Genomic DNA, 72,089 nt, shown 5'->3' on the forward strand with positions numbered 1-72,089 from the left:
GACCATAAGATAAAAAACAGACTACCGGTTACAACAAACGGTCAAGGTACTGACCATAAGATAAAAAACAGACTACCGGTTACAACAAACGGTCAAGGTACTGACCATAAGATAAAAATCAGACTACCGGTTACAACAAACAGTCAAGGTACTGACCATAAGATAAAAATCAGACTACCGGTTACAACAAACAGTCAAGGTACTGACCATAAGATAAAAATCAGACTACCGGTTACAACAAACAGTCAAGGTACTGACCATAAGATAAAAATCAGACTACCGGTTACAACAAACAGTCAAGGTACTGACCATAAGATAAAAATCAGACTACCGGTTACAACAAACAGTCAAGGTACTGACCATAAGATAAAAATCAGACTACCGGTTACAACAAACAGTCAAGGTACTGACCATAAGATAAAAATCAGACTACCGGTTACAACAAACAGTCAAGGTACTGACCATAAGATAAAAATCAGACTACCGGTTACAACAAACAGTCAAGGTACTGACCATTAGATAAAAATCAGACTACCGGTTACAACAAACAGTCAAGGTACTGACCATAAGATAAAAAACAGACTACCGGTTACAACAAACAGTCAAGGTACTGACCATAAGATAAAAAACAGACTACCGGTTACAACAAACGGTCAAGGTACTGACCATAAGATAAAAAACAGACTACCGGTTACAACAAACGGTCAAGATACTGTAAATTCAGAAATTATTGTGATGTTTTTATTATTGCGAAAAATGTGACAGGGTTATAAACGCAATAATTTAAATGAATTATGACACTATTTTTCTCAATATCGCAATAAATTAAAATTGAATTTTAGACTAAAATGACATAAATTCATGCAATAATTTCTGACTTGGGGTTGGTTACATACCAGTTTTATTTATACCTAAACTTAGGAAGGTGTGGTATTATTGCCAACTACAGGATGACCCACTTAACTTGAATAACAAAATTTGGAAAACTAGACCAGGTTCTATTGTACCTAAATTATGTGTTTTACAATAAGTTTAAATATATCCTAAGGCATTGACTACCTTTTGATTGGCGACAACCAACTTGATTATTTATTGGATCATGCTTGGAAATTTGAAACCTCTTCAATGTCAGATTAATGTATTAAATGATTGCAATTGACCGGTACATATGTAAGACTCAGATCGACGTCCAGTCTCTAATAGATGTCCGTTCCTCAAATCGACAGCTAATTATTTGCTCCCCTAATCGACGTCCAATTTTTAGCTTCTAATCGACGTCCGTTTTAATGGACCTATGGAAAGATCAAAACGCCGAGACATTTTGGGCCAACATGCCGTATTATACGGAAATATATCTAAAACAAATGAACAAAACTGCCGAAATGGGGACAAAAACAGTTTACAACAGTTTTGACAGGAAAACCAAAAGGTGTTCACATATTACAACTAATCACTCTTGGGTTCCTGACCAAATATGAAGTACGGTAGTTGCTAGGAACATGTGATGAAAACGTTTGAACATATTGGTATTGATGCCGACTTGAAGTTCATTTCATCAAAAACCAGGAATTTGTTCAAGTGAAACTAATTTTCAATACAGCTGGAGAAAAAATAATTTAAGTTGGTTACTTATCAACATCTACCATTTATTACATAACGTTCATGTAAGAAAACTAATGGCTCAAATTGTCCCAAGGAAAAACTGCTTTTAAAGAGCTTGCAGTTTAGTTGAAGGAGATGGAGGTGAGCCAGATTTAGTGATGTAAGAATAAAGCCAGACTAAACGGAGGCCAGGGCTGAACTAAGAACCTTGTGAAATAGAAAATGAAGGTTTCAAAATAACTTAAAACAACTTTTTCCAATTATTTTATTATAATATAAAATAACTAAGCACCTTGTATAAGTATATAACAATAAATGTGATATATATCAAAAATGATTTAAAAAGTGGATATTCAACATATGATTATTACTTGCGTTGACTTAAGTATAAAATGATTTTACTAAAAACATTGAAATTTTTTATACTTGCATGCAATATGGAAGTTTCAATGGTGACATTTGGACTTTATTTCAGTATTGGGTAAAGCAATAGGCAACCAAATTGACTTTTAATTTCCAGATTAAAATGACTTTTAATGTAATCTTTTAATGTAATACAAATATCAATCACAAAAATATTGATAACTGAAATTAATTGCATCCATATTGTGTTGCAGAATATTGTAAAATCATATTTTCAATATTACATGTACCTATATTACTCTGTGAATATAAATACCAGAGTTTTCCTCTTGATGTTCATAAATAATTTATCAATCAACTTATAATTTATTGACTGATTAATGAAACAAAACATAAATTTTTCAAAATCTTTCCTCATTTTACTATGTAAAGTTCAAAATTATATACAAAACACTTCAAATATGTTATGTTACCTTGTTAAACTTGAATAGATAAGATGTAAATTAAACAAATCAAGCACCTATGTGTAAATATGAAAAAATAATCGAGTATGGAAGACAAGTTTAAAAATAAGTAAAAAAAGTTTTTTTATTGGGAAGAGAGACAATAATATTTCAAGAGTGTGATCAGCAAGCACCCCTAAATTTAGCACTGCCCAGGGCCTCTTGAGGAACAACCTTGTAGAGAAATCACTTTTTAACATGGTTGGAAGTTTCAAAATATTTTGCCAAAATAACTTGGCAAAGGCACTTAAACCATGACCATTAAGAATCCTAAAATATCTGTTTCCTAATATAAATATTAACCTTAATCCTCCCTATGTACAAGACAATAATAAAATAAACAATATGACAATATAACAATATATAATAGAATTTTACATTGAACAGTAGTAATGCTCTATTAATGTATTGCTAAAAATCTTGGATGTTAAATCTTAACAAATTTATAAAACTATTGGATGCTTCATTAATAAATAAATGACTATTAAACTATTACCGGTAATACTATTTTGGAGATTGAGGTTCAACAAAAAGTAAACAAAACATTTTGCTATTATAAATAGAAATAAACTTGTACAGTGTAAACTTTTAGCTCCTTGAAAACTTTTTACAAAAAATGTAAATTTAAAAAACAACCATGACTAGAAGAAAACTCCATTGTAAAAATGTAACAACTGGCTTGTTTTTATATTGTAAAATAAAGTATACTGAAAATATACATTGCACTGAACATAACAACTTAAATTTTAAAGTAAAATACAATGTGGCTATACAGACAAAAACAATTATACATAATACTGGATATCCTCAATCCCTTTCATTCATTAAGTCATTAAACCAAATAATGACCATGGAGTGGATTGAAGCAGACCAATTCACTTCAGTGGACACCATGGTGTAGATCGATGCAAACCAATTCACTTCAGAGGTGACCATGGAGTTGGAATCAGCAAGCGTGAATGACCTGTAGCAGTAGATCCTGAAAGAAACCAAAGATAAATTGAATCTTTCAATTATTATCACCCGTGTCAACTTCTTTTCCTGCCTAACCTGATCTTAGACATCTTTTGGGGCAGGCCCCACTAAATGTACAAGTCAGACGGGAAATTTAGTTGGATTTGCATTACTTACACTTCAGTTTTCTGTTTTGGTTTGTCTGTTAATGCAGTCTTGATTGACTAGAATTTACTATTTTGCTGCCAAAGTTCTTTGTTCACTTGTGGTACTCTTAATTCATCCACCAATAAAAACTTGGTAAAAGGTCAGTGAAAGTGGTGTTAAGCAGCAATCAGCAAACATTTTTATGCTGACACATGTGTATTGTTAAAAACTATATTAAACATAAAACATGTTTATTTTCAAATTCAGAGGTCTTGTGGGCATTCAGATTATTCATAAAAGCTAGACTGATCCCAAAAGATAGCAATATGATAAAATATGTTCTGCATAAATTAAAGTATATAACGTCTTGTTGAATAATCCGACTGTTTATAGATATAAGAAGATGTTGTATGAGTGCCGATGAGACAACTCCCCATTGAAGTCACAATTTGTAAAAGTAAACTGTTATAAGTCAAAGTATGGTCTTCAACACTGAGCATAGAATAGAATACACATGGTGACCTTCTGCTGTTGTCTGTTCTATGGCCGGGTTGTTGTCTCTTTGACACATTCCCCATTTCCATTCTTAATTTTAATGAATAAAAATGAAAGAAATTTAACCTTTAGTATTCACTTTCTTTAAACTGTTGACCATATCATCAACTGACTTGTGGAACCACAGGTTGCAGGCTAAAAAAAAAAAGAAGAGTGTGTAATGTCATTTAAGATGTCTTAATGAATCAAAGTGTTGGTTTTTTTTTTATTCTTTTGATTTCCATCTACATTTATAATGAAGCAATGGAAGGGACAATTTCCTGTTTCAAAATGTCTATTATATACACATTATAGAAATTGGACAAGAACAAAATTGTTTTAAAGTTCCTTTTAAATCTAAAAGTATTTTTCTAAGGGAGATAATCATGTCTTTGATATAAAATTTCTACAACAATTCTTTTAAATTAAATTGAGATATTTAAGAAAATCAGAATACTTTCCAAATCAAATGTTAATGGAAAATCAGTATAATATTCAAGTCAAATCAGAAAACAGAGGCAACTTATGATTGACACATCTATATTTGATTTTGACAGTTTTCAGGGGGAGATAAATTCATTTTGCCCCATTTCTTCAAAGAATTAATTTCTGGGATTTTGAAAACCTTTCCAATCATTTCACAGGTTACATTTAGATAAAATAGTGTACCAGTGTTGAGTGGTCCAATCAGTCCTGTAAAAGATCCCAGTAATTTGTCATCAGGTCGGTCAACTGTTTTACCATTGAAAACTTCCAGTTCATAAACACCTGAAAGAAATTTTTTTATTAAACTGTAATAGTGCCAGATGATTCATCTTTTGAAAACAAATAGTAAAAATAACTAGTTTGATAACTGCAATAGATTGGTTTTTGAAACAAATGAAAACATTCAATTTTATACAATTACTGTCTTCTGATCATGTACAATGTTATGAAATATGTGTACAATCGGACTGATTTAGTTAGTTTGAATGGTTACTCATCACTTTTGGGGCACTTTATAGCTTGCTGTTCAGTGTGAGCCAAGGCTCTATAATGGAGAACGAACTTTGACCTAAATAGTTTACTTTTATAAAATTGTGACTTGGATGGAGAGTTGTCTCAATGGCACTCATAGCACAACTTCTCATATCTGATTAAGACAGGGTTCTCAATTAGGTACAAGTACATGACAAACCTTTGAGATCTTGCTGATTAAGATTGACTTCTCCATTAGGTACCAATAAGGAATTCTCCTGTCGTGTCATCATTGGTAATATTTTGCCGAAGTAATTAGCTATCCAGGAGGCATCGCTAGCTAAAGCTTGTCTTACTTTGGCTCTGTGATCCAAGCTATCTGAAATTGTACAGGAAGTAATTAGCTATCCAGGAGGCATCACTAGCTAAAGCTTGTCTTACTTTGGCTCTGTGATCCAAACTATCTGTAATTGTAAAGGAAGTAATTAGCTATCCAGGAGGTATCGCTAGCTAAAGCTTGTCTTACTTTGGCTCTGTGATCCAAGCTATCTGAAATTGTATAGGAAGGAAAAGTACAGCAGACATGACTTTTGACCATCAATCATAAAATTCAACTTATTTCACTTTAATTTCACAAAATTTATTCACTACATGTTTACATCTTATCACTATTTGGAAATCTGTGCCAGTTGAACTTTTGGCATCATACAACCATCACTTTTCTATTTTGGGGTCGGATATTTTCTATTATGACGTCAAAATTTTTACGGGAACTTTTGTGATGTCCAGTAATGGCTGACAAATAGCATTACGGTGAATTTTTTTCAATCCTGCTTGTAAATTAACTAAAGTCAACTGACAAACCTTGCGCCAAATAGGATTTGTATCTTTTTAATATTTATTATTATTAAAGAGTGACTTTCTATTTAATATGAGGCAGGCATTACCTGTAAATGGGGACGAAGTCTGTATGAATTATTTTTTTGTAACTTAATTATTTGTCAAAAAAAAAAGAAACGGAAATACCGTAACGTTTCCGAGTTTGGTTCTGTTGTTAGGGATTTTAGTTGTGACGTTATTTAAATTATGACGTCATATGCAATGTAAACAAAGAAACGCTATCATTAGGTAACGTTTTTTCATATCAAGGAATTATTAAAAATGAAATTGGTATTGCGCGTTTCTTCCTATTTTATACTAGACTGATAAATATATATTTTACTCAAAGTTTCGTACAAACGAGACCGGAAAAAGGAAGTATATTGTACATTTCTGCGCAGGTCCGGGATTTCAAAACATGACATAAAAAAAATTGAACGATTTTGAGTTCATTAGTACAATGAAAAATTCGGGAAATTTTCCCGAATTTTTTTTTTCTTGAATTTTCTACTGTTATTGGGGACTTCGTCCCCATATTAGATGGTACATAAGCAGAAACATCAGTCACAAGTTTAAAGCTATACAGTAATTTCTGACATATCTAAGTGTAAATTTCTTACTGTGGAACAGTATTTATTTGTGGTTTAACAGAGGAGGGATGAAAGTGATGGTTATATGTTTGAAATATATCATTTCCATTATCAGATTATTTGTTTTAACTATATGCTAAAATTTCTGAGGTCTTTAAAATACATGTATTTAGGAACAAACTGGCTCCATACATCCTTGAACTTCTTGCATTTCTTGAGTACAATATAAACACTTTCCAAAGAAATCTTTTAATTCAACTATTTGTCACATTTATTGTACAATTTACATATGCAATGTAGGCATAATAAGGAATTATCCCAGTACTGTACATAACTTTGTTTCTATTCCACATGGAGTAAAAACTAACATCTCAGTCAATGCATGTTCAAGAGGGCCCTTAGCATGGATTTTAGTGGAATTTTTAGTTAGATGCTGATTATACATTGTACCTACCATATTCCCAGATGTGTACCATATCATTAATACCACCTATTTCACTAGTCCAATAGCCAATCAATACAGAGTGCTGTGTTCGTAGATGGAGCCACTCTTTCGACAACACCATAAAGAGCTTTACACTTTCTGGTTTAACCTGGTATACTCTCAGCTCATATACCTTAGAACTGTGTCTTACACTGCTTTGATGAATATTTTTCTTTATGAAACCATTTAACTGAAATTTAAAAAAAAAAATCAGTCTTAAATAAATAAAGTTACAAATGCATTTTAAAATTTTAATGGTACACTTTGATGATTAGAGTCAGTAGTCACGAGAGTGAATAAATATGGAAGAGATGGGTAAGTTGATTTTTAAGTTACCAGGTACTATAAATTTAATCTTTTTCAGTTGATTAAAAAAGAAAAGAGAAAAGGGCACAACAAAAAATATTTTTGCTGAATTTAATCAGCATTACAAATAAAACTAGACTAATGCCTTGTTCACACATACATTTAATTCGAATTGAATTTGAATCTAAAGGGAATCAAATTCGCCAATCGCGTTCACACACTCTTCTTTTCTAATTTGAATTAAGGCGAATTTGCTAATTCGAATTATCCAATTCGCATTAAAATACGCTTTTAAGTTAATACAAATTAAAACTTAACGTCGTTTGGACAGTTTAGCAAATTTAAATCGCATTGCAAATTACAATTAGAGTTGACATTAGGACGTAAAACGTTTCAAATGTGAATTAAACTAATTCGAATTAGTTAATGCGAATCAAATTCGAATAACGTGTGAACTCAGCATAAGTGATGATGCCCCCTGCACTCAACAATGAAGTAATTGTATTATAACAAAGTAAATTTAGGACTTTCTTTTAGATATTATTGTTTCTGGGCATGGGTAGATCCAGACATTTTTAAGGATAAAGGGAGGGGGGTTTCAACCATATGTTCCCATTCAAATGCATTGTTCGTCCAAAAAAGGGGTCCCCCCTTGATCTGCCACTGCTGGGAGACACAAATGTCCCAGCAGATTTTATGCTTCATTTTAAAATACACAAATATAAACATGGGAGCACATAGGTGTATAATTCACTGTAGGTGGTGTTATATACAGAAATGCTTTCCACCTCTTTAATATGCAAGTATATTCCTGGTACTAGAAGAATGACAAAGTTCAACTATCTCCCCAAAAAAGGTAATATCAATAAAAATCAAATCCTGACCACATGCACACCTTCAATATATATGTGCAAACAGCCAGCAAAGTGAAAACTGCATAACTGTAACATTTTTATAAGTTAGGTCTAGCATGTTATCTGATTGTATCAGGTTTACATACATCTGTATTTTCACACATAGCCATTTAATACAGTTAGAGATCATCAGAGATTATATTAATTAGGAGTTATATTTAAATTTCTGGTTGACTAATGAGCCCTAATGTTTTGCATATGTTGCCCTAGTAAATTTATGGAAGGTGCACGGAACACTTGGAGCCTGGATCACCGGAGCACGGACAGCACGAAGCCCGGCTGCCCTAGTAGTCTATACTTGTATACAGGTTTGTAGGAGTCATATAAAAGAGAGAAAAAGTGTGAGATAGGAAGGGAGAGAGAATTGATAGTGAGGAGAGGACAGTTGAGTTTATTTAGTAGAGAGGACAGCCATATTGTTGAGCCTGAAGTTAGATGTACATTGTGTTATACTTGTAACTTTGTTAAAGTACCGGTAGTGTGATTTTAATAAAACAGTATTGAACTTTATTCGACTTTGTGTTTATGTTCACTTACAAGACTTCGTTCAGACTACACCAGGATCCATTTATTTTATTTATTTGACCAGGATTCCCTTAATCACGCTACCAGTAGATTTCAAGAAAAACCTGTTAAAGAGTATACTTGGCATTTGTCGTTCGTGTACAAATGAAACTTAGACACCCAACAACACAACACAACCACAAGAATGCACACTTTAGTTCAAGTACCATACTAAACTCTTTCCTCACATTCAAACTGTAGGAGGAGTTGTGTGAAATAGCTTTATAACCATATTAATGGGGTGGAAGGACGGAAGGAGGACAGAGGGACAGATGCTTCCCTTTTTTCAGTTGCCCTTCAGTTGCTGGGGGCACAAAAATATTATAACTGATAATGAAAATAACATCTTTTTATTTTGTAATATCATCCACTTTACCTCCAAATAAATTTTATAAAGCAACTTTGTAAACAATACAAATGTTCATGAGCCAAAGTAAATTTGTATTCAAAATGCAGAAAATGAAAATTAACCATTGACAGTAAAACTCTGTCTGATCCACCAAATCCTCAATCTTATGGCCTTATGGCACAACAGTTCTCATTGGTGTATATTACGCCCTATGTGTATCTTCCTCCATGTACTTTAATTTTGTTTTTGCTGTTACAATTGAGATTGCAGATGTTCTGGTAAGTCGAAACGTCCTGTTTTTGCAATAAAGGCCGAAATGATTTCTAACTTCCGTTTATATTCTTCTGTGTTTTCTTGTTCTAGTCTTCCTAGCAGGGTGCCTGTGTTGATTTTACAGATTCCAATTTCCTTTGTAATTTGATGGTACATTTCTTCTCTATAACACTCGTAGTTGGGGCACTCTGTGAGGTAGTGTTGCTGTGTTTCCCTAGTTCCACAGTTCTGTGTCGCTTAATTCCCATTGTCTTTGCCACTTCAGCATGACACGCTTGTGTGCACCTTGTTTTACGTCTTGAAGGGTAATTATGTTGTTTTTTTGGCAAGAGTTGTGTTGCTTTTTCTGCTGCTTGCTTTGTCAGTAAGCCTGCTTCATCGTTCCCTTGAATATTTGCGTGTCCTGGTGTCCATAGGATGCAAATTTCCATCCCTTTAGTTCTTAGGCGGTAGGTCTTTTCACCACCGAACACCACCGCACACCGCCAAACACCACCGAACACTCCAAAAGTTTATTATTTTGTCTTTTATCGTTATCAATGTGAATTAAATATAATATTCAAGTTATTAATTCAACAAATCAGAACATTGAAAGTCCAAATATCTACAAAAAACTGAAAGGAAGAGTCTTATAACATCCCACTTTTTGAACTCCGCTGACCCTCATGGACACCTCAAATATACTTTTTTCCATTTTTTCTTCTTCTAACTCTTCTATAAAATAGTTGTACCAATAATAATAAAAGAGAAAAATATCAAAATCTAACCAATGAACAGAGTTCCAGGATACTTGAACTGATTACTAATTATATATATTTGAATTTTATAACACACACAATGTAATCCGGAAAGTGATGAATCCGGAGACGTTTTTTCTTATATTAATTTTCGATTTTAACATAAAAATGATGCCCATAAAAATCGAAAAATTGATTAAATTATATGTAATTTAATTTATTTTATCGTTTTATTGTATAATATCAAAGTTTGTCTTAGTGGTTGGTGGTTTTTCAGGTGTTCGGCGGTGTTCGGTGGTGTGCGGTGGTGTTCGGTGGTGAAAAGACCCACCCATCCTCGATGTGTTTTCTGATGTCTCGAAATCACATCAATGTAGGATTTGGATGCCAGATTTAGTGTTAGGAGTCCTACTGCACTTTGACTGTCAGAGAAGATCTTAAGTGTGGTGATGGTGTTGTGTAGTCTTTCCAGTATACATAATTCCAGTACAATCACAATTACTACCAGCTCTGCTAGCAAGATGGATCCTCTTTAAGCGACAGGTCTATGTAGTTGTATTGCTGGTCTCGAGTCTTCTGTGAAGATGATTGCACCAGCTCCACATGGTCCTGGGTTTCTCATGCATGATACATTAGTGTATGCAGTTGCCTGGTCGTTTGTTGTATTATCTATTAATTCTGTCTTGACTGTTAATGCCCCTGTCATAATTTGCCTGTGCACTGGGCCAGTAAACTGGCATCATTTTACATTTTTTACAGAGACTGATTATCAAATTACATAGGCGTTTTATAACTTCTACATTCTATGTCTCTGTCCATGTCTACATGTACTAATGTGATGTAGTGGCAGGTCAATCAGGAACGTACGTCAATCAGCTGGGTCAGCTATTTTTTGTAATTCATTTTCTCTAAATACAATATATGACATGCTTCAGTGTTTTACGGTATGACCAATTGAATACTTGTAAAGAATTACCTTGGATGAAGGTGCAGATCGTATTATTCTTCTAGAAAACATTCTTTTTCGTCAGTAAAAAAATTGTTCAGCAAAACAAGAAATAGGTCAAATTTGTAAACCGTAAACCAATCCCGTACTACATCCGAAAATCCGGTTTAACAAATAATGAGGTCGTCCTCGATTTGTAAACCTCTTCGTCAATTAACATTACTTTATTTGTGAAGTTGTTTAATTTAACTGATTGTTTGTTGTTTTGTGTATAAAATATAATTGAAGTTTAAAACAAAATTTCTCATGTGGGGCATTATTCAACCTCCCCAAGACTTTGCAATGAATATCTTCTTTGACCTTGACCTATAATCTTTGAACAAAACAACTATATAGGTCTTCTACATCTTATTGGGAAATTATCAAGCAGACTGAAAATTTGGCAACATTTTCGTTTCCAGCAGTTATTTTTTGGACTATGTACCAAAATTTCACCAAATTATGCTTTGACCTTGTGACTTAAAAACTTATCTTCTTATATATTTAAAGTAGCATTCTCCAGTTATTACAGACAAATGATTCTTAAGATAAAATTGGATCATAGGAAGTATGAAAGATTAAAGATCAAAAGTTACATTGGGAAACATTTTTTTTCTCCAAAGATTCAGACTTTCAATATTTGCTGTGACTTTGATCTTTGACTCCATATACAAATCAATATGATCTACTATCCAATAGGCATTCCAAGGATAAAGTTTGGACACATAGTTCAAAAGATAACTTTCATAAACATACTTTTGACCATATTTCTTTTATTCTTATGTGTTGATTTTTACATCCCAGTTAGGTCAAAATAAGCAGGATTTCAGTCAAATTTAAGATCAGGAAACATAGAGCGCAGGTGCCGACAACCTTTATATTCAAGTTAGACAAGTAAAATGTCATTACAAACATTATTGTCAAAGATCTTTGTTGTCAACGTATGCCCTGTATATTTCCTGTCCAAATATTTAATGGAAATTTACCTGTTTTCATTGATTTTTTGTAAAAAATCTAAATTAGTACTATTTGTGACGTCCTGAATAAAACGCAGGAACGTAAATTTGCAACAAGAAGACTTATTTCCCATCTAGTAACTGTATTTGCTTATATTCATTGTGATATTGGTCAATAAATCTTATTTTTAAATTTAGGCTAAAAAAGGGGGCTATTTTAGGGCCTTATCGAACCTACTCCTTTCATGGCCAAGTCTTTCCATTGACAGACTGTGTTAATATAGTCTTTACATTAAATCCATTGGATACAGGATGTGAACAGATTGGTATTTACTTCTTAGAAACATGATATTTTTACCACGATAGATGTTATTGCCTTAGAACTAAATGTCAGTAGCTGTGAGTACTCTCAGAGTTGTACTTTTTGATGTGTGGATGTATAAGTACCCTGCCACATCCACTCTGTGCTTTTGTTAGATGTGTTTATGTTTTGTATCCATCAGAGTTGAGCCTTTTTCAACTGTTTTTTTTATGGTTTGTTCTGGTGTTAAACTGTTACACAACTGTCCCAGGTTAGGAGAGGGTTGGGGCCTTCAAACTAGTTTAACCCTATTTTCACTCACTGTTGAAGGCCGCACAGTGACCTTTAGTTGTATATTTTCTGTGCTATTTAGTCTCTTGTGGAGAGTTGTCTCATTGGCAATAATACCACTTCTTTTAATACTTATAAATATAAAACATTAAAATATCATGTAGTAAAATAAATCATTTAATAAGAAAAAAAAGTATTGATGAAATAGCCTTATTTCATTAATAAATAACAATAAAAGTTTTTTTTATGTGCAAAATAAATTAGTTCAGAAACATGATAAGTATATATACATATAAATATTTGCAAAATAGGCAAAATACAAACTTTTATCCCTTTTTTTATTTTACATAATAATGTTTTACAAGATTAAATAATAATGAAATAGAAAAGTATAATGGTTCATTTTCAGGAAATTGTGTTACAATAGAAACAATTTTTTGGGGAGGTGGGGGTAAAATGTTGCTGGTTATCCAGAAATAAACATGAAAGGAATGTATGAAAATAAAGGGAAAACTTCATAATTATAATAAATAATTCAGTTATCCAATCATAGTTGAAACTGGCATTATATTTACAAAACATGTTAAATTAGGAATATCGGACAAAAGTACAATGATAGAATACAAACATGCAAACAACACATTAACTAATTAAGAAATAAAATAGTATCAGATCTAACTAGCGCACAGCAGGTCTAGTTCAAATTTTGCCATACAAATGACCAGGTAATTTTCAACAGACTTGTTCAAAAATCTTTCTTTTCAACACTGAAATAAAGCTATCTACTATAAAACTACACACATTCAGAAGTTAGAAAAGTCATTATCTTTTTTAAGCTAATACCTGTGTGTGTAGGTAAAACTATAATTTATTATAAATATTGTGAATGGGATACCACAAGAAAACAAAACAATAACACATTTAAAATCACTCATTTAGTAAACAAACAAAAATAAACAAATAGACACATACATGTCAGGTACATAGCATTATAGAAATACCAATGATCACAAGTTCACAACCATCATACTGTCTATAATGAATCACAGCACTGTCACCTTAACTGGTTTACATTAAAATCTACTTATATTAGTCATCTCGTAAAATCTAGATTTTTTTTTCTTAAAAGGGTATACTGTCTGTCAAAATATGACAATAGATGATTGAAATTATATTAAATGCTTTCTTCAAGTCGTGTAAACATCAATGGTTTTTATTAAGAACTAAATCCCTTCTAAATCTGCAGTTGTAACATCAACTGTAAATTCAGAAATTATTGCCATGTTTTATTATTGCGAAAATGCAACAGGGGTATTATTGCAATAATTTAAACTCGCATTTTGAAATTCTTTATAAGATTTAAACAGGATTTTTCTCAATATCACAAAGATAACAATTGCGTTTTAGTCTAAAATGACAAAATCACAATAATACATGCACACAATAATTTCTGAATTTACAGTATTTAGATATGGTTTCTCATAAACAAGGAATGTTGAATATTTATATCAGTTTATGGATTTCAAAAGACAGTTCAATAGAAATACTGAGTAAACTATTTTTACATTTACACATCCATAAAATCATACTATATCAAATATAATCATACTCCATTCAAGACATTCTCTCAATCAAAAAATGGAATTGCACAGAAATTTGTTAAAGTCCTACAAGGTCTTATCATCACATTGCATCAAAGTGAAATTTATGTGAGTCTATGAGTTTTTCTTTCTTATCTTCAATCTGAAATGAAATGAACATGTTCTAAATACACTTATAACAATTTCAGTAATAATATCTCATTATTAAATATATGATAATGGTTGCTTTTGTGGATTAACACTATCTATGAGGGTTCGTAATGGTAAAAATTCTTGCCAAATGATGTTTACGGTAAAATTGGTGCATTACAATAATATGTACACTTTCTTTTAATCGACTGATTTTCACGAATCACGTTAAATTTTTCCATAAATAATGGTAACGATAATTATCTGACACCTCTAAGGAATGAAGGTAAAATTTTAATCAATTTGATGCTAACGGTAGCCGAAAAATGACTATTTGATATCTGACAGTAAAGGCATTCCTAACCTCACCCATGGACCTTTGTCATTATCTCTTATTGTTATTGGTAATATTCAAAAGAAGGAGCTACTTAAAATACACAAAATCACCAGCTTATTGTTGAATGACATACAGTGACCTTAATATTTTTTAATTTTTTATCGTTGAATGACATACAGTGACCTTAAAATGTTTTTATCTTTAATCATTGGATAAGTTTCAGTTTGAGTGTCTTCACCCCTTTCCTGTTCATTGTACACATTTGAAAGTAAATACCACAACCAATGATATATACACCTTAGTACTATTAACTGACTATTATCTGGAGTAGAATATTACATTATAGGAGTTTGTGTTTGTAATTTTTCATAGGTGAAATGATATTCTCCAAACATGTGCAATATTGTACTTATAAAATAACCTCCCCTTGACCAATGTTGAATGTATCATTATTTCTTATTTTTGATTATTTGTTTTTTCATTAGAAATCAGCATTCATCAAAGATTAATTATTTTATAGTAACAAATTTTTTTAATAAAACAAGTTATGTCCCTTACCTTTTCTCTCCAATGAAGAATCCCTACAATACCAGCAAGGAAGCCACATGTTCCTAATAAAGCAGCACCAGTCAGCAGTACTAGTCTACTTGGGGTAATAAATAATTTGTTTATCCAACTGAAAAAAAATTAAAAAAAATTAATGCTCTTGAGCAGTACAATGTATTATTAAATCATGAATATTGAGTGACAAGACAATCAGGTTTCAGATTATTGTGCAATTAACGCAGATTTCATATCTCTAGTTATGTATAATAGTTTTTGTTTCTTCAGATATAGTGTCTGACATTTATAGGGCACAACTGAAAAGTTATTTTAAAGGAATCTGACCATATTTCAGGATAATTTTCACTATAAGGTTCTGTAAAACTGAAGCCAGTCTTGAACTTTAGTACTGAAAATTTTTTTCAAACACTGATTGTGCATATATTAATTATTAGAGTGTATACCAATTTGGCTTAATGATTTTTTCCAAAAATAAAAAAGATACTTATCAGGTCACTACATAATAATATACCTAGATGGGTCATCATTAGGATAAGGTATAATTATAAGCTGTGAATTTGGTATCACTGCTGTCCAAGATTTTTTTCTAGCTGACTGAAAATGAAAGAAACAAGATAACAGTGAATTCGTGCAATATGCCACCAATTATGGTATGTGAAAAATTTGTAAAATTCTTTTCAGGTGTTGTAACAATTATTTATTGATCTGGTAATAAAACTTTAAACATACTAATGTTTGATTTAATTCTTTTAATTCTTACCTTTCCTGTAGGGTAAGGAATGGATACTTCTAATGTATCTACAAAGTTTGGTGTCTGACCCAATCCAAATACTGTAAATGGTAACTGTAAACTGAAGTGAGCTGACTGTGTTAGCTGGGAAGCTGTAAATATATCAAATGTACAGAAAGTTAGTAACCAGGCCAAGCTTAAAATAAAGATAAAAGAATAATAAATAATTAAACAGAAAACAATCTTTACACCTTTTTACAATAAATAATTATTGTATTTGCAAAAAATATCACAAAAATTATCATGTGTTTTTAAAAAAAACTGTTGATGTAAGAATACCAATACTTCTGGGCACATTTCCATGTTCAGCAAAGATCTATAGTGGAAATGTTCTAATCTAATATATAAGGAAGGCTATTCAACACGATTAATTTGAAAGATAACTAACTACTTTATTGTATCAAATAAATGTAATAATTTAATTCAAGGGAAGATAATTTAAATAGTTGTTTAATTCATGGGGAGACAATTCAATGAGTCCTCTAAATAAAGGGCGATAATTGAACTAGTTGTCTACAAATTGAATAAGAAGACATATATGGCTGTTTCTATAACTTTGTTATTAGTTAAACTCTACAGAAATAGTTACCTATACCAATCTGTAACCTTCCTTCATTATCCTCAGTTGTATACTTAACAACAGGACCAGGCTGGTTTATTCCATAAGGCTGAAACAACACATGGAAGAGATTCAATTATGTGGAGACATATATATGAGATGTGGTATCGTTGCCAATGGGACAACTATCCAACTAAATTCAAAAGAAGTGGATGTATAACCATCTTCACATTCATTCTAGTTCTGAGATAATGAAACTACACAATTAACACTACTTAATATGTTAAACTCAAGAAATTGCCACTTTACAAATTATCACCCTTTAGACAAGAGACTTAAGAATTTATATTTATTAAAGTAAATGGTCTGATCATGAATTATGTAGCTCATTTGCATATAAATTAAGGCAAAAAACAGGATTAAAAGGTTTTAACTTTCTCAGTAGTATTCAACTATCATGAACTCAGAAAAATTTGGAATATTGTTTGAATGACTTGTCTTTTGTTGATGGTCGTGTGTTCTACTTGAAGTCTTTATTGTTTTCGTTGCTTTCTTATGAAAGTAGTACCCAGATTTGCTTCTGTTCATACACGTCACATTAATAAAAAGTCAGGGAGACGGATTTATATAATATTCAAATCCCTAAGTATTATTGTATCACTCCATTTATATGTGTATATCATGTACATGATTTTTTGAAATAAATATGGATTTTTTTTAAAGTAAAAAAAAGTATGATTACCTCTCTACCATTGAGACAATTAGTGCTGCACAGTCCACTTACAACTGAAATGGATACAATTCAAATAATCTTTTAGTAAGAAAAATAAATATTTAGTTTAGTTCCTGTAAAAATTGGGTGTTAGTTATGAGTTTTCTTGTTAAATTTTTGATTTGAAAAGGCATTTAAATAAATTGAGAGGTTTAGGTAGCTATAAATCCTGGTTTTATGCATAATTTTCTACATAAGGAAATGTCTGTACCAAGTCAGGAATATGACAGTTGTTTACCATTTTTTGTATGTCTTTGTGGATTGGACTTTGCCATTTTTTAATAAAGGATTTTCCATTGTATTTTTTTGCTTATTAATGTCTTCTCTATACAATTTCTGTCTTATATCTGTATCACTAGTGACCTTGACCTCAGATGTAAATAAAAATATATGACCAATGATTTCTGATTTTTTACAAATAATTTATCTCGATATTTACTTACCTTTCACCTTTAGAAAGAAAGCATCGTCAGTAAAAGTATGTTTTAACAGATGTATATGTGGGCTATTATCTTCTCCATAAGTTGTTACTATCAGATCTAGGATTCCCTATGAAGGAGAAATATAAATATTGCATTTAAAATGTGTAAATAATTATAGATTATCATTGATCATCTAAACAAGATTGATTTTCTCACTTGAGCCAGTGAGAAAAAAGTGAGAAAAGCAACAGAGTTGAGATAACCAATGATAATCTGTATATCGCTATTTTACCTATGACGACGTTGTTTATTTCAATGACAACGGCATGTGAGCCCTTAGTTTCTAGCAATGATTTTTCAGATCACTTTACTGTGCTGAGAAAGGAAATTATCAGTCAGTAAGAAAGGAAAATTTCATAAAATAGCGATAACATAACTTTCATCTGCATAAAAATATTGTAAAAGATCAGAAGCATGTCACAATTGTTGTTTTTTACCAGTCCAGTATGGAGATGTAAATTACTTTTTTTTTAATTTGTGGTGACTTATCAACCATTCATATTAGTACAATAACATAATCCTTTCAGATATAACTTTAACAGTACTTACATTGTCCTGGAAATCATAGAAAGCTGGTAACAAAGCCTTCTCTTTATCTGAATGCATTGGTACTTCATATCCCAAACCAAAGTGTCTTTTTGTGGCACACTTAGAGCAAGCTCTGTTCTCTAAGATAAAAGCTTTCTGTTGAAACCTGGCCATAAAAATATAATATTATAAAAACTTCATCTTGCATATTAATAGGAGAAGGTTATTTTACATACAAATTGGTAAACAATATTCTTTTTATAACACTAATGACAACATTTATAAAATCCTATTCTTTATTTAGTATTAAATCTTATCATTTAGATTTGATATAAATGAACCTTGCTTTTCTGTATATGCAAGTATATAAGTATGACCTCATGATCTGAAACACAAACTGCACATCAAATATTTATAGTTTGACTGTATGTATTACAAAAGCATTGCCTATGTTGCCGCTTTCACTCAGTAAAGACGGCATAAAAGAATTTTAAAGTTTGTAAATTGTTCATATATAAGTGCTTGTGTAATTTTAATTAATAAATAGCATTAAAAGAATTTACCTATATCTATTGAATTGATAAATATCAACAAATGTTTTTGAAAATTATAGAAAGTAAAAGTACTGTTTAATGATATTACCCTTCCTGTGAAGTGTTACGTAGAACAGCTAATAGATCTGGATATCCATCTAGGTTGTAATCTCCCACACGTACAGTGATAGGTATTTTATCCATTCCTCCAGGATTTTGGTCTGGGGGCACAAAGTTCCAGTCCATTTTGTCTGTTTTTATATTCAAGTCCAATTTACTCCACTACAACAATAAAAATATTATACTACAATGACCATGCAGATTTATATTTTTAGGACAAAAACTCCTCTAACAATCAAACAGAAACTACTGTTCATAAACCTTTTACATACTTTTCTGTAAACTAAGGGTTGTCATTTGTTTTTGTTCATTGTTAATTTGTTATTAGCATAAATCATGCTCTCTAGGTTTTTTCTGTTGAATGGTTTCACATTTGTCATTTCAGGGCCTTTTATAACTTTCTATATGGTATGTATTTTTCTTCTTCTAGAAACTGTACAGACCATACAGTTGTCTATATCCTCATCCTTTAATCATTGCTTGATAGCTGTCTCATTGGTATTAATGCCATGGTTTCTGTATTCTTTTATTAAAAATACTTATCCAATGTTATTACCTGATCTTGTGAGTCTGTTAATACATACAACACACTTTTGGTACATTTGGTATCTGTACATGCTGGTAAAATACCATAGACATGGTTTCCTTCAGCTATAAACATGATAAAACAGTTATATAATAGTTCACGATAAGTGCAAGCCCAATAAATTTCATAAACATGGTTCTCTTCAACAATTACAATATTATACAATAATTCAATTTTGGATGTAACACGTCTTCTGATTGGTTGACGTTGTTTTGTTTATCAGCTCATAGACATAATTTAGTCATGTGACCCTGACATCATCAACCTTTTTCCATGGTTTACTCAGGTTTAAAATGGAATTTAAAATTAGATTATAAGAAATAACTGTAATATTTTATCTGTCTATTTGAAATAACATAAACAAGAATGTGTCCCCAGTACACGGATGCCCCATCCGCACTATCATTTTCTATGTTCAGTGGACCGTGAAAATGGGGTTAAATCTCTAATTTGGAATTAAAATTAGAAAGATCATATCATACAGAACATATATACTAAGTTTCAAGTTGATTGGACTTCAACTTCATCAAAAACTACCTCGACCAAAAACTTTAACCTGACATGGGACAGACGGACGAACGGACGAATGAACGAACGAACGAACAGACGGACGGACGCACAGACCAGAAAACATAATGCCCATAAATGGGGCATAAAAATGTGGTGCACACTTTAAAAATATTCAGTGTGCATCACATTTTTGATGTTATTTCTTCATAGACAGAAAAAAATATTAGTTATTCCTTAAATAATTCTCTGTTTGTAATAAGTTATTAACAATGCCATACAGCAAAACCAAGCCTTTTACTTCATTCATGCATTTTGTCGATCACAGGAAGAAAAGTTTTTCAGAACAACATCTTTTTTTGTTAAATTCTCATAGTTGAATAATTCATATATGAAAAACTTCTTTCTTCTTTTTCTTTTGATAGAACTGTTATACATAGAATTTTCCATGATTTTGCACATGTTTTCTCTTCGTACTTACATTGTATCAATTTGCTCATTTTTCTGACAAGTTAAATTTAGCCATTATAAATATACCATATTTCTTGATAATGATAACTATCACATATAATTACCTCTGTGAGCTCCAATATCTAGGAATGTAATCTGGCCAAACAATTCAGTGTGGCCTTACTATCAGATATAATTACCTCTGTTAGCTCCAATATCTAGGAATGTAATCCGGCCAAACAATTCAGTGTGGCCTAACTATCAGATATAATTACCTCTGTTAGCTCCAATATCTAGGAATGTAATCCGGCCAAACAATTCAGTGTGGCCTAACTATCAGATATAATTACCTCTGTTAGCTCCAATATCTAGGAATGTAATCTGGCCAAACAATTCAGTGTGGCCTTACTATCAGATATAATTACCTCTGTTAGCTCCAATATCTAGGAATGTAATCTGGCCAAACAATTCAGTGTGGCCTTACTATCAGATATAATTACCTCTGTTAGGTCCAATATCTAGGAATATAATCTGGCCAAACAATTCAGTTTGGCCTTACTATCAGATATAATTACCTCTGTTAGCTCCAATATCTAGGAATGTAATCTGGCCAAACAATTCAGTGTGGCCTTACTATCAGATATAATTACCTCTGTTAGCTCCAATATCTAGGAATGTAATCTGGCCAAACAATTCAGTGTGGCCTTACTATCAGATATAATTACCTCTGTTAGCTCCAATATCTAGGAATATAATCTGGCCAAACAATTCAGTTTGGCCTTACTATCAGATATAATTACCTCTGTTAGCTCCAATATCTAGGAATGTAATCTGGCCAAACAATTCAGTGTGGCCTTACTTTCAGATATAATTACCTCTGTTAGCTCCAATATCTAGGAACGAAATCTGGCCAAACAATTCAGTGTGGCCTTACTATCAGATATAATTACCTCTGTTAGCTCCAATATCTAGGAATATAATCTGGCCAAACAATTCAGTTTGGCCTTACTATCAGATATAATTACCTCTGTTAGCTCCAATATCTAGGAATGTAATCTGGCCAAACAATTCAGTTTGGCCTTACTTTCAGATATAATTACCTCTGTTAGCTCCAATATCTAGGAATATAATCTGGCCAAACAATTCAGTGTGGCCTTACTATCAGATATAATTACCTCTGTTAGCTCCAATATCTAGGAATGTACCGTAATCTGGCCAAACAATTCAGTTTGGCCTTACTTTCAGATATAATTACCTCTGTTAGCTCCAATATCTAGGAACGAAATCTGGCCAAACAATTCAGTGTGGCCTTACTATCAGATATAATTACCTCTGTTAGCTCCAATATCTAGGAATGTAATCTGGCCAAACAATTCAGTGTGGCCTTACTATCAGATATAATTACCTCTGTTAGCTCCAATATCTAGGAACGAAATCTGACCAAACAATTCAGCATCTGTGGGATAAGGTATTGATTTTTCAAATGTTAAAACACCATCCTGTAAATAAACAAAACTATTTCAACAAGTATAATTTTAATCTTAAAGGTACCGATTAACCAGTGAAATTTTAGTAAATCGTTGCAATAAAATATTGGAAGTTGGTTAAAAAAAATTGTTTAAAAAAAAAAAAATCATTTTTAAGTGAAAAATTTATTAATATAGGTACATTCTATATCCGTTTTTCATGACCACAATATGACTTTTGCTTGCTATATATAACCTTTTATTATATTAAGTTTGGTCAATTACCTTATTATACCAATACTCCAGTTGTGGTTTCTTGTCCTTTTCTGATACAATACACAAATCTACAAAAACAAAAGAGATGGTTCTAAACTTTAAAATCAACATAATGCTCTCGTTGTTTAACTAGTTACTCAACATGTATATAACTTTTCTGTTGTTAAACATATGCAAGGCCTTTCTAAACAAACATGTCAATTATGTGTGAATCGATGACGAACCTTGAGAGACAACCAATGCACTACTAGTTGAAAAACGAAAACTGATGTTTCTTTGTAAACTTTGCAAAATGAAGGCGGAATCATTTACCAAACAAATTTTTATTTACATACTTTACCAGTTTTTCAGAGATACCTTTTGAAAGGCATATGGATTTATCCCAGATGAAATAACATATTTCAAAATACTCACTTTTGAATTTTTTGAATAACTATATGTTTACAGGCACATTCTCAGCAAAGTTTCAGTAGAAAAACATTGTCAATAGTGCTATTAACCTAAATTAGAGACTTCAAAAGAAGAGCGAAAGCGAAGGGACAACGATTTTGTTAGATTTCCAAGATTGTCTGATATCAGTGACTATGATTTCCTGTTGCAATATGCAAAAATTACTGGCAGACTTTTAACCGCAAAACTTATAGCTAAACTTTGGACTACTCCCCTGACTAGCAGAAATTGAAAATTGTATGGACACTTTGTTCAAGATAGACCACCAAATTAGTCTGTGCACAAAACATCAAACACAGAGACTCTTATAATATAGCAGATTAAAAGAATTAACTAGTGACGATTTCGTGTACACACTGGTTTCAAGATCAGACGAGAGCTTAAGATCTCTATGACTTTTCAACACCAGAACAATGTTTGAAATTCCTTAAAGGATTTTCCTTTTTGAAATACTATACACTGTAAATACTTTTACATCCAAATTCTTAAGTGAGATTTCTAATTTTGTGCCTTTAAAACTTTGTAGTTGTATATTATACATGCATTTTTGTATAATGTCAATGTCCTATAGAAAGAAATAAAGTATGAGAATAATATAAATAGTGTGCTTTTCTGATTTCTAAGAGAATCTATTTTATTCTTATTAATTTTTCCAAGCTCTAAATTCACTGTAATCCTTACCTGCAGTTAGACCTCCATTGAGATCGAGGAATGCACTACTCTGTGGATATCTTAATGTAATCCTTACCTGCAGTTAGATCTCCATTGAGATCGAGGAATGCACTACTCTGTGGATTTCTTAATGGATCAGCAGTGTCATTCAGAAGCTGTGTAGTGTAGTTTCTTTGTCCATTTCTGGTTAAAAAAGCAATAATAAGAGTAGCTATGAGTACAGTTAAAAACAGTTGTTAAGCTAACAAAAGTATGATGTAATGGTATCCTTAACAGTAAGAAATTGCAGCAAAAATGATCTGTTCATTGGATGTAACTCATAACCAGATAAGATTACCTTCCCAGAACACATAACTGGTATTCTCTAAATGTTGTTTACTTTTTCATTGATTTTAGACCTGTTTTGATTTGACAGAGTCAGCTGCTGTCCTATAGACTTTGTACAGTTTTTAAACTCATTAATTCATAGCACAAGAAACAAATGTTGTTAGGTTGTTGTCTCTTTGAATTATACAAATCATCTCCCTTTAATATTAATTTTGTATTCATTTGTACTTACTGAAATATATAAAATTGTCTTTTACCATCCAAACTTTCACCTAGTAAATCTGGAATCATGTCACCATTTGCACTAAAAAGGATTAAAAAAGTTATCTTACAAAATATCAAAGAATTCAAGTATATTTGTTAACAAAAGACATTTAATAAGTGTTTATATTTAGGTGTAATACCACCAAATCATGGTACGTCACATCCAGTTGCATACGAAAGTAGGCCTAAAAAAATATTCCCTTGAATTTGACAGTTGTAGAAAATTAACCCTGCATTTCAATGCACTTAAATTTTTCTGAGTCGTAAATATGTATGTTGGGTGTATGAAAGCATCATTCTTTTTTTATTTGATGGTCTTATAAAATATTTTGGAACGTTAAGGTTACATAGTTACCAAAGCAGGTAACCAGTAAATAACAGTGTAAAAATTGGGTTGTCTACTCTCGGCGGTGGTTACTTTCTTATATGCAATGAAATGTAGTGTGAAATTTTCACTGTACCACTGGGAAGGATTGAACTTTACACATGCAAAGTATTTCTTTGGTTGAAATAAAGGTAAATACTGTATGATTTTTTTAAAAGTGCCAATTTAACAAAGACTAATAGGGAAAAATCAATGGTGGTATTACACCTATTTAGGGAAACTAAATGTGCACTCGTGACCCTATTGTACTTTCATTTTTAAAAGTTATTAATAAACCAGTTCATACATTGTAAACATGGACTATTCGGAATGGATTTAGACACAGAAAGTACGTTTGAGGTAAAATTGCATTGAAATGGGGGTTTACGGGTGTTTTCTTAGTCAAATGGGTGGACAGACGAAGCTGTATTTAGATTACTGTGTTAAATTTTAAATTACCCTTACAGTTTTTGTTTTGTTTATACAACATGTGAATTTTTTATTTCAGTGTTAACCATGTTCTGAAGAGCATTCTGTTGAAAAATCTTATATGTGAATTGGTCTGCAGATGACAATTCAGCATTAAAGTATGTATCAACTATCATCATGTTTTTTTTTGTTTTGGCCGCAAAAGTTTACAATTTGCCATTGTGCCGTCTTCATTTTGCACAGACAATAACTCATCTAAACACTTATTTGTCCTGGATTTATACACATCAGAATCCAGTCTCACATACTTAAATTTTATAATTCTTACCAATTATTTTTTGTACCAGCATTCCATGGGACATAACCCTTTTTAAAAACATTTTGAGGTATTTTTTTATTACTCTTTCTCCCCATTTCTAATGTAAAATACAAGAAAGTGGACTTTTTGTGTAAATCTATTAGAAATATACTGTTATGAGTAAATAAAAAGACTTTGATACCAGTAGCAATAAATGATTGACTGAAAGGGAACCGTTATTTCTCACACTAGGGGAACAGACCAAAAACTCAAGTTACACATAAGGGCTTATAGAAACTTCCGTGTAGACTGTTAACATTTATAGAGACAGTTCTTTCAGCTAAAACACTTTAATTATTGATTTAACATTACATTTATTTCATTTTTGTGGGAAAATAATCACATTTGTTTTATTTTTTAGACAAAAGATATCAAGTTTTGATGAAAAAGGAAGGAAGGAGGAAAAATGGACCAAAACAGACCAAAACAGACCTTCAAATGAACTTTAAAAGGTGCAATAAAATTGTTTATCATCTTAAAGTTCTTTTGTATTCTATTTAATTGTTTGAATGCATATATCATGAGTTTATGATGAGATATTAGTCAACACTGCATTTTATAATGATACACTGAAATTAGGATTTTTCGAAGAAATTGGACTGAAATTGCCATAGGATATGGCCTTACATTATAGTGATTTTCTCTGAAACTATAGTTCTGACTGAGACAAAACTTGACAGTTATGCTTGAAATAACTTGCAATTGGAGGGGGAAAAATTGCATTAAGTTTATTTGACATTTAGGTGTTCTTTAGGTGTAATACCACCAAATCATGGTACGTCACATCCAGTTGCATACGAAAGTAGGCCTAAAAAAATATTCCCTTGAATTTGACAGTTGTAGAAAATTAACCCTGCATTTCAATGCACTTAAATTTTTCTGAGTAGTAAATATGTATGTTGGGTGTATGAAAGCATCATTCTTTTTTTATTTGATGGTCTTATAAAATATTTTGGAACGTTAAGGTTACATCGTTACCAAAGCAGGTAACCAGTAAATAACAGTGTAAAAATTGGGTTGTCTACCCTCTGCGGTGGTTACTTTCTTATATGCAATGAAATGTAGTGTGAAATTTTCACTGTATCACTGGGAAGGATTGAACTTTACACATGCAAAGTATTTCTTTGGTTGAAATAAAGGTAATTACTGTATGATTTTTTTAAAAGTGCCAATTTAACAAAGACTAATAGGGAAAAATCAATGGTGGTATTACACCTATATTTGAAATTAATTTAAAATACACTTTTAAAACAGAGATATATTTAGCCTGTGTATCTTAAACTTCAACAATTTCCATCAATATGGACACTGGAAAGTCTATTCCAATTCTGACAGATTATCTTTTGTTTTTGATAAAGAAAAAGTAAAATATAGTGTATAAATTCATGCACTAGATCCCTTAAAAAATTTGGCAAAACCAAAACCAAACTAGAAGTGTTTTTATTGTTCTTCATCACAAAGTTGCAATGAGACTTCAACAGGGAGCAAACACCTGCATGACACTGCCTGTTGAAAACCCTACAACTGATTTGTATAAGTACTGTACCTGACCTTTTAACGGTTCCTTAATGCACATATTAACTGTAATAGTAACTGATGTTTTAATTGTTCATTCATACATATCTACATGTACTTACTCTAATACTAATGGTTGATCTTTTAATCCTCCCTGTATTTCTAAAGGAGTTGCTTCTACAAAATATAAATGTATTAATAGGATATCAAAATTACCATTAATATTGACCTAAGATTAACACTAGGAGCCAGCTCGATCTTGTTATAAAAAGACACCTTTTTTTTATTGTACATGCTTGATTTTCAAAAATATTGTTGTTTAAACATGACTTTTTTCGTGTATCTTTTTTTATAATTTTTTATGCTTCTGTTTAAGTTTTAGGATCATATATAGAAAAAAGAAGACATTATGTTTGTAAGGATAGTATTTGATCATACATTTTTTTTTTTTAAATGTAACTGGTCAGTTTTCAAAACCATAAAATTCAAAACTAAATAATGATATAAGCATGATAAAATTCATACCTAATTTAGTTTGCTGACGATGTCCCCAATAAATCTGAACTCTGACCCCTGTTACATCTTTGAGTTGCCTGGTAACAAGGATATCCATCTGATTGTCCCCATCAAAGTCAGCTGGAACCACACTTGTGATGACAGTGCCATTAGCAGTATTTCCAGGTATTAGTACGACCTCCTGGTATTTACTTTCATCAGATGTCACTTCTTTAGTGGCCAGGTAAATCTTAACACTAGTGCCTATAAAAAAGTATAATAATCATACAAATATTAGGGAAATTGCCTGACATAGTGTTACATGGTTAACTATAGGCTCTAAACTGCTTAAGAGCCTGTGTCAATCAACTACAAAAAATGTAGGTCTATGTGCACATATAACAATGGACTCTAACCAACACTGTAGAAAAGAATAGAATTCATGACTTCAATTTCTCTTTTGTTGATCTTGAATTGCTGATAACTTTGTCAGTTCAGTTTCTTTCTATCTTCCGGATTTTTTGCTTGGAACACAAAGGGTAATTTTTTTTTTATCTCCTATGAAGAGTGACAGTCTACTTACTATATTAATTGACAAAATTTGACTTGTTTGTGGATCTTTGTTGTTTAAAGTTTGGATTCATCTTTTATAATATAATTTTTAGGATAAAGGCAAAAAAAATGGTAAAAAATGTCATCAAAAGGCACTTGCTCTAATTAGAGTTGACTGGAAATTACGACCATGCAAACATATTATATGCAAGAAGTCGCCAATCAGTTTTGACATCAACATTATCAATGAACAATTGATAGAGCTGAACATTTTGAACTTTTTTGCTATTAATAAAATTTTCTCTGTTTTATTTGGTCTCATGTGAAGTGTTGTCTCATTGGCAATCATACCACATCTCCTTTTTTTAAATAAGATGAAGCTTTATTTTTTTGTAAATGTCAAGTAGAAGTAAAATCACAAAAATACTAAACTCTGAGGAAAATTCAAAACAGAAAGTCCATAATCAAATGGCAAAATCAAAAGCTCACACATCGAGCAAATGGATAACTACTGTCATATTCCTGACTTGGTAGAGACATTTTCTTGTGTAGAAAATGGTGGATTGAACCTGGTTTTATAGCTAGTTAAACCTTACCTTTAATTGCTTACATTCACTTCATTTGAATGTCTTTTTCTTCTTATGGTATTCAGTTATCCATAACATTTTTTATGATAACTATAACTGCTGTAACTTAGTTGATGGTTTTCTCATTTGGCAATCATATCATATGTGAGTTCGTGGTCTAGTGGTTAAGACCGATGGCTACAGTGCTGAAGGTGCCAAGTTCGATCCTCACTCGGGATGCTAAAAATGTAAGTACATCAGAAAGGTGATTTTCACCCTCTCACACACATCTCTGGTACCCAGACCAGAGGTTTAACTAGCATGGGTACTATCAGTCAGGGGACTTACTTAAATAAGTGATTTTCTAAATCACTGATTTAAGTAACATTATTTCCATAAAGGTTGGAAGTTAGAGTTGTCTTTCTTTAATAATCACCTATTTAAGTAGTACAAATTAATCACTGGAAGAAGTGATTTAATTTTATTGTAGCTTTAACTATAGAATACTAATGATCCAGGGACTAATTATGTTTCTAAACTTATCAGAACCAACATCTGTGTTGTCTAGGATGACCAGGTCATTTCAGGTGATGACCTTGTACTGAATCTAGGATAATGACATAAAAATCACTTGTTTAAGTATCAGACCTCAATTTCCTTCCCAAAAATCACTTCTTTAAGTATCATTCTTTTAATAATCCCTTCTTATTTCAACACCCCCAAACAGTGAGATTTTTATCACGAACAGTAGAATTTTATCACATAATCTGAAAGACGAAACCTTGAAATTCACAGGAAAAATACTCCCACTGCTGGGAAAAATCTTTTAAGAAAGTATCAGTTCATTATGTAAAGCCATTATTATAGCATTTTTTCAACTAAAATAGAATTTTCAGCTAAATGATAGCATCAAAGGCAGAAACCTTTCTACTTAAAAGAAGCAAAAAGTTTTTTTTTTTTTAATTTTACTAATTAAAAGATATTATTTAAACCTATGTGTTTAAAATTTGGAAAATACAAAATTCCAAATTGTGACAAAACCACGATTTTGCTACTCAAATAAGTGATTTAAAAATCACCTATTTCAGTAAGTCCCCTGACTGACTATGGGGGCCTCGTTGGTCAAAGTTGCTCCCGACTTTGACCTGGAGATCAATCTGCTGATATCTCTTCCATTTGTCTGTTCCAGCCGAGCAGCCTGGTGGTTTTCTCCGAGTACTTTGGCTTCCTCCAACATAGTTACAGACCCTGCCCGGTGTCCTAACACTCCTTGTTGATGGGGTGGGGATTGTCCTTTTAAATATTAAACATTGGAAATACATTAGTGACAGATCTCCATTAATTCCGATAGGGAGTGTACATGGATTCCAATGTACCCTCGCAGCTCTCGAGGGGTTCTTCGGATATCGGAGGAATCTACACGTACATACATACATCACATCTCCTTATTTTATACTTTGACTATGCAAGAGCTGAAACTACATTAACACATGGTAGTTTCAGATAAGAGACATTAAAACAAATTACCTGCATCTCCAATAACAAACAGGTCAGTGTTTTTGTTAGCATTATAATCCCCAAAGGCTGCTATCAAGCCCTTGGCAGAGGCACCAAGAGTTTCAGATGTCACATCATCAAACGAGCTTGTAACAGCCAATGGTATGAAGGATAAGTAGGACAATAATACAATAATTAAATGAACATTCATGTTTTCATTGTGGTTTGCTAATAGATAAGGATTTTCAGCTATTTTCCGTGTAATATTCTTGTGATGATGAATCTGAGTTCCTAAAATAATAATGACTATTCCGAGTTCAAACATTTGTAGATTGTAAATTCAGTATTTTTTTATCAAATTTGTACGGATAATTCGGAAGGAAAATCATATAAAATTCATTATCTTAAAATGTAAAAAAATAACTTATTACATTTAAAGTATATCGTTGTCGAGTAATTTTCTTTTTAGGTCTGAGTTGTAATCTTTAATTTGTGCAAACCTTTATTTTCAATTGCAATAAAGTGTTCATTATTGATGATCCGGGATAACCATATCCTCGATGATTGCACACCCATTTATCTTGTTTATTTTTAAATTGTCTGTTCCCCTAATTGAACCTTAACCTGGTTTTATAAACTTTTCAATTATCCTAACAAATGTTCCGTTATTACAAATAAAATATGTACCGTGGTAATCAATAATCATGGAAAGGTGTACTCGATTAGAAATTAATCTGAAATATTTGGCTATGCTCCAGAGGCGGGTCCAGGGCCGGGTCCAGGGGTTGGTGGTTAGACTCCCTGTTTTACGATTAATGCATTTGAATGGGGTTATTGTGGTTTTAACACATTATTGTTAACTTTTCCAAATGAAAAAAAATATGTAAAATCATATCTTAAATATTTGTATAGGACGCACTGTTGAGTGAATGATAGTCTTTTTGAAATCATTAATAGATTTAAAAATATAATTAAGATTTTATCAGTTTCACCTAAAGGGAGTTCAGTTATATGCCATATGTATACACTGTACATGTATTTCATTATACTGGTGATCCATATTAAGGCTCAAAGTTAATAAATAATTTGAATTTGGTATGACTGTACAGTTAATAAATACATCTCCTCTACTTAGCCTCATTTTCCATATATATAACTACAGCTATTCTTAGATTGAACGAATCAGAAACAGAACACATAATATAAGGGGAAATCAGTTGGAAGATAACACAAAATTTTAAAACAAATTATTTTAACATCTTCCAAAAATCAATTAAAGAAGGGTTTGTCACAGGAGCCTTCTTACAAACCGTCAACTGCATTTTAAAGTGGTTCTTTTCAAATTCAATGTCTGATTTGAGCCGGAAAATTGCGCCCAATAAAATTATATATTATAGTTGAAAATAAATAAAATACAGAAAATTAACACTTTAGTGATACCTCATGGAACGTTATGGCTTCAAGATCACCTCTTGTTTGTGCATCAAATTGTCTGCAGAATATACTCTTTCGGGATGCTTTCACAATTTCTAGGTGTGGTTTACTTTCAAAAGCTAATCTTTGACAAATTAAAATCTCAACTGTCGTCAAATTTCAAGTACATCTCTTATAAATTATCTAACTGATAAAAGTTAAAATTGCTATGTCCATGTTTCTCACTAGTAGTCTTAAACTCTGAGAACAGATAAAGTTATGCATTTGGCAAGTCTTTAGGCATGACATGACATAAATAGAAGTCAAATAAAGTTTTGAATGGAAATGTTGAATGTGTCAAAGCAACCAAACCCACAGGTGTTTATTACAATTTGCGTGATTTTTTTTGGGGGGTTTCATATGGATAGTTAACCTGGCATATTGAAACAAACCTGACCAAAATAATTCGTAAAACATTGATGGTATTTCGTAACTAAAAATAAAGAAAACGGAGCAGAAAACTAAGGCTGTAATTGGTCTCCAAAACAATAAGAGAAAAAAATCATGCAACTTGAGGTGGACTTGGGCTTGGGCTGGACCTTAAACTAAAATATGTATTACTGAAGTGAAAATGAAAGTCAAAAACATCAATAAACTTAAAACAAAAAAAGAGATTCACGAAGGCCTGAGGCTCCTGACTTGGGACAGGTTACAAAAAAATATGGCTGGGATAAACATGTTTTGATTTTTCTACCCTATATACCACTTTGCCTCATATTCTTATTAAGAAAAAATTCACATCCCTAATTAACTGGGCATTTAAAAAGTCGGAATGCGAGTACATATGTTCAAACTCTTTTAGATCATTTTTTAGTAGCAATAAACAAAAGAACTATGTCAATTGGACATGCTTTGATACTATTTATGCACTTGAATTTTTACTTGATAACATTTTTGTTCGCTTTGGAGATTCCGTATATCGTCAAGTTATTGGAATTCCAATGGGGACTAACTGTGCACCACTTATTGCGGACCTGTTTTTGTATTGTTATGAGTTACAATTTATGACTAAAATTAGCAAAGACCCATCAAAACAACATTTGATACAAAAATTTAACAATACTTTTAGATATTTGGATGATATATTGGCTCTAAATAATGACGACTTCAGTATGTATACTAAAGAAATTTATCCTGTAGAACTTACTTTAAATAAAGCTAATGATAACAATGACCACTGCCCTTTCCTCGATCTTGATATCTATATCATAAACGGGAAGCTTAATACAAAAATTTATGATAAAAGAGATGATTTTTCATTTCCTATTGTTAATTATCCATTTTTAGATGGTGACGTTCCCTTGTCACCATCTTATGGTGTTTATATATCTCAACTTGTACGATTCGCTCGTGTATGTAACAATGTATTAGATTTTAGCGAGAGAAATTTATGTATTACTGAAAAATTATTACACCAGGGTTTTCGATATCACAAACTGGTCAAAACATTTACTAAATTTTATCACCGGTATAAGGAAATAATTCGTAAATATAACTCAACATGCAGACATCTTATACGTTCAGGTATTTCACATCCAAAATTTTATGGAAATATTCTTTATAAAGCACAAAAATGTCAGTATTCTCCTCAGAAACTAACAAAACCTTTAAATAGACTTATTAAAAGGGGATATAGTTACGATACTGTTGTCAGGTCATTAAAGATTGCATATTTTGGCTTTAACATTGATTCACTGATAGGGTCTTTGCATCGGAACTAAACACATTTACTTCTAAAAAAACAGTTGTTGGCATGACACGGGTTATGTTCTTCTCATATATTTTATGATAGTATGATACTAAACCCCTAACGGGAGGGATTGTACCTGATATTCATATGATGAAGACATAATCTTTCAATCAGTTTAATTGAGGTCTGGAGCTGGCATGTCAGTTAACTGCTAGTAGTCTGTTGTTATTTATGTATTGTCATTTTATTTATTTTCTTTTGTTACATCTTTTGACATCAGACTCGGACTTCTCTTGAACTGAATTTTAATGTGCGTATTGTTATTCTTTTACTTTTCTACATTGGCTAGAGGTATAGGGGGAGGGTTGAGATCTCATAAACATGTTTAACCCCGCCGCAATTTTGCGCCTGTCCCAAGTCAGGAGCCTCTGGCCTTTGTTAGTCTTGTATGATTTTAAATTTTAGTTTCTTGTGTATAATTCGGAGTTTAGTATGACGTCCATTATCACTGTACTATTATGCATATTTTAGGGGCCAGCTGAAGGACACCTACGGGTGCGGGAATTCTCGCTACATTGAAGACCCATTGGTTGCCTTCGGCTGTTGTTTGCTCTATGGTCGGGTGGTTGTCGCTTTGACATATTCACCATTTCCTTTCTCAATTTTATTTGTGAGATCTGAAGCTTTCCCCTATACATGTACATTGTACCTCTAGCTGATATAGAACAGAGATGCCAACCATTACAATTTTTCCTGTTATAATGTTATAATTATGAATTTTGGACCAAAATTACAGTGTTACAATAAACAGTCCATTTTTTACTGATTAACGTTCGTTAGCTAACTTAAACAGTTCTCTGTATATAAATCATTTTCGTCATTGTGACACATATAAATGTTTGATTAGAACATTAATTACTTGAATGGTTCAGAATTATCCATTTGGTTACTCGGGACTACACATCAAAGGTGACTGGGGAGTAAAAATATTGTCACCACTGTTCTAAACTTTCCCCCCACCTGCATCCTGGACGACCTACATTGTAAGACCTACCTATTGAAAGTATTGTCAACATGTTCTTTTCCAGAACATACATTTTGTACATAAAATATTTGCCACTTGACAATTTCTAGTGGAACTACAATATGTATTTACATTTCTGAAGCAAATTAGGAAAACTTTGAAGTCTGAACCATTTATTGCTATTGTCAGTCACGATGGGGACAAGTGATGGTATTTTTCAATAGAATTAAAGGATTCGACTGATCATGCTGGTGAAAATGTCAGTCCAAATGCTCCTTAAAATTCTTTTCAAAAACTCTTCATGTAGAATTTTATATCAACCATTCTGCTGTATAATATACTATTCATTTATTTCAACACAGGGTTTTGACTTGTTATCAACCAGTACGTTTCAGAAAAAGAAGCAGTAGGCACCCTGAATGGTTTGTAAGACGGAGGGTTAAGTCCTATGATGAGGGGTTAACCCAGGAAAATAAACAATTTATAAAAGATTTAACAGTAGAGCAGTATAAAAGTAAACCAAGTCCATTGAAAGAAGAACCTTTAGAAAGAGGTGAATGGGATGTAGGGTAAGTTAAGAGATATAACAATATTAAAACAATATGAAAACAACCCAAATTCATTGAACACATTTAAAGCTGAAATCAGAAAGATGGAATAGAATTTAAGTACAAATTTTTGGAAATACTTTGAAATACCTTTAATTTAAGCATTGTTTCCTCTCATCAATAGAAAATGTTGACACTATTACATCTGTATTAAGGTTTAAGACTCGACTTTTAAGACTAAGCAATCCATTTGTTTAAATTTAAAAAGACTTGGTTTTTCCAGAGGAAGAATTCCAGCAGTTTTAAATAAATCTTTTTCAGAACAAGAAGAACTGGTGTTTTAGCTTTAAAGATAGGAGTCATACCTCAATGGAGAAAAGATGGTACAAAAATAGAAACAACATTACTTCAGGTTGGTATATTTAATGAATTATTTCATGTAATATTGAAACTGCTAAATGTTCTCTCATCTTATGTGACTTCCCTCAGGTTTTGAAGTTCTATTGTATTTCAGTTTCATAGACATTATTTTCCCTTCATTTGATAAAAAGAAAGATGAAAATTATTACAATTATAAAAATATATAACAATTTCAAATTGGACTTTGATTTACAACCAACTATTTTTTTATCCTGTTCACTCTTCCTTCAATTCTTCATTACAGCTGCCTCTGTAAATCCAATTTCTTCCTTTATATACTTACCTAATTTTACATAATGTACAGTAATGGATAATTTCAATGTTTACAGTGCTTAAACAATATATAGGATACAACACTTCTGAATTAAATTCAATACTTCATAAAATTGTGTTCCTAGTCAAGTACAAATTTACTTATAAAATCACCTGTTTTTCTTCATTCATTTAGATTACAGGTACTTTTTTGTAACTGACTTTGTTGAAAGTGAGAAATTTTAGGAAGACTGTGAAAGTGATTGTGACATCAAAAGGAAAATAAATTTTCATAAATTTTGCATGATAAATAATTCATTTACTTTTATACATGTAAAAAACAGTTTTCTATTTAATATAGATCATTGATAACCATGTTATAAGATACAGTCCACCAGATAAATTTGCCCAATCAGCTGGATGGAAGCCATGGTGGGGTAGGAAGTATGGTAGTGTTGTAGTTGGAGCCCTGAGCTGTGAACCTCATCTGGTAAGATTCAGAGTTTTTATAAGCCCGTTTAAAAATGCCCATTTATGGGACATATTTATAGAATATTGTTGATCATCTCAACGAGATTGATTTTCCACTTGAGCCGGTACGGCGTAAATGAAAAAAGCAATTGATTTGAGATCAATGATAATCTGTTTATCTCTATTTTATCTTTGAAAACGTTGTCAATTTCATGTCAATTTCATTAGCAACACCATGTGCCTCCTTAGTTTCTAGAGATAATAATGTATAACATTGTATGTGCATCCGTCAACATGTCACACAATAACTCAAAATCATTTTAAGCAGTTATCATTAAACTTTGGTGAATTTTTATGCCCCACCTACGATAGTAGAGGGGCATTATGTTTTCTGGTCTGCGCGTCCGTTCGTCCGTCTGTTCGTTCGTTCGTTCGTCCGTTCGTTCGTCCGTCTGTCCCGCTTCAGGTTAAAGTTTTTGGTCAAGGTAGTTTTTGATGAAGTTGAAGTCCAATCAACTTGAAACTTAGTATACATGTGCCCTATGATATGATCTTTCTAATTTAAATGCCAAATTAGAGTTTTGACCCCAATTTTACGGTTCACTGAACATAGAAAATGATAGTGCAAATTTCAGGTTAAAGTTTTTGGCTTCAGGTTAAAGTTTTTGGTCAAGGTAGTTTTTGATGAAGTTGAAGTCCAATCAACTTGAAACTTAGTATACATGTGCCCTATGATATGATCTTTCTAATTTAAATGCCAAATTAGAGTTTTGACCCCAATTTTACGGTTCACTGAACATAGAAAATGATAGTGCAAATTTCAGGTTAAAGTTTTTGGTCAAGGTAGTTTTTGATAAAGTAGAAGTCCAATCAACTTGAAACTTAGTAAACATGTTCCCTTTGCTAAGATCATTCTAATTTTAATGCCAAATTAGAGAATTTAGTCCAATTTCACAGTCCTTTAAACATAGAAAATGATAGTGCGAGTGGGGCATCCGTGTACTGTGGACACATTCTTGTTAATATTTATATTGACATAAGCTCCCTTTTGACTTTATTTAATTTTGGTTTTTACGTTTCAGAATAACGATGTTTTATTCATTAAAAAAAGGGGGTTTCAGTTTTCACTCAATGATTCTAAGGTGTTTTGAGCAGTGTTCATGAAACTGGTGACCTGTTTTTATGCCCCACCTACGATAGTAAAGGGGCATTATGTTTTCTGGTCTGTGGCTCTGTCCGTCCGTCCAGGTTAAAGTTTTTGGTCAAGGTAGTTTTTGATGAAGCTGAAGTCCAGTCAACTTGAAACTTAGTACACTTGTTGCTTATGACATGATCTTTCTAATTTTTAAGCCAAATTAGACTTTTGACCCGAATTTCACGGTCCACTGAACATAGAAAATGAAAGTGGGAGTTTCAGGTTAAAGTTTTTGGTCAAGGTAGTTTTTGATGAAGCTGAAGTCCAATCAACTTGAAACTTAGTACACTTGTTGCTTATGATATGATCTTTCTAATTTTAATGCCAAATTAGATAATTACCCAATTTCACTGTCCATGGAACATGGAAAAGGATAGTGCGAGTGGGGCATCCGTGTACTTTGAACACATTCTTGTATATCAATTAAAAAAAACTCCCTTTAGTTTTTTGTAATTTTTTATATGACATTGAGGTGGTATGGAACTTTATTCTTTGAAAAAGTGACAAGCTTATCATGAGTTCATAGAGTAACTCTTTATTATTTTAAGCTCATTTTAATGAAGTTTAATGAAATTATAGGAGTATTCTGTATTCACATAAGTGTCCCTGTTGGCATCCACAGCCTATTAACAGAAACTCATAAGCATACAGTATTAATATAATTCTGTTTGCATCTTGGAGAGACTTTCCATTTCATGTCATACGATGAAGGTCACATGATGAAGCTTTCAAACTTTATAATATATTATACTAAGAGACCAATAAGATATAACTTTTTGGAATTTTGGATCCTCAATGCTCTTCAACTTTGTATTTATTTGGCTTTTTAACTATTTTGATCTGAGCGTCACTGATGAGTCTTATGTAGACGAAACGCGCGTCTGGCGTAAAAAATTATAATCCTGGTACTTTTGATAACTATTATTGTAAGGATGCATTAGGTATATATGTGTACTATTACAAATTGTGACTTGGATGGAGAGTTGTCTCATTGGCACTCATACCTCATCTTCTTATATCTATGACATATATTTTTTGCAAAACATTTTAAAATTTTAGTTTAGGGAAAAAGATACTACACTATACCGTACATTGCCCTATAATGATTTACTTTTATAAATTGTTATTTGGATGGAGAGTTGTCTCATTGGCACTCACACCACATCTTCCTATATCTATACACAGCTGACTGTTACTATAGTTACCTGTTCTTTTGTAGTTTAGTAAAGAATATAATAATTTATTCACTGAAGCTGGTGTCCCACCAAAGAGAAAGATGACAAGATTCCTTGTATCACCGAATGCTGCTATACAACCAGGTATAAGATAAGATAAGGTATATGTAAATGTTAAATATTAGGCTGCAGAGAATGTAATAGGTATACAGATGACAAGATTCCTTGAATCACCTAATGCTGCTATACAACCAGGTGTAAGATAAGATAAGGTATATGTAAATGTTAAATATGAGGCTGCAGAGAATGTAATAGGTTTATATCAATGTTGAAATATGAGGCTGTAGGGAATCAAAAAGTTTGCATTCATACAAATTTGGGTTTGCCATTTCCAGGACTAAATAAATGATTCTTTCATTTTTCTTAGGAATGTATTATATCAAATTTTAAAAAAAATTGACAGGACTTAATTTATTGTAACTGGACATGTCCTTCTTTTCTGTGCTAATTTCGAGGACTGAGTCGACCTCTTATAATTGGCTAGTCACTCAGAAATAATACATGGGACCTTACAAAAGAGCTTAGCCACTTCCATTATGCAATCACTCTATCCTACTGAAATTAAACAGTTGCCTTGACGTTTTTTTTATTATGATTGCAGATATTGCTCATAATTTTGGTAAGGTTCAGAAATATTTTGCCTTTATTTATGGTTTGGCAATAAAATTGTCCAAGTAAAAAAGCATTTAGTTCTTACCACACCATATATATACCTTATATGTTATAAGATCCAAGGAATTGATGTGTCATGCTCATTGACAAATATTACCAATGCTGTTTCAAAATTGTTAAGTCAGTAATTTAAATTTGATTTTAGGGTTACCATTAACAGCAATGCATTCCTGTACTTTTTCGTAAATGTATAACAAGGATTCGTTTGTCTTCACATAACCTTTGTATTGAAACTGGACGTTATGTTGGTACTAAAAGAAGTGAAAGAAATTGCAGTTGGTTAAAATTTGTAAAAAAAAATAAAGTTATATCTTTTACATAGAGAAAGGACATGCACTTGTCTGTAATAGCTATTTTATCAAACTACACATGTTAAAATTTGTCAGTAATTTAAATTTGATTTTAGGGTTACCATTGACAGCAATGCACTTTAGGGTTGGAGATTATATAGACGCTCAGGCTAAAACGTAAGTATTATTAGATAAAACATGAAGGTCATAAAAGAAAAAGAAATTATGAAAACAGTATATGCTCATCTTTGCATTTTTACATAATTATGCTTTTTGGAACTAAAGAAGTTTAAGCCCTTTTCAGAAGTTGTTGGGTAATCAATAATAAATTTTAATGATATTTCCACAAACTGCAAGTACTGAATTTCAGAGTATGAAGATATATACATAAATAATAAAAATATTTTAGATTCATTTTTAATTGTTGGATACCAATTTGCGTTGGTTTCTTGGTTACAGACAAACCACGAATTTAAAAGTTATAGAAAACAGACTTTGGCAAAACCACGAAATCACATATCCGCAAAATTGCAAGGTTTCAGCAATCCATGAAAATTTTACTCATGGAAATAAATGAATTCATGGTACATGTATATAGAAATCTACAAGTGTATGTAGCTTTTTTTGCAATTCATTGACACTGAATTCATTATTCATTATAATTTTAAATCTTTGCATTGGTACAGGTGAACCATGAATTTAAATGTTCAACAAAATGCAAATTTTCTACAGTCTTGTGTAAAACCTTTTCTATAGTCTTGTATGTAGACTTGTGTAAAACCATGAAATCAAATGGGCACAAAAATACAAATTTTCCTTTATCTATCTATTATCCACAACAAATTTGGTGCCCATGAAAATAAATGAATCCACCATAAAATGGCATAATAAAAAAAAAGTGATGTGGTTTATTTATTCATAGCACATTATCCTTTAACAAATTTGACAAAAACCAAGAGTAAAGCAATAGAGGCATAGTGATGCCTTCAACAGGAGCAAAACCTCGCACATAACTACAAGATAACACAACATAAATATGAGTGTGCTTCAATAACTTTACATCTGTACAATTCAGGTTACAGTGACTTGACTGCTAGTGTTGCTATTCACCAATTGCAACTTATTCAAAATTCTGACCAAATTGCAATTTGTTTTATAAAATCAAATTGTTCAACTGGTCAGAAATTTAAACTAACTGCTGTAGAAAACCACAGCCAAGTAGGGAAAGTGCAAGGTGATAATATGAAACATATTTACAATCCTATAAGACTTTAACTCCACTTTAATGATGCTGTGACAAAATCAGTCTATCAGTTTGTAGATATATTATAGTCATTTCCGTGCTGTAGGAACTGTTATTATTTTGAATTGCTTTAAAAATGTCCTAACTAAGCTTTCATATAGTTTTTCTTTCTGAAAGTATTCTATATTCATAAGAAAATGTCAGCTCTCATAAACTGGCCTTTCAATTCTCAAGGCTTAATAAGTATTTTATAGGCTAAATACAAACTTACCTGTCAAGGTAGAATTGTAATCTGAGTGATACTGGTGTTACTCAAGTCACCATAAAGTCTTATAGGATTGTAAGTATGTTTTATTTTATCACCTTGCACTTTCACATTTTGGCTGAACAATTTGTTCAATATTCTGACCAGTTGAACAATTTGGTTTAATAAAACAAATTGCAATTTGGTCAAAATTTTGAATGAGTTGCAATTGCTGGATAGCAACACTTACAGTCAAGTCACTGTAATATTTAACAAATTATTGTATATATACTGTATGGTATTTGCACCATAAAATCATCATTCAAGACTTTGTCCTTATGAATTGTATTTATGTGTTGCTATTGTTCTTTGGAATTACACTTGTGTGTTGATATCACACATTGACACCTTTCCATTCAGTCAATTTATTCGTCTGTTTTGATTCAATGTTTGTTTTGTTTTGTTTTGCAGTATTGACTACGGTTTCCAAGGTGTTGTGAAGAGACATGGTATGAAAGGTGGTCCAGCATCTCATGGAGGAACTAAATGGCACAGGAGAATGGGAGGAACAGGAGGGGGAGGGGTAAGTAACAAATAAGGTGGACCAGCATCTCATGGGGGGACTAAATGGCACAGGAGAATGGGAGGAACAGGAGGGGGAGGGGTAAGTAACAAATAAGGTGGACCAGCATCTCATGGGGGGACTAAATGGCACAGGAGGGGGAGGGGTAAGTAACAATTAAGGTGGACCAACATCTCATAGGGGGACTAAATGGCACAGGAGAATGGGAGGAACAGGAGGGGGAGGGGTAAGTAACAAATAAGGTGGACCAACATCTCATGGGGGGACTAAATGGCACAGGAGAATGGAGGAACAGGAGGGGGAGGGGTAAGTAACAATTAAGGTGGACCAGCATCTCATGGGTGGACTAAATGGCACATGAGAATGGGAGGAGCAGGAGGGGGAGGGTAAGTAACAAATAAGGTGGTCCAGCATCTCATGGGGGGACTAAATGGCACAGCAGGGGGAGGGTAAGTAACAAATAAGATGGACCAGCATCTCATGGGGGGACTAAATGGCACAGGAGAATGGGAGGAACAGGAGGGGGAGGGGTAAGTAACAAATAAGGTGGATCAGCATCTCATGGGGGGACTAAATGGCACAGCAGGGGGAGGGTAAGTAACAAATAAGGTGGACCAGCATCTCATGGGGGGACTAAATGGCACAGGAGAATGGGAGGAACAGGAGGGGGAGGGGTAAGTAACAAATAAGGTGGACCAGCATCTCATGGGGGGACTAAATGGCACAGGAGGGGGAGGGGTAAGTAACAATTAAGGTGGACCAACATCTCATAGGGGGACTAAATGGCACAGGAGAATGGGAGGAACAGGAGGGGGAGGGGTAAGTAACAAATAAGGTGGACCAACATCTCATGGGGGGACTAAATGGCACAGGAGAATGGAGGAACAGGAGGGGGAGGGGTAAGTAACAATTAAGGTGGACCAGCATCTCATGGGTGGACTAAATGGCACATGAGAATGGGAGGAGCAGGAGGGGGAGGGTAAGTAACAAATAAGGTGGTCCAGCATCTCATGGGGGGACTAAATGGCACAGCAGGGGGAGGGTAAGTAACAAATAAGATGGACCAGCATCTCATGGGGGGACTAAATGGCACAGGAGAATGGGAGGAACAGGAGGGGGAGGGGTAAGTAACAAATAAGGTGGATCAGCATCTCATGGGGGGACTAAATGGCACAGCAGGGGGAGGGTAAGTAACAAATAAGATGGACCAGCATCTCATGGGGGGACTAAATGGCACAGGAGAATGGGAGGAACAGGAGGGGGAGGGTAGGTAACAAATATGGTGGACCAGCATCTCATGGGGGGACTAAATGGCACAGGAGAATGGGAGGAGCAGGAGGGGGAGGGTAAGTAACAAATAAGGTGGTCCAGCATCTCATGGGGGGACTAAATGGCACAGGAGAATGGGAGGAGCAGGAGGGGGAGGGTAAGTAACAAATAAGATGGACCAGCATCTCATGGGGGGACTAAATGGCACAGGAGAATGGGAGGAACAGGAGGGGGAGGGGTACGTTACAAATATGGTGGACCAGCATCTCATGGGGGGACTAAATGGCACAGGAGAATGGGAGGAGCAGGAGGGGGAGGGTAAGTAACAAATAAGGTGGTCCAGCATCTCATGGGGGGACTAAATGGCACAGCAGGGGGAGGGTAAGTAACAAATAAGATGGACCAGCATCTCATGGGGGGACTAAATGGCACAGGAGAATGGGAGGAACAGGAGGGGGAGGGGTATGTTACAAATATGGTGGACCAGCATCTCATGGGGGGACTAAATGGCACAGGAGAATGGAGGAACAGGAGGGGGAGGGGTAAGTAACAATTAAGGTGGACCAGCATCTCATGGGTGGACTAAATGGCACATGAGAATGGGAGGAGCAGGAGGGGGAGGGTAAGTAACAAATAAGGTGGTCCAGCATCTCATGGGGGGACTAAATGGCACAGCAGGGGGAGGGTAAGTAACAAATAAGATGGACCAGCATCTCATGGGGGGACTAAATGGCACAGGAGAATGGGAGGAACAGGAGGGGGAGGGGTAAGTAACAAATAAGGTGGATCAGCATCTCATGGGGGGACTAAATGGCACAGCAGGGGGAGGGTAAGTAACAAATAAGATGGACCAGCATCTCATGGGGGGACTAAATGGCACAGGAGAATGGGAGGAACAGGAGGGGGAGGAGTAAATGACAAATCAGGTGGACTAGCATCTCATGGGGGGACTAAATGGCACAGGAGGGGGAGGGGTAAGTAACAATTAAGATGGACCAGCATCTCATGGGGGGACTAAATGGCACAGGAGAATGGGAGGAGCAGGAGGGGGAGAAGTAAATGACAAATCAGGTGGACTAGCATCTCATGGGGGGACTAAATGGCACAGGAAAATGGGAGGAACAGGAGGGGGAGGGGTAAGTAACAAATAAGTTGGTCCAGCATCTCATGGGGGAACTAAATGGCACAGGAGAATGGGAGGAGTAGGAGGGGGAGAGTTAAGTAACAAATAAGGTGGACCAGCATCTCATGGGGGGGGGGGACTAAATGGCACAGGAGAATGGGAGAAACAGGAGGGGGAGGGTAAGTAACAAATAAGGTGGACCAGCATCTCATGGGGGGACTAAATGGCACAGGAGAGTGGGAGGAACAGGAGGGGGAGGGGTACGTTACAAATATGGTGGACCAGCATCTCATGGGGGGACTAAATGGCACAGGAGAATGGGAGGGGGAGGAGTAAATGACAAATCAAGTGTACTAGCATCTCATGGGGGGACTAAATGGCACAGGAAAATGGGAGGAACAGGAGGGGGAGGGGTAAGTAACAAATACATTTTATTCTAATTTATAAGATCTTTGATAGATACCTGAATTGGTGAAGTTGTAATTTTGTATTGTCACAAAACCACTAGGCAACTGAGAAGGCAGAGTTAAAAATGTAGTGTCAAATTATTAAAAAAACAATTGTTCTTTTAGTGTTATTTTTAAGAGTTTAATTTCTGTTGTTCTAGCAAATGACCATTACATTTTGTTTCTAAATCCTGGTAAAATAGTTTCAAACACATCCAACTGATGGATTTTGTGAATGTTGTATTGTCTGTTTAGCCATGATAAGTATTATCTAGTTTGTCATATATGTTAGATAGGTGTCTTACAGATTATTTGCTAGTATATATATATAGCTTATTAGTTAACACATTTCCAATGAGATGTTCATTTGTGTGACCTTTATGGGTGTCCAACACATTAACATATGTTTAGACCTGTACCTCAATTCTGTTTATTTCTACTTTATTTACAGAACATGGCAGGTATATGGAAAGGAAAGAAAATGCCTGGTCACATGGGAGCGGATTGGAACTTTGCTAAAGGCTTGAGGGTAATAAAAATTTATTAACCAAATTTTCAGAAGTATAGTTATTAATATATATTGTGTTTAATTACTCCGTTAATAAAAAAAGAAGATGTGGTATGATTGCCAATGACACATCTCTCCACAAGAGATCAAATGACACAGAAATGAACAGCTATAGGTCACCATGGCCTTCAGCAATGAGCAAAGCCCATACTGCATAGTCAGTCTGTACTTTATGTTCTTCCTTAATCATGATCACCAGTCAGATAGAGTATGAGACATTATGAGTGTTTCTATAACATGGAGTACAAAACTCTCATGTATGCTTGTGCTTTAACTCTACTTGCTCAGAGTTGTGTTATTGCCATCAATTTAACTAACAGTTTAAATTTTAATATTGAAGGTTCATTCTAACAAATTCTTGTAATATTCCACTGTGTGTAGATATAAAAAAATACATAAGATAAAAAAAAAAGTAAAAATCTATGTCATGAAAGAAAAATAACTAATGTTTTATACAATATTTACGCTATGTTATTATGAAATTAAGATAAAAGAAATTATTGGTACCTGAATATTCTATAACTGTAAATTCAGAAATTAATGCAAGCATTTGAAGAATGGACATAAATGTGAGATTAATTATTGAGGATTTCAGGAAAGCTGCGTACAGATATATACATCAATTATCAATTATCTCCCTCATGCAAAGCTCTGATTCCTTTCACGGATTTGGATATACTTTTTGGAACTTTTGGATTATAGCTCTACATCTTTTATATAAGCTTTGGATTTTACATATTTTGGCGACGAGCATCACTGAAGAGACATTATTTGTCGAAATGCACAACTGGTGCAGAAAAATTGGTACCGTTAATGTTATTATCAAAATGAGAGTTCTTATAATTGTGATACTGACCCAGTCGTATTACTGTGAATTCATATATTTTTGTGGATTGCTGAAAACTTACATATTCTTGGATACTTGATTTCATGGTTTTGTCAATCTCTGTATACAAAGCCTATTGAAAAATGAACATTTAATGTCATGGTTCACCTGTTACCACAAAACCCCCGAAATTGGTATCCAATGAATCAATTACAAATATATATAGAAAGAAATATAAGAAGTTATATGACTAAAAAGGACGTTAAAAATTAGCCAAATTATATAAGGGTAAATTTTACCCAAGGTTACTGTGGATTTTAGTTGGTCTCAATTTTCGTGGATTGATGAAAAATTTTGTTTTCATGCTCTTGTCAATCTCTGCATACAAAACCTATCGAAAATGTGTTAATTGAATTTTTTGTTCACCTGTATCAACAAAATCAATGAAAATTGGTATCCAACAAATAATAATGAATCTACAGAAATTTGAATCTTAGTTTCTATATAATTATTTATTATTCCTAGTAAGTATAAAGGTGTCTGTTGACTTTTATAAATGCTTTCTTCATTATTTTTTCAGATTTTGAGAATCAATACTAAATACAATGTGTTATATGTGACTGGTACTACACCAGGTGGTAATCATTGTTACGTCAGAATAATGGATACATGTCTGCCAAACAGACGGAGAGAGATACAGAATGAACCACCCATGCCAACATTTTACCCCGAGGATGTTACAGACCCAATCCAGGAGGAATATATTGATGAAACTCTTTTTGATTTTAAAGAACCTTCAATTGAGTATATTGATGAAGAATCTAATAAATGAATATGTTATGTGTTTTATGATTAATTGTTTTGGTAAACTGTGATGTAATGCATAAAGACATAGTGTATTTTAAAGCACTTACCATTGCGAAAGTGAAAAGAAACTTAACAAGTTAAACACAGTATCAGACACACTTTGCCATTTGGTTTCTGGGGAAGAGCTGTCTCATAGGCAATCATACCACATTTTCTTATTTTGATATTAATATACTCAAGATTTGGGTGATGCTCATTGTTGAAGGCTACACAGTGACCTTTAGTTCCTAATGTCTTTGTAATTTGGTTTCTGGTGGATAGTTGTCTTATTGGAAATATATCACATCTTCTATTTTTTAGAGTTTACAGATTCAGTCTGATAGTTCATAAAAATAAACTCATCAAAGGTAGAAATTATAGGTAAAAAAATGTTATTTAATAAGTATATATAAAGGAGATGTATGATTGCCAGTAAGACAAATATGACCGACCATGGCAACACAGTGAGCTTAATCAAATGACAAAATTTTCAATTCAAACACATTAGTATAAAAAAATGTTTATATAGCAGAATGCTCAATGTCAATAGAAAATTAGGGCTGCAATTCATTTTTTTATGCTACAAGATGAAAAGATAATATCACAATACAGTCTGGTATAATGGTTCAGTTATCTGAGTTATCTCCCCTCATACATTTTTTTATTTTTTAATACATTATATTTTTTGGAATTCGCTATGGTTTTTGTATCTTCTCCCATTTTTGAAGTACAAAGTTTCTGTCGTATAATTCTACCAAACTATAGGAAAATTATTATTAGCCTGACACTAGACAGGCTCATTATAGGGGGGTGGGGCAATACCTTTTTGTGTTAACCTGTTATGACCCTTTTCAAGGTGTTGTGAACTGTTATCTAAGATCAATTTGAGCTGTTAACTGTTTTCAACCCACTTTGTTAACTGTTATCAGCATTTTTGCATTTTTTGTTAACTGTTTTTGCCAAAATGAGGTGTTGTTAACCAGGAGAAGGAAGTGATCATTACCAAGTATAACAACGCCTTAAAAACAACTGCATCAGTTCTACTATTAAACACTAATCCTAATACATGTTCGGCAGATTAAAATTTCAGCAATGTTGAGATAAATATACAGTAACAGAAGCCTGAGGAAACTTTCTTTGTACATCATACATCCAATACAATTTATTTACAGATCCTGTGTACACACTTTGAAGATTATAAACTGGAGCATAACAAAACTTTCTATGTACTTCACACAGGCAATCTGATTATAGATCTGGTGACAACACTTAGTACATAAAAAAGAACAAATACTGAATAATGGGGAAACTTTCTATTGCTATGTCCTCATACAGGCAATCAAATTGAAAATCAGATCATTTATCCATGCTTTTCATACACAGATCTGAAAACTATGTTGTAAGCTAAGGATGGAAAGGCACCGAAAAATGCATTATAGTTTTAAAGGTAAATGGCAAAAAAACTGAAAATATAAAAAAAAGTAATTTAAGAGCAATAACTCAGACGTTTTGAGTAAGGATGACTTTTTTTATGATCATTTATCGTTGAACATTTGAGCTATTTACATTTTTTGTCAATCTATATATGTCTGGAGACGAACATGAATAATAGATCACAAGACACAACATAGAAAACTGAAGACTTAGCAAAATATACCCCACCAATAACTGGTGATCTACTGTGCCTTGGAAGAATAAGCAGATACTACTTCAAATGTGGTACCCGTCGTGTTGTTCATGTTATTACAAACCACGTAAATAGTCCTAACTTGCTAGTTCACATTTGTGGAAAGAGAATGGGATTGTAGTTACGATACTAAGAACATATCCAATATCATCTGTGACTGTGAAACGGGTGTTCCATAACGATCAACCAACTCGTGATGGTGCATATGTGTTTGTAAAATTTACCATAAGCAGATCCAGGAGCCCCCCTTTTTTTCATGAGAAAAATTTGGTTGATTATACAGGGAATCAGTGGAGCACCCCTCCCCCTCCCCCTTGTGAAAAGTTTTGTATCAGCCACTGTTTACAAAGGGATCCATTTGGAACTCTTGGTTTAATAGCTTCCTTGTGTGCAGCAACCCTCTATCAAGGAAATCATGATAGGAAATACAAGCCTGGGAATATTGTATCATATGATAGATTTATACTCGGTATCCATTCTCTGCTGGAATGTTGCTACATAGAAATTGAAAGTTCTCAATGGGGAAGCTGAAATCATCCCTTTTGTTATAAAGTTTTTTTTTCAACTGACGCTCATTGCCAATTTCTAGATGAAAGTCAAGCAATGAGGCAAATTATTTTCCAGTCACATGATTTTGTAAAACAACGTGGAAAATTATGAAAATAATTATAAATGTGTAATAATGAGGGTGGTAATGGGGGTACCTTCATGAGGAATAACGGTAAAAACTCTTGCCAAATGATTTAAACAGTAATTTTTGGTGCATGACGATAAAATGTACACTTTCTATTAGACGATAAAAATTATTGACTGATTTTGATGAATCACGTAAAAAATTTCTCAAAAATGACGGTAGAGGTAATTATATAAGTCATTTGATGAATCACGGCAAAATTTAACCAATTTGACGCTAACAGTAGTTGAAAATGACCATTTGATGCCTGATGGTAGAGGGCATTACTACCCTCAATAAGCTGTCCTTTGCATAATCAAGCTTAGTTAAATAGATGTGGAACAAATCAGTCAATAAAATGGTTTACTCTTGTTTCACCTTCAATGTTGTGTTCTTTTTAATGACTAAACACACCTAATTCATGCATTGACCATCTCTAGCTTCAGTTTTAAATTGAAGGTCACATGATCACATGAATATAGAATGAGATCCGATTAATCACTTGCAAGTAAGGCAGCAACCATTTGATTTTCTGGGGGGGGCTATGGTTTTTTTTTCTGAACAAATTTTTTTTTTCGCCTATGGCGAAAAACAATCTATTTTTTTCGCGACAAGTCGAAAACAATTTTTTTCTTTCAATTTGAGCATTACATATAGTGGCAGCTGAGGGTGAAACAAACAATTTTTTTTTTTCTCAGAATCAAAAACAAATTATTTTTTTCTCCAAAAAATGGAAACAAACTTTTCTTTCCAAAAAAAACCATAGCCCCCCCCCAGAAAATCAAATGGTTGCTGCCTAAATAATATTAAGGGAGCAACCATTTAACTGCAAGGGTTGGTTTTGGTTTTTTGTCAGAGTCAAAAATTTCTGTATGTGAACATTTATTGAGTTTTTTTATGCTATCAACAAGGACGTATATTAGATGTTAGTTATACGTCCTTGGCTATCAATCGTAAAATTATATTTTTTCGAAAATTCAAAAAATGAGGAAAATCTGGACACAAAATATTTTCTGGGGTATTGTTCTTGTCAGATCACAATATTATTTTTTTTTTCATCACAATAAGAATAAAAAAAAATTCTTATAATTTTTTTGAAAAAACTAACAAAAGGAACACAATTGCGGAAATTCTAAGCTTTCACCGATCTAGTTTCGTATTTAGACCTATTTCCGTGAAGATTGCGCATGCGAGCACATGGCAGCTAACACATGAGATTTGCCGGCATAGAAATGACATAAAATTCATCACTACGGCAACTTTAATGAACTATTTTATTTAACTTTCAAAGACATTTGTAGATATGGGTAACAAAATTTCAGCTGCAGGTCCAAATGAAACTACAGGTGGCATGTCATTGTCGCCACCGCCGCTTCACCCACCACCGGCATCATCTCAGTCATCCACAGAAACACCAAAACCAACCGAACAAACAGCGGCTGACAATAATCCAGGGACATTTGAAGAGCTCCACAGAAAATGCAAAGGTTCGATACTATTTCATGGCATCGCCTGACAATGTCAGTTGTTATGGATCTCCCTTTTCTTGGTCCTTTTAAATGACCTTGGCATCTTTGCATAATTACTTTATCACTCAATATCAGTTTGAACACTACCCTTCAAATTTGAGATATTTACAAAGTTTTGGTGGAATCTTTATGGGGCATAGATGTCAATTTTTCCAGACTTGAACTAAGTTCCAATACTTACTCTAGAAATTTCTTCCAGACATTACATTTCAGGTGCGGATCCAGGAATTTGGAAAGGGGGGGCGAAGTTTTTAATGAAAATTTTGGGACCTTTTTTAGGCTAAAAACCATAAAATAAGTGTAAAATGCACTTTTTAAACGGTTCCTGGTGTGGGGCATGTATATTCTATAGTTGATGTAAATTATAAATGTTGGACATTTTTTTATGCTGTATTCTCCCTATTGATTGTCTGTCATAAAATGATAGTATGGATCCAAAGCTGATATATTTGATGTGGGACTTGTCAGTAAAAAATAGACATGGAAAATTCTCGTTTGTTTTATGTTAAACCTCACAGATTTCTTGTTGTAAACAAGAAATACGTCGGGCTATTCTATGAAATTTACAATACGACCAACACGAGTTAAAAAAGTCAAACAAGCACAGTGTTCTCCCCAGGCCGTTTTAGCGTCGCGGTACCGTGACGCTATATTTTTTCACCGTGATGCTATAATAATTACCGCGACGCTATAATTATTCCCGCTACGCTATAATTATTTTGAAGATACTATTTTACTTGTCCTCAATTTTGAATCATCTATTATCGATTATGATCATAAAAGTTATATCACCTTTAATTGTAATCCCTTTAAGTCGGACACTAAAGGCAATTAAGAGATTAAATAGCTAGGTGTTAATTGCCCTCAGGGTGATAACTGTAAAGGTGTTTGGATGCGAATATCCCAAGCTGACACTTGTGACATGACTAATACCACGTGTCTGCAATCACCAATATCGACATGGAAAAATGCAATCACAAAACAATTCGAAATCAACGTTTTGTATTACGAATTCAGAGATTGAAACGATTTTTATTTTTTTTTAAAAGGTCGTTTTTTGTGCAACTCTCCAAAAATTACTTTCTTTCTCTTTCGGTAATACGAGAGCGAGAATTTTGGTTTAGAGCTAAAATAAGTTTAATATTTCTTTAAAAAGTTATCATAATTGGCTTAAGTTTATGTTTAATCCAATTAATGCATTAAAAGCGTCTTATTCATTCACAATCTCTTGTCAAACAATGTTTATTCTCGGACTCATTTTCGTAAATTTTACTACGACCGCCATTGCACATTTTTGTGTAAACTACGGTTCGGAACCGGACCAGATATGACAAAAATCCGCATTTTCACGATAATGACAACAGATGGACAGTAGACAGAAAAATTAAACCAAGAGAGAAAACTACGCATTAACAGACTATTTGTTAGATAACTTTGTTAAAAATACATATGATTTTGATGTAAAGATAAGAAACAACTGGGACTAATTCATTGAGTGGATGAAACAATGAATTTCATAAACATGATAAAAAAAAGTTGTTCAATTGATTTTTTTTGCTTCTTTTGCTACTTTATCTTTACTTGATATAATATAAAAAGTAGTTAATTTTGTGTACTAGATAATTTAGTTTTGTATAAATACAGGTTGCACTGTAATGAACCATTCATTCATTTGACTTATTGTTGGGTAACTGAAACCACAAATTTATTTTTATTTGGCATAAGAGGAAAAAAATAATTCTGTAACTATAAATGAATAAAGAAGACATAAACTGAAACAACTGTTTTTGTGGTTATAGTTTAATTGTATTCTCAGTTATGAATTGAACAATATAAACTAAAACATATAAAGGAAATAGAGCATCAACGCGACGCGACAAACGACATTAAAAAAAATACAGTTATTTTTTTTTACGCAAAATGTGATGCTATCCAAAATTTCTGGGGAGAACACTGAAGCAATTTTTATCCAAATGTTTGGTTGATATGTTTCACCCAACAAAATTAAGGGAGGTGAGGGGTTCCAAATCAGACAAAGGCTACGAATGAGTCTGATGACAACAAATTTATGAATGATGGTCGGCAAATGGAGACACAAAGGCCACACTCAGCTGACAGGTTGCAGTCTGGTCTTGAAAATATTCAATATATCAGTTCAACGAAACCAACATTCTGGTCAGACATGCAAACCCCGGCCTCAAACAAATACGCCCGTTTTTTATTCATCATGTTCATTTAATACTAAATAATTCTGTTGGAAATTTTCGTTTCTAATAGCAAAAAAGATTATTGTTTTCAATCCAGATACGGCCAGAATTTTTATTTAATGCAAAAATCAGAGTCAGATATTTTTCTCTCAAATACCTTAGACTGCCTCCTCAAATCAAATGGTTCGTACCTTAGACTTTAAATCTATCTAGAGTTTATACTGACTGGGATCATTATTCAGCTATCACGCTATTTTAAAATAGGCTGGGGCGTTTGGGGTTAAACATGTTTTCGTAGGTAAATAATATTGCTGTGGATTTTTTTTCATGAGAGTGTAATAGAGTATTACTTTCTGTTTGGTTGAATTGTGAAATAGATGTCACTACATTCTTGCTCAAATCGGTGTCGCTTTGAAGGTATCATGGTTGTCATACTCAGCATAAGCAATGTGTTACTGTAATTTGAATTTCAAAATAACTAAGTGACGTTTTATTTTACGCACTGATCAACTCCACCATGTAGCGAATCACATGACTTTGACATAATCAGTAAATACCAGCGAAAAATATCTTTATAAGTAAAGAATTGTCGCATGAAAATTAAATACACGGGAAATGGCAAAGTTCACAAAGTCTAGTCTGATTAATCATTCTAGAAAAAAAAATAAGTCCAAGCAAGGGGGGGGGGGGGGGGGGCGTACGCCCTCTACGCCCCCCTCTGGATCCGCCACTGCATTTATCTCCCAAATAGTGAAATAGTGGAATACTCGATAGTGCATTTTCCTGGAAAACATGAAATCTACAGCTAATATTTTCATTTTGAAATATGTAATGAAGTACTTTCCCAAACCTGTGCAATTAATGCATACACATGAATGTCAGTGACAGTGGTTCTCTTTATATGCTCTACTGATTAAAACTGACCGCCAGAATATAGCACAATAGTGTTGAAAGTAGGGTAATACACCAATCAATCAGTCAGGCTTAAAAAACAGAATTTGGAAACAATGTAAATAAATATATCACATCCATAAAATAATCTATAAGAAAACCACTTCAGAATACATGTAGCATCACATTACCATGATGCTAGAAGGCCCTGGGGAGAACACTGATTCCCTTATTTAAGGGATTCTCCAAACCTGATAAGGGCCCCAAAATAACAGCATAAAAACAATGCAAACAGGAAAACCAACCATCTAAAGTTCTAAACTATATAAAAAACAAGAAACAGATATGAACCAAACTAACATCATCAAAGCTTCCCTAAAATGTCAGTATCAAAATTGGATAGTGTCTTATAACACTCAGTTTGAACTGGTTTAAGTTACACTGAGGTGTTACATGAATATATGAATTCATTTTCTATATTGCTTAAATTTGTAACTTGAAATTTTCAGTTTCTTGGACCTATAATTTTCTGTTAATTTGAACCCCTAATAAATATTCAAGTTTAACAGTAATTACCAACAATACCGGTAAATAAAATTACTTTTATGTGAAATGTATATGTTAAACTTTTTTATTTTCTAGATATATTTCCCCAATGCTTCGAGGGAGGAAAGTTTATCTTTTCAAAAGGATTAAGCAGTCATTTTCAAGTCAGTCATACCATTAATCTTAGTACAGTAAATCCTGCATCATCTGGGTACAGATTTGGTGCTACATATGTTGGCTCTAAACAATTAGGACCACAAGAGGTTTGTCACTTGACTATAGGCATCAAAAATATTTTATGCTTCAAATTTTCCTTTTTAGCCATCACTTGGCGTTCGTCGTCGTCCGTCTGGTGTAAACTTTCAACCATCTTCTCCTCTGAAACCACTGAACCAATTCCAACCAAACTTAAGATGAATGATCCTTAGGGTATCTAAATTAAAGTTTGTGTTTTATTTTCTGTTTCGTCAAAAAACATGGCCGCCATGGCTAAAGATAGAACATAGGGGTAAAATGCAGTTTTTTGGCTTATATCTCAAAAACCAAAGCAGTTAGAGCAAATCTGACATGGGTTAAAGTGTGTATGAGGTAAAGTTCTATCAACCCTGAAATTTTCAGATGAATCTGATAACCTATTGTTGGGTTGCTGCCACTAAATTGGTAATTTTAAGGAAATTTTGTAGTTTTTGGTTATTATCTTGAATAGTAGTAATGATAAAGATAAACTGTAAACAGCAAATATGTTCAGCAAAGTAAGATCTACAAATAAGTTTGTATGACCAAAATTGTCAATTGACCCCTCAAAGAGTTCTTGTCCTTTAAGGACAATTGTGCACAATTTGTGTATCATGTTTTCTAACTTTAAAAAATCTTCTTTTCTGAAACCATTAAACCAATTCAAGCCAAACTTAAGCTGAATGATCCTTAGGGTATCTAGAATAAAATTTATGTTTTATTTTCTGTTTCGTCAAACAACCTGGCCGCCATGGCTAAAATAGAACATAGGGGTAAAATGCAGTTTTTGGCTTATATCTCAAAAATCAAAGCATTTAGAGCAAAACTGACATGGGATAACAGTGTTTATTAGGTCAAGTTCTATTAGCCCTGAAATTTTCAGATGAATCTCATATAAACCCATTATTGGGTTGCTGCCACTAAATTGGTAATTTTAAGGAAATCTTGCAGTTTTTGGTTATCATCTTGAGTATTATTAATGATAAAGATAAACTGTAAACAACAACAAAATTCAGCAAAGTAAGATCTCAAAAATTGAATTAAACTTTGTTTGATTTCATCAAAAATTTAATTCTTTAGGTTCTTTGATAAGTTGAATCTAACCAAAACAACAAACTACGATGAAATTGGACACTTAAACTCTTAAACGAAAGATCAATGCAAAAAAATGAAGGTGAGCGATTCAGGCTCTTGAGAGCCTCTTGTTAATCTATCTGGTACCAATAGCAGTAAAATATGTATTGGACAAAGGACTGAAGTGTCACAGAATAATTATCCTTATGTTATTTTTTATCATCCAAAATAGATAAAATTAACGACAGATTTTCCTTTCTTCTCACCATACCAGATAAATACTATTAAATTTATTTTAGAACAAGAAGTTGAATAATGTTTTTTCCTTTAAATACATTTAAAACAAATAATGTTACTGTTATCTGCCTCATCATGTGCATGTGCCAACAGAAGGCAAGATTAGCATTGCATTATTTTGTATTCTTTTTTACAGATGTTTCCAGTGGTTTTAGGTGATATGGATGCCAGTGGTAATCTCAACGCCAACATAATTCATGCATTTTCACAGAATATTAGAACAAAACTTGTAACACAGGTATGTTTAGTTTATTATCCTCCTGCTGCTAGGCAACAGGGGCATTATGTGTTTACCAGGGGGAATACTGTAAGTGAAAAGTCCCCCAAATTTGTTTCAGTACTACATACTAATTCTCTAACTTAAGTTTGCCTCGATCAAATGTTATGAAACTTGTACATAATTCTAATAACAACAAAACACAATCAAATTCCAAATTGGGTGGCACCACATTTATGTCAATCATATTTGCTTCTTTATAAACATAAAAAAATCTGAGAAATTTTTGTTTACTCTTTTTATATTTAGTTGGCCCAAACGAAATGTTATAAACTTATACACAATGGTTATAACCACAAAACACAGACCAAGTTCAAAAAATGGGTGGGGTCATTTTTACTATTCATGAGTTATGCCCCTTTATAAACATTTAACCATTGCTGGATTTTTCTTTAGATTGTCGATAAATTTAGTAAATTGACTTGTTATTTACAAGTGGTGGCATCTTTGGCAAATAAGCAAATTCTCCATTTATTCTTCTTACAGGCATATAGTGCTTACATCATCTTCATTTGAACTAAACAACAACTGAAGCCAGCCTTGTAATTGTATTTTTTGTTTTGTACAATTGATTAATACTATTTTTCCTTGTGAACTATAATTATTGAATAAACTCAAGTGTTGAAGCTTTGTAAAGGGCACTGATGTGTAGAAATTTGATGCATAATAATTGGTCAAAGTATTGTTGATTTTTATATTGACAGATTCAAGACAACAAATGTGTAGCAACACAAGCAGGTATAGACTACAGAGGTTCAGATTATACAGCATCTCTAACTTTAGGCAATCTAGACGTTGTCAATATGTCAGGTAAACACAAACTTTAATAGCTATGCAATCTAGACATACTCAATATGTCAGGTAAACACAAACTTTAATTGCTAGGCAATCTAGATGTAGTCAAACTGTCAGTTTAACATACACTTTATTAATTGAAGGCAATCTAGATACTCAATATGTCTGGTAAATGCATGTTGTATAGATTGAGACATTAGTCATTGAATATGTCCAGACAGTTTTTCACACTAAATTTTTGAAGAAGTATGACTATAGAAAGCTTCCTTTGAATCTAATGATTTTCATGTTAGTTGTTTAAGAGTTATCATATTGTTAACAATTTCCACATGTCTCAGGATAAATCAAGCATGTTTTCATCAGTCTTATACAAGTGTTGCACACTGTTTTATTCATTCTATAAGATGTATTAAACTCACACACAGATATATCATGCACCACTGGCACAACTGTTTATACTTTGTCTAAAGTATAAGGTTGATGGTGTTGCAGTATGGAAGTTGTGATTAGCATGAGGTGTTTGTCCCTATCATTCATAACCCTGAGTTTAATTGTCACTCAGTATGTCACTCAAGCATTTGGTATTTTGCCAATACATTTCTAAAGACTGAGGTGATATGATACCTCCCACAAGACAGCAAACCCAGTAATGAAATTTTACCAAAAATGCAAATTTCTTTAACAGGTATTTTAGTTACACAGTACTTGCAGAAAGTGACATCACGGTTATCAATAGGTGCTGAGTTAGTATGTCAGTATGGTCCTCAAGTCCCTGGAGGAGAATTCACAGCTTTATCTGTAGCCTCTAAACTTACTGGTAAGTAATTGCATAAGTGTATTCTTTATAAAGTGATCTATGTAATAAAAACATGTATGAGAGGTATAATTTTATTGGCTTAAAACTCATTATGTATTTTAAACCAAAAATACGTGTTTTGAAGATTCCTTGAGCAAAATGTTTTAATTTTCTATATGATGCTTTAAAAATTTTGAAATTTAGCAAGACATATTTTGCTACTTAGTTTAAAAGTTTACACAAAAGATTTTTTTCTAGTGATGAATTGCATGGTTGTTATCTTGATGAGTTGAAGAAATTGACATGCCTTCAAAATCAGTGAACTGCATCTTTACCTTTAATATCGGTGATGTTGACTCAATGAATGTTTATATTTGTGTTCAATATTTTTTTCTTGTAGACAGAAAATGCAAAACTTGAAATTGTAATGCATTTTGTTTGTATTTGTAGGTGATAAATGGACCTTATCTGGAAATATAAGTCCTTTAGTTGGTGGTGCTCATTTATGTTATCATCACAAAGTAACAGAAGAATTAGATGTAGGGGCTGAAATAGAGACTAGTCTAGCTCAAGGAGAGAGTGTGTGTAAGCTTGCTTATCAACTAGAGGTTCCAGAAGCTTCTATAACATTCAGAGGTATGTCAAATAATGATACACAGTGTGTATGTGTCAAATCATTTTAAGAACAAAACAGATTTAAGATAATAAATGATCTCTAAATTTTGATCTCAGCTGAGATTTGTATAAGAAATGTTGCAAAGTGAAATATGAATATGACATATATTTTCACTGTCAAGGATTGTTTTAATATCACACACAGCAACTTAATTTTAATATGTGACACAATCATTCACATACCAAGTTTGGTTAACCTTAGTTCTACAGCATCTTAGTTATGTGACACAATCATTCACATACCAAGTTTGGTTAACCTTACATGTAGTTCTACAGCATCTTAGTTATGTGACACAATCATTCACATACCAAGTTTGGTTAACCTTAGTTCTACAGCATCTTAGTTATGTTCAGTTCACCCAAAATTGGGTTTACCTCTCTCACAGAGGCGAAAGGTCACAATAAAACAGTATACAAACCTCAAACTGTTCAAGAGTCCGTATAAGTCTGTAAAATTTACCATGTGTGAATCTCGTACAGATGCAACTATTTTATTAAAAAACATGCTTAAGGCCAAAGATCTCAAACTTGCATAGTATTTGTACTAAATTTAAATCCGCTGTCCTGGATCAACAAAAATGCACATGCTTGGGTTATAGTCATGCTATGCAAACAGCTTAGTTTATTTTTGCCTCATGAATCCTATTTTGAAATATATATGAAGACATCTTTTTATTTTCTGTTTACAGGTAGCGTAGATACAAACTGGGGAATAGAAGCAACACTGGAAAGAAAATTATTACCGTTTCCATTCACATTTGCTTTAAGTGGAATGGCTAGTTTAGCTAACTTTCAAAAACCTCAATACCGATATGGTATAGGACTAATTATAGGATCATAGCTTACATTATATTTTACTAATTATGTACAAAATTGTGTGTTTATGAATTAGGTTGTGTGTATGTGTGATGAAGTATAGAGGTATATATATAAATTCTTAAGAATACTTCTGAATGTAGAATGTCAAACTGCAACTGGAATAACTGTCACTACAGAATTAGAGGGTAATGAAATGTACTTTCAGAAATGATATGCTAAATATGTTCTGTTCAGTCCTGTCTTATCAAGTTATTGAAGAGTTATTTCCCCTATATGCAGGCATTATTATAAAGAAGTCATCCAGCTATCAATATTGTGGGCATGAATACAGCAATATTTTAACATGTTATTACATTTATTAATTTTCTCATGCATTTAAATTCATGGAGATTATTTATTTAGTTCTTTTTTTTTCCATTATTCATCAAAATATGTGTGAACTTGTTTGACTGCAGTAGAAGTTGATGATATGCAACATAACACAGTGGCGGATCCAGAAATTTTCATAAGTGGGGGCCCACTGACTGACCTAAGAGGGGGCCTGTCCAGTCACGCTTCAGTGATTTCCTATATAAGCAACCAAATTTTTTCCCATAAAGGGGGGGGGGGCCTAAATCCGCCTATGTAACACATTTTTAATAAAGAAAGTTGAAGATGTAACTTTGCCTTACTGGACCCTATTTCATACACTTTCCCTGTAATTGGAGTTACTATTTTCACTCTTTGCCATTTTTAGGATAACTGCTGGGTACATTTATATCATTTTATGCAAGACTAAATCATTTGCATCAAATTTACAGTTTTACAGCAAAAGTTAGATTTTGGTCGAAAAATATCTGTTTAAAGATAACCTATCTTCTAATCAACTAATACATGAAGTACTGGTTATAAGGTATTCAAAGTATTGTCATAGTTTTAAAAAATAGTTATGTATGGCCTTAATGTTGTGATGTCATACAATGTTATGTCCATCTTGTTATCTGACCATCTGGCCATCAAGAATGCAATATATTCGTATAAAGTGTAGACAAATAAGACTTCTTGTCATGTATTGAAGCAATATAAGAATAAAGTTATGGGCCATAACCCCGTTTATAAAGACACATTTTTGTCAAAATTGCAGCCAACAGTTTATATAACATATTATAGCTTCTCTAACAAATAGTAGGCTCTGAGGATAATTATATCCTGAACCTAGTGTGATAATAGAATTTTTACAATTGTTTACTTTGTTTATTTGTATGTACATGCATTTGTAATTGTAACATTCATTCATAAAAAGCATCAATTTCTTACCCCAGCACAGTGCTATAAAAAATGTTATATATTTATTTCATTGAGCCAACAAGTTATTTCAGATGTGTTAGCCTAATAGAAATTAATGTTTTAATAAATAACCGAATCTATAAAAGGTGGGCATTTGAGTCATTTTTGTTAAGACATTTTATCTGTCAAGACTTTTCTCTGTATGATGTAGATGGCCAGTTAATATGATATATCTTTGACTGATGAATATCCATTATATTGCCACTGATGAAATAAAATTGAGAATGAAAACGGGGAAGATATCAAAGAGACTACCACATAACCAAAGAGCAGAAAACAGCCCAAGGCTACCAATGGGTCTTCAGCGCGGTGAGAAAATCCTGCAGGGTTTAGATTTATTGGGGGCAAAAGTGTGTTCATTTTGTAAAGAATAATATGATTACATCAAAACAATATTTGTTAAACGTATTTGCATTAACTTATAACTGCCTTTCATATGATTACTTCCTTACAATAATATCTAAACTTTGTCATCAACCGATATTTACCAACACTAATAGCAGCTAGATTTACACATATGTAAACAAAAATACTGCTGGTTATTTGCATACAAGAGTTGTCTCCTTGACAACTATTGAATATTATATTGTCATACAAACTTTATGAATGAGAGGATCTATATAAGTGAAACAGATTCTTCAGTCCAAATATTTCTTTAATTCTGAATTATTTTAGTTTGGTACTATGTCCATCCATGTAAAAAGACTTGCAAATTTGAAACATAAATTTTTATATGTGTAATTTTTGCTGGCACAGAAGTGTTCATAGTGTGATAAATGTATACTGAATAAATTTGTTATGTATCTGTGAAAGATTGTGTGCATGTGTGTAATTGTACACTAGTTGAAGTATAAGGCACACAATGCTGATGTTAAATGTATATAAATCTTTTATGAAATGTGTCTGTGTTTATATTACTTTTGCCTTTTGATTTTGATACCAATACTTCGAAGAAGTGATTATATTAAATTCACTTATTATCTTGTACCTATGCAGTAAAGAAAGAGTTAATATTTATTTTGGCTTCTTTATAATACACACTCTGATGAAGGATTTGGTATTTATTTTGCCTGTTGGTTTTAAAATACATTTATGGAAGGAGTTGGTATTAACTCTGATTATTTTGCCTTTTGTTTGTATGACCATACCCTGAAGGAGACCAACAGGCAACAATAATTCATCCACTTTGGAAACTTCAAAAATATACCCCTCCCCTTTTCAGAACATGGTTATGAAACATTAGGAAAAATGAATATTAATTCTTGTTTATCTCCACTATTTTTTAGTAATTTGTGCAGTAAATCAATTGCTATCAAAAATACCTTAAAAGTACTATGCTTTAAAATTTATATGGATGGTTTGACCTAGTAGCCTGATGGCCTGGACTGGTAGGTTAGGAGTTCAAATATGTGAATTATCAAGTTGAATATTCTGGTCAGCATGTGGTGTAGTGCAAAACAGGTTTTATATTTCTGATCACACTAAAAGAGAGACAAAAGATACCAGAGGGACAGTCAAACTCATAAATACACATAACACAACATAGAAAACTAAAGAATAAACAACACGAACCCCACCAAAAACTAGAGGTGAACTCAGGTGCTCCAGAAGGGTAAGCAGATCCTGCTCCACATGTGGCACCCGTCATGTTTCTTATGTGATAACAAATCCGGTAAATAGTCTAATAGGGTAGGTCATTCATGGAAGGAAAGGGGATGGTAGTTATGACTTAAAAAAGGAACATATCTGATATCATTTGTGAAATGGTTATGCCATAAGGGTCGACAAACTCGTGATGGCGTCCATAAAATTTACGAAGGGATGATTTCAACTTCACTATTTGGAACTCTTGGTTTAATAGCTTCCTTGTGAGCAGCAACCCTCGATCAAGATATGTTCGTGTCCTTAATTCGCAACTGGACGTTGAAATTTCTCCCCTGCTTTACTGATCATGATTGATTTTGTGTTGAAAGTCTTTAAAAGATAAATGTTTACTGTAAGATCATATAAACTTTATCAATTATCTATGTAAATGAGGTCAATGTCTGATGAACACTTAAGTCACAGAGATAGAAGTGTACATCTTATAATCATTGCATACACCAAATAAACTTTACATTTTGCTTATTGTATTAAAAAAAACTGTCCAAACCATGAAAATCAAGGCCGTAGGGCAGGTCTGTTTAAAGTGAGGCAATTCGCCGAGCGAGGCGAAAAATTTTTGGGCTTTTTTTTAGGGTGGTTCGGGTGTTTGACATGTACGGGAGAAGCTTTTTCCAGCATTACCATCTATAATAAAAAATAAAAAAATATAACAGAAATGCGTTTTTTTTTATTAACTAGCCTAGTAAGTAACAAATCAAGTTTCAATATTAAAGTTAATCTCTGTTGGTCAACTAAAACTTTCCTTTTCTCCTGTGACCTGTACTGCTTCAACACACGTTCTTGACTTATGTATATATATATATACGTGTGGTCTAGCGGGACGGCTGCAGTGCAGGCGATTTGGTGTCACGATATCACAGTAGCATGGGTTCGAATCCCGGCTAGGGAAGAACCAAAAAAATTTGCGAAAGCAAATTTACAGATCTAACATTGTTGGGTTGATGTTTAGACGAGTTATATATATATATATATATATATATGTATGTCCAACATCAAGTTATAAGCTTCTATAAGACGAGCATCAATAAGAATATATTTATTATACATAATCATTAACCATAAGAATAGGTACAGAGAAAAATAGACCAACATTGTTACTTAACCGGATTTTTGATGTTCCAATGTCACAAGTGATCACAAGTTATCTGTAAACATTCCGCTGGAAGACCTATCTGAACACATTATTCTGATGGAAGACCTTTACTTGGACACATTATTCTATCATTTTTTAAGTCATTGGTTTGACCTACCGGGTTCGAACCCACGACCTACCGCACTAGAATCAATGGAACACGCTTGCATACAACCAGACAATGCTGATCATAAACAGAAAAGGAAACACCAAAAAAATTATTTTCAAACAATACCAAAAATATATCATTCCTACTTTTACAAAAGATAAATAAAAATCAAGAATTGCCTTATACATTTTTAAGACTTCCATAGAAAAGGCGCTTCGTGATTTTGTTTAAATTAATTATGAATAATTATTATATTTTTGGCCAATGAATTATTTTACTGTAAAGATTAATAACTATAATCGATTTAAAAATAAACCAAGGAAAGTATTAAGCCAGCATATTTATAGGGGTGTTTTTATACTCATGAGTTACCTTTTTCATATTTTTTCTCTTTAAAATACCCATCTTCAACTAGTTTTGTAACGACATTAAGATTTGTTTCAATTTTTTTTATTTTGATTTGTATTCGGAACACTTATTTTTTTACCGTCATCGATTCGCTATGGTAAAAGCTGCAATCGCTGCTGCAGATTGAACATATTGGATGTAGTAGTGTGCTGGTAGATAATTTGAAACGCGAAACTTGCATATTGATAATGTAAAATCTATAATTAAAAAAAAATGACACTTTAAAAGTTTGGTCGTCGTTTCAAAAGTGAGGCATTTGCCTCATTTGCCTCCATTACGCTACGGCCCTGAAAATATAACATTGACCAATGAAATCATGAAAATGATCTCAATAGTTGGATGAACCCTGTCGGACAGACCTGTACCCCTTCCAAACATTCCATGCACCAAATTTAGATGACCAATTGATTAAAGTATCTGAGAAATAGATTTATCATTGAAAGACTATAGCTGACTTTAGGACCATACTAATAAGGTCAAGGTCAAATAAACCTGCTTTAATACTTCACATGAACACCATACAATCGTTTCATGCACCAACTATTATAGTTGACATAATGCTAAAATCGCCAAAGAAACAGACCTGACCTCGAAAACTTTACATTGACTAATGAACCATAAATATGAGTTGAAAGTCAGACAGGTCAGAGTTTGCCAGTGTGCCCATTACAATCATTCCATACACCAACTATAGTTAACATCTCATAGTATCTGAGACAAGGAAATATAACATTGTCAAATGAATCATGAAAATGAATTAACATTCAGACACTCTTGATGTGCACATTTCATACACCAAGTATAGTTAACATATTGCTTATAATATCTGAGAAGAGGGCATTGTCCAATGAACCATGAAAATAAGGTTACGGTCAGACAGAGATGTGCACATTGCAATTAATTCATACTCCAACTATAATTAACAAATTCCTTATTACATCTAAGAAATTGACATATAAACCATGAAAAGATAACATTTGCCAATAAACCATGAACACATGATTAAGAACAGATGAACCCTGCCAAATGTGTACACTTTACAATCATTCCGTACACTAAATATTGTTGACCTACTGCTTACAGTATCTGAAAAACTAACACAAGCTTGATCACAGTAATGCATGAAATGAGGTCGCGGTCAGATGTAGCTTTTCAAGGATCCTGTATACCAAATAAAGTTGTCTCATTGCTGAGCCTCCTTATGTGGTTTTCGTTGCAGAAAGCTCGGCATAGGGAAGGTGATCGTGCGACAACTGGGGCGTAAGCTAACTTATTAAAAGCTTTATATTTTAGAAGGCTTCATACTTTGTATATAGAAGTCCAGTGTCCTTGCCCTCATTTTCATGGTTCAGTGACTACTTGAAAAAAAAGTTGATATATTTTTGTTATGTTAATTTCTCTGTTTTGGTGGTCCAAGTCCATATCTCAGATACTATAAGCAATAGGTCTAGTATATTCGGTGTATGGAAGGACTGTAAGGTGTACATGTCCAACAGGCAGGTGTCATCTGACCTTGACCTCATTTTCATGGTTCAGTGGTTATAGTTAAGTTTTTGTGTTTTGGTCTGTGTTTCTTATACTGTATGCAATAGGTCTATTATATTTAGTGTATGGAATGATTGTAAGGTGTACATGTCTAGCTAACAGGTGTCATCTGACCTTGACCTCATTTTCATGGTTCAGTGGTGAAAGTTAAGTTTTTGAGTTTTGGTCTTTTTTTCGTATACATGTACTATATATGCAATAGGTCAACTATATTTGTTGTATGGAAGAATTGTTAGATCTACATGCCTGCCTGACATGGTTCGTCTGACCTTGACCTCATTTTCATTGTTCATTGGTCAATGTTTAGTTTTCTTGGTTAATGTTAATTTTATGTGACAGTTGTAATAAAGCTTTATATTTAGGACTATCAACATAATCAGGGGCGGGTCCAGGTAAGGGCGTAATGGGCGTACGCCCCCCCTTTAAAAAAAAAAAAAAAAAAAAAAAAAAACTATCGTTATAATCTGCTAGTATTGTATTGAATGATGGCAATTTATCATATTCATTAATTAAACACATACTCTGATTTCTTTTTATACTGATTCCCCAATTTGATGGGTCATCATCAACCGTAAAATTTCGTTTCTCGGAGTCCGGCGTGTTCGACTCTGCGATTAGTATCCATTGTTGTTGATGTGATAAAGAATTCGCAAATATGTCGATGTCAAAAATCCACGTAAAATGGTTCTTATGAATCCACTCTAGTAATTGAAAATGAGAGTCCGTCAGTATTTTTCTGTGTTCATTTTAGGTTTTGCGTCAAGGTACATGTATACTAGAAATATGTATATTTCCACATTAAAGCAATACTCAGAACGAAAGAACTTTATTCTTCAGTGTTTATTTGTCTTGTATCATGTGTGTCGTTCAACGAAACCCGAACTTAATCAAAAATAGAGGGATTACTTCATAATTTGATGCTAAATTGTTGAAATTCAGGAGCTTCTGAGCTTCCCCATGGACCCTCAACCGTAATCACGCCTCTCGTTCATAAAATCCTGGCCTAGGTATTGAAATGTTAAGTTACTCCTTATACCCTTGAGTTTGGAATTTCTCGTTATTGGTCTACTGCTGTTAAGATCCATCCAATCATTTAAATATACCATAGACAATTAATGGAGAAAACTCGGCATAAAAAATGTCACACCCTGACACTTTAACTATAAAATATACATGCTCCAAGTCAGGAACCGTTACATTAGTGCAATTCTCTATTATTTTATGTTTTTAAGCCAAAAAAGGTCCAAAAATTTTTTCGCCTCGCTTCGCTCGGCGAAATATTTTATTCTACGCCCCCCCTTTCAAATATCCTGGACACGCCCCTGATAATATCAATGATTTGTAAAGAAGGCGAGACATTCAGTTCAGCATGTGCACTCTTGTTTTGGTTAAGTTTGTTTCTTTGAAACTATAAGCAATAGGTCAACTATATTTAGTGTATTGAATGATTGTAAGGTGTATACATTTCTTGTTTAGTTTAAATGACCTTGACCTCATTTTCAGTTAGATAGTTGAAGTAAAGATGTATATTCGGATCATCAACTTGGTCTATTTAGGCTAATATCAAAATGATTAGTAAAGAAGGCGAGACATTTCAACTTGTGCACTCTGTTGATGATGATGTGTGGGTGTTTAGAGTCCGACTATCCTGTCTGGATATCGCGGACTGTATCTACCTATTCTATAGACTGGAGTCTGTCGGTCTTTTTGCCTTCATTTTACTCCGACTGCGTTGGTCTTGCTGGTACGGAGTATCAGGACGTGCTGCTTGTATGGCTGATTGTATTGCCTCTTTGGATTGTTCGTTGTAGACGGGCGATGTGTGCGGTGGTGTGCGCAGTAGGTCTGGGTGGTCGATGTCAAACCCATCTTCATAGTCGATCCTACTGCGCTTGCCTCTGTCATTGGTGGAGGTGTAATATACAAGGCGGTGGCAGGCCTTGTTGGGGTTGTAGGGACTGGTGACAATATCCCTATTGACTACAACCCCAACTAGTTCCCCTTTGTACTTAGTTGGTGTTAGTACGTGTCCAACTACGCTGTCTCTTGCCTCTGTTTGTGTGTTGGTAGTTTGTTGGACTTGCTCAGCATTTATCACGGCTGTTTTTGTTGCCTTCCACTGGTCAAAGCGCGTTGCGTCTCTTCTTCTCTGTTGATTGTGACTTGGCTGTTTTCATAGTGATTATTTGATTTCTGGTCATCTAGGACTGTATTTTTGATTATTTGATTTCTGGTCATCTAGGACTGTATTTTTGATTATTTGATTTCTGGTCATCTAGGACTGTATTTTTGATTATTTGATTTCTGGTCATCTAGGACTGTATTTTTGATTTTTTGATCATCTGGTCATCTAGGACTGTATTTTTGATTGTTTGATTTCTGGTCATCTAGGACTGTATTTTTGATTATTTGATTTCTGGTCATCTAGGACTGTATTTTTGATTATTTGATTTCTGGTCATCTAGGACTGTATTTTTGATTATTTGATTTCTGGTCATCTAGGACTGTATTTTTGACTATTTGATTTCTGGTCATCTAGGACTGTATTTTTGATTGTTTGATTTCTGGTCATCTAGGACTGTATTTTTGATTGTTTGATGTCTGGTCATCTAGGACTGTATTTTTGATTATCTGTATTTTTGATTGTTTGATTTCTGGTCATCTAGGACTGTATTTTTGATTGTTTGATGTCTGGTCATCTAGGACTGTATTTTTGATTATTTGATGTCTGGTCATCTAGGACTGTATTTTTGATTATTTGATTTCTGGTCATCTGGGACTGTATTTTTGATTATTTGATGTCTGGTCATCTAGGACTGTATTTTTGACTATTTGATCATCTGGTCATCTAGGACTGTATTTTTGATTATTTGATTTCAGGTCATCTAGGACTGTATTTTTGATTATTTGATTTCTGGTCATCTAGGACTGTATTTTTGATTATTTGATGTCTGGTCATGTAGGACTGTATTTTTGATTATTTGATTTCTGGTCATCTAGGACTGTATCTTTGATTATTTGTTTGATGGTCATCTAAGACTGTATTTTTGATTGTTTGATTTCTGGTCATCTAGGACTGTATTTTTGATTATTTGATTTCTGGTCATCTAGGACTGTATTTTTGATTATTTGATTTCAGGTCATCTAGGACTGTATTTTTGATTATTTGATGTTATTTGATTTCTGGTCATCTAGGACTGTATTTTTGATTATTTGATGTCTGGTCATCTAGGACTGTATTTTTGATTGTTTGATTTCTGGTCATCTAGGACTGTATTTTTGATTATTTGATGTCTGGTCATCGAGGACTGTATTTTTGATTATTTGATGTCTGGTCATCTAGGACTGTATTTTTGATTATTTGATTTCTGGTCATCTAGGACTGTATTTTTGATTATTTGATTTCTGGTCATCTAGGACTGTATTTTTGATTATTTGATTTCTGGTCATCTAGGACTGTATTTTTGACTATTTGATTTCTGGTCATCTAGGACTGTATTTTTGATTGTTTGATGTCTGGTCATCTAGGACTGTATTTTTGATTATCTGTATTTTTGATTGTTTGATTTCTGGTCATCTAGGACTGTATTTTTGATTGTTTGATGTCTGGTCATCTAGGACTGTATTTTTGATTATTTGATGTCTGGTCATCTAGGACTGTATTTTTGATTATTTGATGTCTGGTCATCTAGGACTGTATTTTAGATTATTTGATTTCTGGTCATCTAGGACTGTATTTTTGATTATTTGATGTCTGGTCATCTAGGACTGTATTTTTGATTGTTTGATGTCTGGTCATCTAGGACTGTATTTTTGATTATTTGATGTCTGGTCGTCTAGGACTGTATGTTTGATTGTTTGATGTCTGGTCGTCTAGGACTGTATTTTTGATTGTTTGATGTCTGGTCATCTAGGACTGTATTTTTGATTGTTTGATGTCTGGTCGTCTAGGACTGTATTTTTGATTATTTGATGTCTGGTCATCTAGGACTGTATTTTTGATTGTTTGATGTCTGGTCATCTAGGACTGTATTTTTGATTGTTTGATGTCTGGTCATCTAGGACTGTATTTTTGATTATTTGATGTCTGGTCATCTAGGACTGTTTTTTTGATTATTTGATGTCTGGTCATCTAGGACTGTATTTTTGATTGTTTGATGTCTGGTCATCTAGGACTGTATTTTTGATTGTTTGATTTCTGGTCGTCTAGGACTGTATTTTTGATTGTTTGATGTCTGGTCATCTAGGACTGTATTTTTGATTGTTTGATGTCTGGTCATCTAGGACTGTATTTTTGATTATTTGATTTCTGGTCATCTAGGACTGTATGTTTGATTATTTGATGTCCGGTCGTCTAGGACTGTATTTTTGATTATTTGATGTCTGGTCATCTAGGACTGTATTTTTGATTGTTTGATTTCTGGTCATCTAGGACTGTATTTTTGATTATTTGATGTCTGGTCATCTAGGACTGTATTTTTGATTATCTGTATTTTTGATTGTTTGATGTCTGGTCATCTAGGACTGTGTTTTTGATTATCTGTATTTTTGATTATTTGATGTCTGGTCATCTAGGACTGTATTTTTGATTATTTGATTTCTGGTCATCTAGGACTGTATTTTTGATTATTTGATGTCTGGTCATCTAGGACTGTATTTTTGATTGTTTGATTTCTGGTCATCTAGGACTGTATTTTTGATTATTTGATTTCTGGTCATCTAGGACTGTATTTTTGATTATTTGATGTCTGGTCATCTAGGACTATATTTTTGATTATTTGATTTCTGGTCATCTAGGACTGTATTTTTGACTATTTGATTTCTGGTCATCTAGGACTGTATTTTTGATTGTTTGATTTCTGGTCATCTAGGACTGTATTTTTGATTGTTTGATGTCTGGTCATCTAGGACTGTATTTTTGATTATCTGTATTTTTGATTGTTTGATTTCTGGTCATCTAGGACTGTATTTTTGATTGTTTGATGTCTGGTCATCTAGGACTGTATTTTTGATTATCTGTATTTTTGATTGTTTGATTTCTGGTCATCTAGAACTGTATTTTTGATTGTTTGATGTCTGGTCATCTAGGACTGTATTTTTGATTATTTGATGTCTGGTCATCTAGGACTGTATTTTTGATTATTTGATGTCTGGTCATCTAGGACTGTATTTTTGATTATTTGATGTCTGGTCATCTAGGACTGTATTTTTGATTATTTGATGTCTGGTCATGTAGGACTGTATTTTTGATTGTTTGATGTCTGGTCATCTAGGACTGTATTTTTGATTATTTGATGTCTGGTCATCTAGGACTGTATTTTTGATTGTTTGATGTCTGGTCGTCTAGGACTGTATTTTTGATTATTTGATGTCTGGTCATCTAGGACTGTATTTTTGATTGTTTGATGTCTGGTCATCTAGGACTGTATTTTTGATTATTTGATGTCTGGTCATCTAGGACTGTATTTTTGATTATTTGATGTCTGGTCATCTAGGACTGTATTTTTGATTGTTTGATTTCTGGTCATCTAGGACTGTATTTTTGATTGTTTGATTTCTGGTCGTCTAGGACTGTATATTTGATTGTTTGATGTCTGGTCATCTAGGACTGTATTTTTGATTGTTTGATGTCTTGTCATCTAGGACTGTATTTTTGATTATTTGATTTCTGGTCATCTAGGACTGTATTTTTGATTATTTGATGTCCGGTCGTCTAGGACTGTATTTTTGATTATTTGATTTCTGGTCATCTAGGACTGTATTTTTGATTGTTTGATTTCTGGTCATCTAGGACTGTATTTTTGATTATTTGATGTCTGGTCATCTAGGACTGTATTTTTGATTATTTGATTTCTGGTCATCTAGGACTGTATTTTTGATTGTTTGATTTCTGGTCATCTAGGACTGTATTTTTGATTATTTGATGTCTGGTCATCTAGGACTGTATTTTTGATTGTTTGATTTCTGGTCATCTAGGACTGTATTTTTGATTATTTGATGTCTGGTCATCTAGGACTGTATTTTTGATTATCTGTATTTTTGATTGTTTGATGTCTGGTCATCTAGGACTGTATTTTTGATTATCTGTATTTTTGATTATTTGATGTCTGGTCATCTAGGACTGTATTTTTGATTATTTGATTTCTGGTCATCTAGGACTGTATTTTTTATTATTTGATGTCTGGTCATCTAGGACTGTATTTTTGATTATCTGTATTTTTGATTATTTGATGTCTGGTCATCTAGGACTGTAATTTTGATTATCTGTATTTTTGATTATTTGATGTCTGGTCATCTAGGACTGTATTTTTGATTATTTGATTTCTGGTCATCTAGGACTGTATTTTTGATTATCTGTATTTTTGATTGTTTGATTTCTGGTCATCTAGGACTGTATTTTTGATTGTTTGATGTCTGGTCATCTAGGACTGTATTTTTGATTATCTGTATTTTTGATTGTTTGATTTCTGGTCATCTAGGACTGTATTTTTGATTGTTTGATGTCTGGTCATCTAGGACTGTATTTTTGATTATTTGATGTCTGGTCATCTAGGACTGTATTTTTGATTATTTGATGTCTGGTCATCTAGGACTGTATTTTTGATTATTTGATGTCTGGTCATCTAGGACTGTATTTTTGATTATTTGATGTCTGGTCATCTAGGACTGTATTTTTGATTGTTTGATGTCTGGTCATCTAGGACTGTATTTTTGATTATTTGATGTCTGGTCGTCTAGGACTGTATTTTTGATTGTTTGATGTTTGGTCGTCTAGGACTGTATTTTTGATTATTTGATGTCTGGTCATCTAGGACTGTATTTTTGATTGTTTGATGTCTGGTCATCTAGGACTGTATTTTTGATTATTTGATGTCTGGTCATCTAGGACTGTATTTTTGATTATTTGATGTCTGGTCATCTAGGACTGTATTTTTGATTGTTTGATTTCTGGTCATCTAGGACTGTATTTTTGATTGTTTGATTTCTGGTCGTCTAGGACTGTATATTTGATTGTTTGATGTCTGGTCATCTAGGACTGTATTTTTGATTGTTTGATGTCTTGTCATCTAGGACTGTATTTTTGATTATTTGATTTCTGGTCATCTAG

General features: G+C 33.1%; 4 protein-coding genes across 4 annotated transcripts; 2 read left to right on the plus strand and 2 right to left on the minus strand.

The window, feature by feature from the left end:
- Positions 1–1,853: 1,853 nt before the first annotated feature.
- On the minus strand, positions 1,854–11,263 carry LOC139522833 (protein NipSnap homolog 3A-like). Its single transcript, XM_071316425.1, has 6 exons — positions 11,133–11,263; positions 6,984–7,203; positions 5,281–5,439; positions 4,773–4,871; positions 4,191–4,259; positions 1,854–3,447 (listed from the first exon to the last, which is right to left on the minus strand). The coding sequence occupies exons 1-6, from the start codon at positions 11,172–11,174 to the stop codon at positions 3,386–3,388; spliced, it is 651 nt and encodes a 216-aa protein (XP_071172526.1). The 5' UTR covers positions 11,175–11,263; the 3' UTR covers positions 1,854–3,385.
- Positions 11,264–12,848: 1,585 nt separating this feature from the next.
- LOC139522820 (T-cell immunomodulatory protein-like) lies at positions 12,849–30,186 on the minus strand. Its single transcript, XM_071316381.1, has 17 exons — positions 29,909–30,186; positions 27,294–27,527; positions 26,891–26,945; positions 24,071–24,142; positions 23,588–23,694; positions 22,399–22,457; positions 22,053–22,146; positions 19,661–19,755; positions 19,094–19,266; positions 18,473–18,617; positions 17,885–17,990; positions 17,412–17,455; positions 16,700–16,778; positions 16,081–16,202; positions 15,832–15,914; positions 15,315–15,432; positions 12,849–14,432 (listed from the first exon to the last, which is right to left on the minus strand). The coding sequence occupies exons 1-17, from the start codon at positions 30,087–30,089 to the stop codon at positions 14,373–14,375; spliced, it is 1,827 nt and encodes a 608-aa protein (XP_071172482.1). The 5' UTR covers positions 30,090–30,186; the 3' UTR covers positions 12,849–14,372.
- A 1,122-nt stretch (positions 30,187–31,308) lies between these two features.
- Positions 31,309–46,295, plus strand: LOC139522821 (large ribosomal subunit protein uL3m-like). The gene is made up of 9 exons (XM_071316382.1): positions 31,309–31,411; positions 34,428–34,634; positions 34,935–35,025; positions 35,647–35,775; positions 38,171–38,270; positions 39,265–39,325; positions 41,107–41,218; positions 44,508–44,585; positions 46,031–46,295. Exons 1-9 carry the CDS (start codon positions 31,332–31,334, stop codon positions 46,280–46,282), a joined length of 1,110 nt encoding a protein of 369 aa, XP_071172483.1. The 5' UTR covers positions 31,309–31,331; the 3' UTR covers positions 46,283–46,295.
- A 3,530-nt stretch (positions 46,296–49,825) lies between these two features.
- Positions 49,826–61,024, plus strand: LOC139522822 (mitochondrial import receptor subunit TOM40 homolog 1-like). The gene is made up of 7 exons (XM_071316383.1): positions 49,826–50,143; positions 53,926–54,092; positions 55,571–55,672; positions 56,416–56,521; positions 57,192–57,323; positions 57,753–57,938; positions 58,667–61,024. Exons 1-7 carry the CDS (start codon positions 49,960–49,962, stop codon positions 58,816–58,818), a joined length of 1,029 nt encoding a protein of 342 aa, XP_071172484.1. The 5' UTR covers positions 49,826–49,959; the 3' UTR covers positions 58,819–61,024.
- The last annotated feature ends 11,065 nt before the right edge of the window (positions 61,025–72,089 follow it).

This window comes from Mytilus edulis, chromosome 5 (genome assembly GCF_963676685.1).
Source record: "Mytilus edulis chromosome 5, xbMytEdul2.2, whole genome shotgun sequence".
In the NCBI taxonomy this organism is placed as follows: Eukaryota; Metazoa; Mollusca; class Bivalvia; order Mytilida; family Mytilidae; genus Mytilus; species Mytilus edulis.

What these genes read in the sequence shown, in the direction of transcription:
- LOC139522833 (XM_071316425.1), bottom strand. Translation starts at nt 11,174, where the DNA reads ATGTTTTCTAGAAGAATAATACGATCTGCACCTTCATCCAAG. An exon ending in TAATCAGCAAGATCTCAAAG is followed by an intron (nt 4,872 to 5,280) that starts GTTTGTCATGTA and finishes AATTTCTTTCAG; the next exon opens with GTGTTTATGAACTGGAAGTT. An exon ending in GATTGGACCACTCAACACTG is followed by an intron (nt 4,260 to 4,772) that starts GTACACTATTTT and finishes TTTTTTTTTTAG; the next exon opens with CCTGCAACCTGTGGTTCCAC.
- LOC139522820 (XM_071316381.1), bottom strand. Translation starts at nt 30,089, where the DNA reads ATGAATGTTCATTTAATTATTGTATTATTGTCCTACTTATCCTTCATA. An exon ending in GTTTGTTATTGGAGATGCAG is followed by an intron (nt 27,528 to 29,908) that starts GTAATTTGTTTT and finishes ACTTTTTTATAG; the next exon opens with GCACTAGTGTTAAGATTTAC. An exon ending in CCTAATGATGACCCATCTAG is followed by an intron (nt 15,433 to 15,831) that starts GTATATTATTAT and finishes ATTTTTTTTCAG; the next exon opens with TTGGATAAACAAATTATTTA.
- LOC139522821 (XM_071316382.1), top strand. Translation starts at nt 31,332, where the DNA reads ATGGCTTCAAGATCACCTCTTGTTTGTGCATCAAATTGTCTGCAGAAT. An exon ending in TGAGCTGTGAACCTCATCTG is followed by an intron (nt 35,776 to 38,170) that starts GTAAGATTCAGA and finishes GTTCTTTTGTAG; the next exon opens with TTTAGTAAAGAATATAATAA. An exon ending in ACTTTGCTAAAGGCTTGAGG is followed by an intron (nt 44,586 to 46,030) that starts GTAATAAAAATT and finishes TTATTTTTTCAG; the next exon opens with ATTTTGAGAATCAATACTAA.
- LOC139522822 (XM_071316383.1), top strand. Translation starts at nt 49,960, where the DNA reads ATGGGTAACAAAATTTCAGCTGCAGGTCCAAATGAAACTACAGGTGGC. An exon ending in GCTCCACAGAAAATGCAAAG is followed by an intron (nt 50,144 to 53,925) that starts GTTCGATACTAT and finishes TTTATTTTCTAG; the next exon opens with ATATATTTCCCCAATGCTTC. An exon ending in AGACGTTGTCAATATGTCAG is followed by an intron (nt 56,522 to 57,191) that starts GTAAACACAAAC and finishes TTTCTTTAACAG; the next exon opens with GTATTTTAGTTACACAGTAC.